This window comes from Oncorhynchus tshawytscha, linkage group LG04 (genome assembly GCF_018296145.1).
Source record: "Oncorhynchus tshawytscha isolate Ot180627B linkage group LG04, Otsh_v2.0, whole genome shotgun sequence".
NCBI lineage: Eukaryota > Metazoa > Chordata > Actinopteri > Salmoniformes > Salmonidae > Oncorhynchus > Oncorhynchus tshawytscha.
Genome location: NC_056432.1, coordinates 32,657,599 through 32,729,163, shown reverse-complemented (window position 1 = coordinate 32,729,163; position 71,565 = coordinate 32,657,599). Strand labels below are relative to the sequence as shown.

At 44.4% G+C, this 71,565-nt stretch overlaps 3 protein-coding genes across 11 annotated transcripts in view; 1 reads left to right on the top strand and 2 right to left on the bottom strand.

Moving 5' to 3' along the window:
• Window positions 1-19,230: 19,230 nt before the first annotated feature.
• On the top strand, window positions 19,231-38,783 carry slc14a2 (solute carrier family 14 member 2). Of its 7 annotated transcripts, none has more exons than XR_002953242.2 (11): window positions 19,231-19,385; window positions 21,113-21,184; window positions 27,502-27,697; window positions 28,297-28,486; window positions 28,569-28,697; window positions 29,232-29,424; window positions 30,034-30,181; window positions 30,303-30,437; window positions 30,568-30,617; window positions 32,015-32,571; window positions 32,602-32,853. XR_002953242.2 is itself a non-coding variant. In XM_024417716.2 (11 exons), the coding sequence occupies exons 1-11, from the start codon at window positions 19,362-19,364 to the stop codon at window positions 38,696-38,698; spliced, it is 1,377 nt and encodes a 458-aa protein (XP_024273484.1). In that variant the 5' UTR covers window positions 19,231-19,361; the 3' UTR covers window positions 38,699-38,783. The 7 variants fall into 7 exon arrangements, 6 of the variants coding, with proteins under 6 accessions (XP_024273484.1, XP_024273482.1, XP_024273480.1 ...); XM_024417716.2 differs by lacking the exon at window positions 32,602-32,853 and adding an exon at window positions 38,682-38,783 and having other exon boundaries at window positions 32,015-32,237; XM_024417714.2 differs by lacking the exon at window positions 32,602-32,853 and adding an exon at window positions 38,686-38,782 and having other exon boundaries at window positions 32,015-32,237.
• A 1,853-nt stretch (window positions 38,784-40,636) lies between these two features.
• On the bottom strand, window positions 40,637-59,010 carry LOC112248569 (leucyl/cystinyl aminopeptidase). Of its 2 annotated transcripts, none has more exons than XM_042320651.1 (22): window positions 58,591-59,010; window positions 54,322-54,416; window positions 53,980-54,182; window positions 53,715-53,826; window positions 52,960-53,217; window positions 52,531-52,721; window positions 52,214-52,352; window positions 51,849-51,983; window positions 51,607-51,727; window positions 51,222-51,373; window positions 50,928-51,041; window positions 50,693-50,830; window positions 50,434-50,574; window positions 48,388-48,548; window positions 48,213-48,301; window positions 47,841-48,024; window positions 47,360-47,516; window positions 47,077-47,261; window positions 46,573-46,734; window positions 45,195-45,335; window positions 44,916-44,997; window positions 40,637-44,821 (listed from the first exon to the last, which is right to left on the bottom strand). In XM_042320651.1, exons 1-22 carry the CDS (start codon window positions 58,610-58,612, stop codon window positions 44,690-44,692), a joined length of 3,114 nt encoding a protein of 1,037 aa, XP_042176585.1. In that variant the 5' UTR covers window positions 58,613-59,010; the 3' UTR covers window positions 40,637-44,689. The 2 variants fall into 2 exon arrangements, with proteins under 2 accessions (XP_042176585.1, XP_042176586.1); XM_042320652.1 differs by having other exon boundaries at window positions 50,443-50,574.
• A 10,409-nt stretch (window positions 59,011-69,419) lies between these two features.
• erap2 (endoplasmic reticulum aminopeptidase 2) overlaps window positions 69,420-71,565 on the bottom strand; it is a 13,443-nt gene continuing 11,297 nt past the window's right edge. For both annotated transcript variants that reach the window (XM_042320649.1, XM_042320650.1), the window contains exons 16-20: window positions 70,552-70,736; window positions 70,227-70,388; window positions 70,014-70,154; window positions 69,710-69,791; window positions 69,420-69,587 (exon numbers count right to left, since the gene is read on the bottom strand). In XM_042320649.1, the coding sequence (XP_042176583.1) occupies window positions 69,441-69,587; window positions 69,710-69,791; window positions 70,014-70,154; window positions 70,227-70,388; window positions 70,552-70,736 (717 nt within the window). In that variant the 3' untranslated portion in view covers window positions 69,420-69,440. The remainder of the gene's footprint in view (window positions 69,588-69,709; window positions 69,792-70,013; window positions 70,155-70,226; window positions 70,389-70,551; window positions 70,737-71,565) is intronic.

The window sequence follows — 71,565 nt, the reverse complement described above, 5'->3', positions numbered from 1 at the left end:
CCTGTATTTGAGGAATTTTTCCCATTCTTCTCTGCATATCCTCTCAAGCTTTGTCAGGTTGGAGGGGGAGCGTTGCTGCACAGCTATTTTCAGGTCTCTCTAGAGATGTTAGATCGTGTTCAAGTCTGGGCTCTGGCTGGGCCACTGAAGGTCATTCAGAGACTTGTCCCGAAGCAACTCCTGTGTTGTCTTGGCTATGTCCTTAGAGTCGTTGTCCTATTGGAAGGTAAACCTTTGCCCTGCTCTGGAGCAGGTTTTCATCAAGGACCTCTGTGTTTTGCTCTGTTCATCTTTGCCTCAATCCCGGCTAGTCTGAAGACATCTTTTGGTACCCTTCCCCAGATCTGTGCCTTGACACAACTCGGTCTCTGAGCTCTACGGACCATTCCTTCAAACTCATTTCTTGGTTTTTGCTCTGACATGCATTGTCAACTGTGGGACCTTATATAGACAGGTGTGTGCATTTCCAAATCATGTATGATCAATTGAATTTACCACAGGTGGACTCCAATCAAGTTGTAGAAACATCTCAAGGATGATCAATGGAAACAGGATGCACCTGAGCTCAATTTTGAGTCTCACAGCAAAAGGTCTGAATAGTTACGTAAAGAAGGTTTTGAATTTTTAATATATTTTCAAACATTTCTAAAAACCTGTTTTTTTGTTATTTTAGAATAAGGTTGTAACTTAACAAAATGTGGAAAAAGTCAAGGGGTCTGAATACTTTCCAAAGGCACTGTACCTCAGTACTTCAATGGTCTTACCATCTGTTACAGAATACTGTCATCTACATTCTACAACACAGAGAAGCTTTGGCCTGTCTGTTAAATACATTTACACTTCCCCCTGTGTTCTGGGTTTGGAGTGGGAAGGAACCTTACCAGACATCATAAGTCATACTGTATCTGATCTACAGAATATTCTCTTCCTTAGTGTGTCTCTAATAGCATCATTGTCCTGGTCAGGGACACATGAGTGATAGCTCTAAATCTTTTCACCATGAGCCAGAAAGGGAAACCCACTTTAAAACAAGGAATTTAAAAAGACTGTTCTGCCTGCCAATATTTTGACTTATTAAACTAAACCTCCAGGCAGCCAGGAGCCTGCATCAATGAGAGAGAGACCGAGAGAGAATTGAAATTGAGAGAGAGAGAGAGAGAGAGAGAGAGAGAGAGAGAGAGAGAGAGAGAGAGAGAGAGAGAGAGAGAGAGAGAGAGAGAGAGAGAGAGAGAGAGAGAGAGAGAGAGAGAGAGAGAGAGAGAGAGAGAGAGAGAGAGAGAGAGAGAGAGAGAGAGAGAAGAGAGAGAGAGACCGAGAGAGAGAAGAGAAATTGAGAGAGAGAGAGAGAGAGAGAGAGAGAGAGAGAGAGAGAGAGAGAGAGAGAGAGAGAGAGAGAGGAAGAGAGAGAGAGAGAGAGAGGAAGAGAGAGAGAGAGAGGATGTCAAATAGCAGACAGATTACCAATGTCTGTTTTGTCTATCCCAGTCCTCAGCAACTGTTACGCATGTTGTGCTGAAATTATTATCATAATCTTTCATTTGTATTTTGTATTTACTTTTACAGATTATTCTTCTGAGATTTAGCCTTTATTATACTGTGAAGTCGGGAATAATAGTGGAACAATATATATTCATGTAATAATATTCTTATTGAATTATAGTTTCTTACACAATAGTACTATGTCAAAATAATACTATTCTGTACATTTAGTTAATAAAGAGTGGCAGATGTTTGTTCTTTGAATTAACATTTTAGTGTTACATCTCTCTCCTTTTTTTCTCCCCCTCTCCCTCTCTCCCTCTCTCCCTCTCTCCCTCTCCCCCTCTCTCCCTCTTTCCCTCTCCCCCTCTCTCCCCTCTTTCCCTCTCCCCCTCTCTCCCTCTTTCCCTCTCCCCCTCTCTCCCTCTCCCCCTCTCCCCCTCTCTCCCTCTCCCCCTCTCTCCCTGACAGCTAACAGTTGGGGCAGTGTGATGAGGCCACTGAACCATGAGGCAGAACAGTGTGATTTATGCATGTGATTGTTGAGGTGGTTATGGAGCTTCTGTCTGTTGTCTGTTAAACACAGAGATGGATGGATGGATGGATGTGTGTGTGTGTGTGTGTGTGTGTGTGTGTGTGTGTGTGTGTGTGTGTGTGTGTGTGTGTGTGTGTGTGTGTGTGTGTGTGTGTGTGTGTGTGTGTGTGTGTGTGTGTGTGTGTGTGTGACAGACTGTCGCGTGACACACTGTCGCTTGCTCTGAGAAAGTCTGAGAAAAGCTTGCTAATTTACTACCTTAGAACAGATGTTGAACTCCATCTGAGACAACAGCAACATAACACACACACACACACACACTCACACACAAACATACCATCGTAGTACATCTGTCCCGCTCGTGTCGTCTCATGCAGAGCGAAGGTGTCAGTAAATCCATATGTCACACGCCACTCTGGCTCATTCTGAACACAAAGACAGTGTTTTGTATCAGCTGCTAATACTATGCAGTGCAGTAGTAACACACTCCACCATAGTGCCATGCCTGCTTTACACACACATCATTCACGAGTCGATAAAGACATTCAAACTCTTGCGTATTCTGGAGATTTATGTTTTGATAGATTCAACCGGTAATACACAGTAGGACAGTAATTGTGTGTATGTGTGTATGCATGCATGCCTGTGTGTGTGAATGTATGTGTGTATGTATGTGTGGGTCTGTCTGTGTGTGTGCATGTGTGTGTATATGCGTGTGTGTGTGACCCAGATTCCTATGCTCTATTTGGCCTTTCCACCTTTTCACCCCTTCTCATCTTTTTCACCCCTCTCCTTCAATTCAGTGGTTCCCAAATGTTTTTTACTCTGGCCCCCCTTCCATCATTGGGGAATAATGGGTCACGTTCACTTCATCCACCCTCTGGTTTTTCAGAGGTGGTTCAACCAACCTGAGGACTCGTACCAGCTCCATGAAATTATGTCTAGGCTTTAGCTCAGTGGGCTAACATAATTTTTCTTTTTTTACCCAGTGATGATCTGGGCTCAGGACCTGGTTTGCCTTTGCCCGTTCGTCTTATTTCAGTCTTATCCCAATCTAGTCTCAAGTCTAGTCTCTAGTAGCAGCCTAATCTAGTCTAGTCTCTTTCTAGGGAGTTTTTCCTAGCCACCGTGCTTCTACACCTGCATTGCTTGCTGTTTGGGGTTTTAGGCTGGGTTTCTGTACAGCACTTTGAGATATCAGCTGATGTACGAAGGGCTATATAAATAAATTTGATTTGATTTGATTTAGTCTCTACTAGCAGCCTAATCTCTAGTATCATCTAGTCTCTAGTAGCGGGTAGTCTCTAGTCTAGTCTTTAGTAGCAGCCTAGTCTCTAGTCCAATCTAGTCTCCAGTAGCAGCCACGTCTGTAGTCTAGTCTCTATTAGCAGCCTAGTCTCTAGTCCAGTCTAATGTCTAGTAGCAGCCTACTCTCTAGTCTCTAGTAACAGCCAAGTCTCTAGTCTAGTCAAATCAAATCAAATCAAACCTTATTTGTCACACACACCAAATACAACAAGTGTAGAACTTACCGTGAAATGCTTACTTACAGTGCATTTCAAGAAGAGTAAAGAAAATATTGACAGAAAAAACTGAAGTAAAAACAGGGGGTACCGGTACAGAGGCAGTGTGAGGGGATACGGGTTAGTTGAGGTCATTTGTACATGTACAGTCGTGGCCAAAAGTTTTGAGAATGACACAAATATTAATTTTCACAAAGTCTGCTGCCTCAGTTTGTATGATGGCAATCTGCATATACTCCAGAATGTTATGAAGAGTGATCAGATGAATTGCAATTAATTGCAAAGTCCCTCTTTGCCATGCAAATGAACTGAATCCCCCAAAAACTTTTCCACTGCATTTCAGCCCTGCCACAAAAGGACCACCTGACATCATGTCAGTGATTCTCTCGTTAACACAGGTGTGAGTGTTGACGAGGACAAGGCTGGAGATCACTCTGTCATGCTGATTGAGTTCGAATAACAGACTGGAAGCTTCAAAAGGAGGCTGGTGCTTGGAATCATTGTTCTTCCTCCGTCTACCATGGTTACCTGCAAGGAAACACCACGTGCCGTCATCATTGCTTTGCACAAAAGGGGCTTCACAGGCAAGGATATTGCTGCCAGTAAGATTTCACCTAAATCAACCATTTATTGTATCATCAAAAACTTCAAGGAGAGTGGTTAAATTGTTGTGAAGAAGGCTTCAGGGCGCCCAAGAAAGTCCAGCAAGCGCCAGGAGTTGAATCAGCTGCGGGATCGGGGCACCACCAGTACAGAGCTTGCTCAGGAACGGCAGCAGGCAGGTGTGAGTGCATCTGCATGCACAGTGAGGTGAAGACTTTTGGAGGATGGCCCGGTGTCAAGAAGGGCAGCAAAGAAGCCACTTCTCTCCAGGAAAAACATCAGGGACAGACTGATATTCTGCAAAAGGTACAGGGATTGGACTGCTGAGGACTGGGGTAAAGTCATTTTCTCCTGAGGGGGAAAAGGTGTTGTCGTGCCCTCTACACGACTGTCTTGGTATGTTTGGACCATGATTGTTCGTTGGTGATGTGGACACCAACGGACTTGAAACCCTCGACCTGCTCCACTAAAGCCATGTCAATGTTTATCAGGGCCTGTTCGGCCCGCCTTTTCCTGTAATACACGATCAGCTTCTTTGTCTTGCTCACATTGATGGAGAGGTTGTTGTCCTGGCACCACACTGCCAGGTCTCTGACCTCCTCCCTATAGGCGGTCTCGTCGTTGTCGGTTATCAGACCTACCACTGTTGTGTCATCAGCAAACTTAATGATGGCGTTGGAGTCGTGTTTGGCCATGCAGTTGTGGGTGAACAGGGAGTACAGGAAGGGACTAAGTACACACCCCTGAGGGGCCCCAGTGTTGAGGATCAGCATGGCAGACGTGTTGTTGCCTACCCTTACCACCTGCGGGCGGCCCGTCAGGAAGTCCAGGATCCAGTTGCAGAGGGAGGTGCTTAGTCCCAGGATCCTTAGCTTAGTGATGAGCTTCATGGGCACCATGGTGTTGAACGCTGAGCTGTAATTAATGAACAGCATTCTCACATAGGTGTTCCTTTTGTCCATGTGGGAAAGGACAGTGTGGAGTGCGATTGAGATTGTGTCATCTGTGGATCTGTTGGGGCGGTATGCAAATTGGAGTCTGTCTAGGGTATCCGGGAGGATGCTGTTGATATGAGACATGACCAGCCTTTCAAAGCACTTCAAGGTTACCGACGTGAGTGCTATGGGGCGGTAATCATTTAGGCAGGTTACCTTCGCTTTCTTGGGCACAGGGACTATGGTGGTCTGCTTGAAACATGTAGGTATTACAGACTCGGTCAGGGAGAGGTTGAAAATGTCAGTGAAGGCACTTGCCAGTTGGTCCGCACATGCTTCGAAGTACACGTCCTGGTAAACCTGGTCTTGCTCACATCGGCTACCTAGAGCGTTAATACACGGTCATCCAGAACAGCTGGTGCTCTCGTGCATGCTTCAGTGTTGCTTGCCTCGAAGTGAGCATAAAAGGCATTTAGCGTCACTGTGCAGCTCGCATCTGGGTTTCCCTTTGTAGTCCGTAATAGTTTGCAAGCCCTGCCACATTTGACGAGCGTCAGAGCCTGGTGTAGCAGGATTCAATCTTAATCCTGTATTGACGCTTTGCTTGTTTGATGGTTCGTCTGAGGACAGAGCGGGATTTCTTATAAGCATCCGGATTAGTGTCCCGCTCCTTAAAAGTGTCAGCTGTTGCCTTTAGCTCGATGCGGATGTTGCCTGTAATCCATGGCTTCTGGTTGGGATATGTACGTATGGTCACTGTGGGGACGAGGTCGTCGATGCACTTATTGATGAAGCTGATGACTGAGGTGGTATACTCCTCATTGCCATTGGATGAATCCCGGAACATATTCCAGTCTGTACTAGCAAAACAGTCCTGTAGCGTAGCATCCGGGTCATCTGACCACTTCCGTATTGAGCGAGTCACTGGTACTTCCTGCTTTAGTTTTTGCTTGTAAGCAGGAATCAGGAGGATATAATTATGGTCAGATTTGCCAAATGGAGGGCAAGGGAGAGCTTTGTATGCATCTCAATGTGTGGAGTAAAGGTGGTCTAGAGTTTTTTTCCCTCTGGTTGCACATGTGACATGTTGGTAGAAATTTGGTAAAACTGATTTAAGTTTGCCTGCATTAAAGTCCCTGGCCACTAGGAGTGCCCCTTCTGGATGAGCATTTTCTTGTTTGCTTATGGCCTTATAGAGTTGGTGTAGTGCAGTCTTAGTGTCAGCATCAGTCTGTGGTGGTAAATAGACAGCTACGAATAATATAGATGAGAACTCTCTTGGTAGATAGTATGGTCTACAGCTTATAAGGTACTCTACCTCAGGCGAGCAATACCTAGAGCTTTCTTTAATATTATATATTGCTCAGCAGCTGTTATTGACAAATGGACACACACCCCCACCCCTCGTCTTACCAGACGTAGCTTCTTCTCTGTTCTGCCGGTGCATGGAAAATCACGCCAGAATTATATTATCCGTGTTGTCGTTCAGCCACTACTCAGTGAAACATAAGATATTACAGTTTTAATGTCCCATTGGTAGGATAATCGTTAGCCAGTAGAACGGATGGCAGTGGGAGTTTACTCGCTTGCCTACAGATTTTCATAAGTCAGCTCGACCTGCGCCCCCTTTTCCTTCGTCTTTTCTTCACGCAAATTATGGGGATTTGGGCCTGTTCCCGGGAGAGCAGTATAACCTTCTTGTCGGACTCGTTAAAGGAAAAAGCTTTTTTCAGTTCGACGTGAGTAGTTGATGTTCTGATGTCCAGAAGTTATTTTCGGTCATAAGAGACAGTAGCAGCAACATTATGTACAAAATAAGTTACAGATAATGCAAAAAAAATCACAAAATAGTACAGTTGGTTAGGAGCATGTAAAATGTCAGCCATCCTCTTCGGCGCCATCTTGATGTCTCTTGTAGCAGCCTAGTCTGTAGTCGCAGCTTGGTCTATAGTCTCTAGTAGCAGCCTAGTCTCTAGTCCAGTCTAGTCTCTAGTAGCAGCCTAATCTTGAGCTTAGTAGGCTAACACAGCATTGATATAAACTAATGACCAGGTTTGATAGGTGGTTGTATGAATCAGTCTTGTCCCAAACGATGTGTGGTGTCTTTATACCACAGTCTGAGAGCCAATTATTCCAATCACAAATACTATTTATCATACTGGACAGCAAAGTGTGCTATTATTGCTAACGTATGTTATTATTATTACTGCTGTGGTCTGTGTGTGTGTGTGTGTGTGTGGGGGGGGGGGTTATGGCACGCTGTGTTCTGTGCCTAGGAGAGTTAGTCTGGCTGTTGTCCATGCAGCTGGAACCCATCATAGAGCCAATTACTGTCTGTCTGTCTGTCTGTCTGTCTGTGTGTGCGTGTCTGTGTCCATATGTGTGTCTATGTGTGTGTGTGTGTGTGTAATTTGTGATTCTGTCTATGACACGTCTGGAGACCCCTTCCCCCTTTCATATCAACACATACATACACGCACGTACGCACGCACATACATAAACACACACACATACACACCCTACCCCTAGTCTCCACTTCTGTCCCCTTTACGTCTCTCCCCCATACCCTCCGTAGAACCTGCCCATCTGAGTACAAATGAGGAGAGAAAAGGACAGGAGAGGCTTATTCATCTCACTCTTGGCAAATAGAGATTCATATAAACAAATTATAAACACTTTGCATCAAATTATATGTCTTGTAAACCCGTGTGTGTGTGTGTGTGTGTGTGTGTGTGTGTGTGTGTGTGTGTGTGTGGGTGTGTGTGTGTGCGCAAGGGGGGTTACAGTGTAAACATGTGAAGGGTGTAATGAGGATAAAGTGACGCTGTGAACAAGTCAGCCATTGTGTTCCTTCCTACCTGCTGTTGAACACACACACAGTCCAGCATGCATTCACACACACACAGGCACACACACAAGCACGCACGAACGTAAACAAACACACCAGGCTGGAGTTGGTTAGAGGTTCTGCAGTCCAGTTTATTCAATTAAATGTCTCTCTCTCCCTTTTTCTTTCTTTCGCTCTCATGTTTCCAGTTAGAGCCTCTTTGATGCACACACACACATGCACATGCATACTCACACAGACAAACACACACATGCACATGCATACTCACACAGACAAACACACACATTATCTGAAGTTGTATGTCACTGGATGCAGACATATGTTAGAAAGTTACAATGGGTTGATAAGAACGTGAGAATGATGTATAGATCGATGAAGAAAACAATGAACAGAATATAAAGTTTCATTGTTCTGTACAAAGCCTCTTGCAGTGGGGGTTGAGAATCCAAGAGCCTTACACACAGTCTCATGCACGCACGCACGCACACACTCACACACACACACACACACACACACACACACATGGGGATGTGATTGGGCATTAGGCCAGAGTCTCTCTCTAGGAGAAGGAAACTCACATTCCTGTGATCAGGAGTCATGAAGTATCAGGTTCCATAGACTATGGCAGGACCTTCACACAAACACATGCACACGAACACACACACACACACACACACACACACACACACACACACACACACACACACACATACATTCTTTGGAATAACCTTTTTTTTGTGGACTCCCACTGCTCTGAATCCGTGTGTGTGTTTGGTTTTACCATTCTTGTGGGGACCAGACGTCCTCACAAGGATAGTCAAATAAGGAAAATTCAGTGGGGACATTTCACCGGTCCCCTCAATGAAAAAGGATATTTTATGCTTAGAGGATAGGTTACAATTCGGATTAAGGGTTAGGGTTAGGTTGTTAGGGTTAGGGTTAGGTTAAGTGTTAAGGGGTAGGAAAATGGGATTTTGAATGGGAATCAACTGTTTGGATAGTAAAACACATGTGTGTGTAAGTCTAGTTTACAGGTGGTTCTTGTGTCAGTGCCTGACATAGAGAGATGAGTCGTGGAGGATTCTACAACAGGACAGAGAACAGAGAACACTTGGCAGTGTTGAGCAAGACATCAGTCAGTCACCTGTCAGTCCAGCAGAGGGCAGCATCACTCCTTACCAGACTGGAGTTGACAAAACAGCCATGCCTCTAACCCTAACCCTAACCCTTACCCTAGCTTAATTTCGGCACCCGGGTCAACCATTACCTCCGCCATAGCCCTAACTCAACCCTAACCATTAATCTAGCTTCATGTCTGCACTCTGGATCAACCACTACCCCCAGCTATAACCATAACTTCAAATTCACTACACACACACTACATCATTTATAGCCTCCACACACACACACACGCTACTGACTTTATTTATAGCCCCAACATCACTTTCTAAGCTTCTCATTGCATGTATTCTTTACGGAATCATTATTGAATTTGAATCCTTGTAGTCTCACAAGGACTTTTCCCCTTCTTTCTAGGAACCAAAGGCCTATTTTAAAAAGGTTGTTGGATCGGGAGCTATGCACATGTCAAAATCATGTTTACTCCATTGAAGAACGATAACTACTAGATGACTAGATGTCCGTTTGTGTAATTAGCGTAGCTCGTTAGGCCGCCTCGTTAAGGTGGTTATGTAACTGTAATTGTGTTTAATGACCAGACGACCCTGCCGGGGAAACAAACACAGGCGTGGGTGTTTAGATTCCTACATCCGTCTGCCTCACAGTATTGAGTGGTGTGTGTGTGTGTGTGCGTGTGTGCGTGTTCGTGTGTCTGTGTGTGTGTGTGTGCGTGTGCGTGTGCGTGTGCGCGTGTGCGTGGGCGTGTGTGTATGTATTTTGTGATTCTGTCTATGACACACCTGGAGACTCTTTCCCCCTTTCATATCAACACAATACACACACACATGCACGGGGGTGATCAGTCTGAAAAACAGAACAGACAAGGGAGCCATAACATACCGTGCACTGCTCACATGCTTACTACTCTGTGGACTTGTGCTGCTTTTCCCCTGCGTGCATGTTGCTAGAAGGTTCAAGGTAAAAAGAGAAGAAGAAAAAGACTATGATAAAGGTGTCAATCGTAGGCGTGGCATTCCAGCTGGAATTACCTGCTTTCACACACACAGAATCCAAGAGCCTTGCCAATATCCTCACACATGTCTCATGCACACAAGTATGCACACACACACACATACACACCAACACACACAAACACACACAGACATATGTGAGTGCACATGCACACAGACACACATGCACATGCAGACACACACTCCCCAGCAGGTGACTAGTTCATAGTCTTCGAAAACAAGTAACAGAGGCACCTATCCAACCAACCAGATCAGGAATGTCACATCAGATCAGACCCATAGGTCGGCACACAATTGGCCCAGCTTTGTCCGGGTTAGGGGAGGGTTTGGCCGGGATAGGCCGTCATTGTAAATAAGAATTTGTTCTTAAAACTTCTTCAGGATTGGTAGGTCCCCTGCGGGACAGTTGAGCTAACGTAGGCTAATGCGATTAGCATGAGGTTGTAAGTAACAAGAACATATCCCAGGACATAGACATATCTGACATTGGCAGAAAGCTTAAATTCTTGTTAATCTAACTGCACTGTCCAATTTACAGTAGCTATTACAGTGAAAGAATACCAATATAATTTCCCCCAAAAATTCATACAACATAGCTCAGTATTTGCATTATTTATTTCATACAGTCATTATTGCTCATCTTTATCAAGGTTGTCAATAATTATGTACCTGACTGCATGGTAGTTAGATTATACACTCCCCTCCGTATGTATTTGGACAGTGAAGCTGAAACATTTCATTTTGATCTATACTCCAGCATTTGGGATTTCAGATCAAATGTTTCATATGAGGCGACAGTACAGAATGTCACCTTTTATTTGAGGCTATTTTCATACATATCTGTTTTACCGTTTAGAAATGAAAGCACTTTATATATCTAGTTCCCCCATTTTAAGATCTCATAAGTATTTGAACAAATTCACTTATAGTGTATTATTAAAGTAGTTAAAAGTTGAGTATTTGATACCACATTCCTAGCTAGCGATGACTACATCAAGCTTGTGACTCTACAAACTTCTTGGATGCATTTGCAGTTTGTTTTGGTTGTTTTTTGGGTTATGGTGTGAAATTAATGGTTTTTATTGTACAAAAGAATATCATCTTTTCCTAAACGCTTGTACAGTCATGTGGATACTACCATGACTACAGACAATCATGAATTCATTGTGAATAATGATGAATGAGAACGTTACAGAGACACAGATCATACCCCCAAAACATGCTAACCAGTCACCATTACCATTAACAGGGGAAGTTAGCATAATTTTTTGGGCGGTGTATGATATTTATGCCTCTGTGTGTGGATGTGTGTGACTCTTTATAGAACGGGTGGTTTGGAATTTCCATTGTTGGAGTCTATCCTGCCCATGAAATACTAGACCACATACACATGACCACATTCATAAAAAGTGCCATCGTTTACATCGTTACTTAGCAACGCACTATTACTACTACTACAACTACTTTTACAGACCCACTGTCTCATCTTTTTTAATGCTGGTAACCCGTTGTATAGAAGCAATAATACACTTGGCTTCCCCTCGTGGCAATGACCACATCATAGCCATGATAAAAATGCCATAACACATGGCCTCTCATGTATCATTGCTTGAGTAACTTTTCCAATCATCATCATTATTCATGAGGATCCACTCAAGATGATCTGTTATCATGGTAGTATCCACACTAAATGTAGAAGTGTTCAGAAACAAGTTCTATTCTTATTTACAATAAAAGTGACTCCAAAATGACACAATACATTATTAACCATTCATTTCTAAATGGTGAAACATATGTATGAAATGACCCTCAAATGAAAAATGACATTCTGTACTTTCGACTCATATAAACGATCTCAAATCCAAAATGCTGGAGTATATAGCCAAATGAAAGGTTTTAGCTTCACTGTCCAAATAAATACTTAGGGGAGTGCAGCTTATAGTGACTGTTGTTGGGCATAGTACTACAAGAATGCATTAGAATAAATATGACTTGTTACACAAAACTTTGCGGAGAGCCATTTGAACGTAAACTTTTTTTTAAATCAAAATGCATTTTGGCAGAAGTGCCTTCTGGAACATATGAACTTTCATGTGCCTTAATAACAAACTTGTATGCCATCTGTAAATACGAATAAAAGTGTTAAGTTATGAGCCTAGTTGGTTAAGCCACGGAAAAAGTCAGAAACCTTCCCGCTAGCCATGATTGGCTGAAATAATGAGTGGGCTGGACATTCCGATAGATGAGTTCGGATTGGTCTGCCATAAAGCACACTTCTGTCTATAACATTAGCTGATCAGTAGGTATAGGTAATCCTTTCCAACTTGGAATTTTTGAAAGATTTCACGTAGAAGAACTGCATGTGTTGCTCTCCACTTTCTGCAGGACCAAGTTTTGAAATCAGTGAAATTAGAGTATGATAGCTAAGGAGATGGAGAAGATTCTGGCTGGTGATTACAAATATGCAGATGGAGTCGAAAAGAAAACACAGGGTTGTGCCGTGGTGGAGATCTTTGTGGGCTATACTCGGCCTTGTCTCAGGATGGTAAGTTGGTGGTTGAAGATATCCCTCCAGTGGTGTAGGGGCTGTGCTTTGGCAAAGTGGGTGGGGTTATATCCTTTCTGTTTGGTCCTGTCCGGGGGTGTCCTCGGATGGGGCCACAGTGTCTCCTGACCCCTCCTGTCTCAGCCTCCAGTATTTATGCTGCAGTAGTTTATGTGTCGGGGGGCTAGGGTCAGTTTGTTATATCTGGAGTACTTCTCCTGTCCTATTCGGTGTCCTGTGTGAATTTAAGTGTGCTCTCTCTAATTCTCTCTTTCTCTCTTTCTTTCTCTCTCTCAGAGGACCTGAGCCCTAGGACCATGCCTCAGGACTACCTGACATGATGACTCCTTTCTGTCCCCAGTCCACCTGGCCGTGCTGCTGCTCCAGTTTCAGCTGTTCTGCCTTATTATTATTTGACCATGCTGGTCATTTATGAACATTTGAACATCTTGGCCATGTTCTGTTATAATCTCCACCCGGCACAGCCAGAAGAGGACTGGCCACCCCACATAGCCTGGTTCCTCTCTAGGTTTCTTCCTAGGTTTTGGCCTTTTAGGGAGTTTTTCCTAGCCACCGTGCTTCTACACCTGCATTGCTTGCTGTTTGGGGTTTTAGGGTGGGTTTCTGTACAGCACTTTGAGATATCAGCTGATGTACGAAGGGCTATATAAATACATTTGATTTGATTTGATTTGATTTACAAGGCTGTTGTTTAAAACACCTGTCTCCGGATTACATCTTCAAACTAAGTCAACCATGGCATCCAGGACAGAGGGTGAAGCGTCCATCCATGTACATGGATAAGATGGTCTAGCTAGCTACAATTTCAGATATTACATGTTTCTAATTTTGTCAGAAAGTGTACTATTACCTGGCACTCAAAAGGAGCAGAGTTAAGATCCCAACAAACAAGAGTTGGGTCCCAGCTTTTATAACCTTTGTCTATGTGTGTGAGATCATGATGGGAACATAGCGTACAAACAAGTGATAACGCCAGTTTTGTTACTGCTTTCTGCTGATAGAATTGTTGCTTCTGCTCAAGCTAGCCTCTGTTCTCTTCATTATCTCCACACAGCTGTGCTCTTGAAAGGTAGGAAAAGAACAGGATGGACTCAAAAACTGTGGTCACTCTCAGAGGCTCTTTGTCTTTGGCCACGTGACCAAGTTACTCAAAAACAATAGAGGAAAAATACTGGCTTCTTCTTACATGAGGGAAACAGACCGGGGAAACGTACAAGTTTAAGGCTCATACAGCGCATGTGCATAACAAAGTTTGTCATTTTTTACCACCATAGCTGTTCTCTCATTTGTGTCTGGAAGTAGCTAGCAAGCTAGCCAACATTAGCCAGTTAGCTTGGGTGCTTGACTGCTGTTGTTAGAACAGAACACTCGAATCAACCCTTCTACTTGGCTAGAGCATCCAGGGTGCGCTCTGAAAGCACCGAGAGCGAAACGCTCTGAATTTACGAACGGACAATCTGACAACGCCCTGAGTTTACGAATGCCCAGAAAACACTCTGACACTCCAGACTGAATTTACAAAGACACCCGTAGTAAAACCAGCCTTTGAAATCTTTGGTTGTTTTGTACATGGCATCACATGCGAATCCTTAAAGAGATGGGTGGGGATAAAGCTTAAGAGGGTGTGAACGATGCTGAATGGGTGTAGACAAAGAAGAACTCTTCAGTATGTGTACCAAAACATTCAAGGGTAATTTTCTCAGAAGTGATTTTACAAGTTTATCAACTTTCAAAGCAGAATTACTTTCCCATTGTTCCTTAACTGTAGTATATGATATTCCATTTTCTAGCTCTGAGTCTCTACTTTAATCCATTGTAAAAAACACAATTTCAAATTTTGCTACATAAGACAAAATCGAGCCGGTCTGTCACAGATGTTAGGGGCGGCAGGTAGTCTGGCGGGAGGCCTGGTGGATTGGAGCGTTGGACCAGTAACCGAAAGGTTGCTGGATTGAATCCCTGAGCTGACAAGGTAAACATCTGTTGTTCTGAGCAAGGCAGTTAACCCTCTGTTTAGAGGGGTTGAGTTAAATTCAGAGGAAACATTTCAGTTTAAGGCATTCATATCAAATCAAATCAAATTTTATTTGTGACATACACATGGTTAGCAGATGTTAATGCGAGTGTAGCGAAATGCTTGTGCTTCTAGTTCCGACAATGCAGTAATAACGAACAAGTAATCTAACTAACAATTCCAAAAAACTACTGTCTTATACACAGTGTAAGGGGATAAAGAATATGTACATAAGGATATATGAATGAGTGATGGTACAGAGCAGCATAGGCAAGATACAGTAGATGATATCGAGCACAGTATATACATATGAGATGAGTATGTAAACCAAGTGGCATGGTTAAAGTGGCTAGTGATACATGTATTACATAAGGATGCAGTCGATGATATAGAGTACAGTATATACGTATGCATATGAGATGAATAATGTAGGGTAAGTAACATTATATAAGGTAGCATTGTTTAAAGTGGCTAGTGATATATTTACATCATTTCCCATCAATTCCCATTATTAAAGTGGCTAGAGTTGAGTCAGTGTCATTGACAGTGTGTTGGCAGCAGCCACTCAATGTTAGTGGTGGCTGTTTAACAGTCTGATGGCCTTGAGATAGAAGCTGTTTTTCAGTCTCTCGGTCCCAGCTTTGATGCACCTGTACTGACCTCGCCTTCTGGATGACAGCGGGGTGAACAGGCAGTGGCTCGGGTGGTTGATGTCCTTGATGATCTTTATGGCCTTCCTGTAGCATCGGGTGGTGTAGGTGTCCTGGAGGGCAGGTAGTTTGCCCCCGGTGATGCGTTGTGCAGACCTCACTACCCTCTGGAGAGCCTTACGGTTGAGGGCGGTGCAGTTGCCATACCAGGCGGTGATACAGCCCGCCAGGATGCTCTCGATTGTGAATCTGTAGAAGTTTGTGAGTGCTTTTGGTGACAAGCCGAATTTCTTCAGCCTCCTGAGGTTGAAGAGGCGCTGCTGCGCCTTCTTCACAATGCTGTCTGTGTGAGTGGACCAATTCAGTTTGTCTGTGATGTGTATGCCGAGGAACTTAAAACTTGCTACCCTCTCCACTACTGTTCCATCGATGTGGATGGGTGGGTGTTCCCTCTGCTGTTTCCTGAAGTCCACATCATCATCTCAAAGCAGAATTGACGTTGAGTGTGAGGTTATTTTCCTGACACCACACTCCGAGGGCCCTCACCTCCTCCCTGTAGGCCGTCTCGTCGTTGTTGGTAATCAAGCCTACCACTGTTGTGTCGTCCGCAAACTTGATGATTGAGTTGGAGGCGTGCGTGGCCACGCAGTCGTGGGTGAACAGGGAGTACAGGAGAGGGCTCAGAACGCACCCTTGTGGGGCCCCAGTGTTGAGGATCAGCGGGGAGGAGATGTTGTTGCCTACCCTCACCACCTGGGGGCGGCCCGTCAGGAAGTCCAGTACCCAGTTGCACAGGGCGGGGTCGAGACCCAGGGTCTCGAGCTTGATGACGAGCTTGGAGGGTACTATGGTGTTGAATGCCGAGCTGTAGTCGATGAACAGCATTCTCACATAGGTATTCCTCTTGTCCAGATGGGTTAGGGCAGTGTGCAGTGTGGTTGAGATTGCATCGTCTGTGGACCTATTTGGGCGGTAAGCAAATTGGAGTGGGTCTAGGGTGTCAGGTAGGGTGGAGGTGATATGGTCCTTGACTAGTCTCTCAAAGCACTTCATGATGACGGATGTGAGTCCTACGGGGCGGTAGTCGTTTAGCTCAGTTACCTTAGCTTTCTTGGGAACAGGAACAATGGTGGCCCTCTTGAAGCATGTGGGAACAGCAGACTGGTATAGGGATTGTTTGAATATGTCCGTAAACACACCGGCCAGCTGGTCTGCGCATGCTCTGAGGGCGCGGCTGGGGATGCCGTCTGGGCCTGCAGCCTTGCGAGGGTTAACACGTTTAAATGTCTTACTCACCTCGGCTGCAGTGAAGGAGAGACCGCATGTTTTCGTTGCAGGCCGTGTCAGTGGCACTGTATTGTCCTCAAAGCGGGCAAAAAGTTATTTAGTCTGCCTGGGAGCAAGACATCCTGGTCCGTGACTGGGCTGGATTTCTTCCTGTAGTCCGTGATTGACTGTAGACCCTGCCACATGCCTCTTGTGTCTGAGCCGTTGAATTGAGATTCTACTTTGTCTCTGTACTGGCGCTTAGCTTGTTTGATAGCCTTGCGGAGGGAATAGCTGCACTGTTTGTATTCAGTTATGTTACCAGACACCTTGCCCTGATTAAAAGCAGTGGTTCGCGCTTTCAGTTTCACACGAATGCTGCCATCAATCCACAGTTTCTGGTTAGGGAATGTTTTAATCGTTGCTATGGGAACGACTTCTTCAACGCACGTTCTAATGAACTCGCACACCGAATCAGCGTATTCGTCAATGTTGTTGTCTGACGCAATACAAAACATCTCCCAGTCCACGTGATGGAAGCAGTCTTGGAGTGTGGAGTCAGCTTGGTCGGACCAGCGTTGCACAGACCTCAGCGTGGGAGCCTCTTGTTTTAGTTTCTGTCTGTAGGCAGGGATCAACAAAATGGAGTCGTGGTCAGCTTTTCCGAAAGGGGGGCGGGGCAGGGCCTTATATGCGTCGGGGAAGTTAGAGTAACAATGATCCAGGGTCTTTCCACCCCTGGTTGCGCAATCGATATGCTGATAAAATTTAGGGAGTCTTGTTTTCAGATTAGCCTTGTTAAAATCCCCAGCTACAATGAATGCAGCCTCCGGATAAATCGTTTCCAGTTTGCAGAGAGTTAAATAAAGTTCGTTCAGAGCCATCGATGTGTCTGCTTGGGGGGGATATATACGGCTGTGATTATAATCGAAGAGAATTCCCTTGGTAGATAATGCGGTCTACATTTGATTGTGAGGAATTCTAAATCAGGTGAACAGAAGGATTTGAGTTCCTGTATGTTTCTTTCATCACACCATGTCACGTTGGCCATAAGGCATACGCCCCCGCCCCTCTTCTTACCAGAAAGATGTTTGTTTCTGTCGGCGCGATGCGTGGAGAAACCCGCTGGCTGCACCGCTTCGGATAGCGTCTCTCCAGTGAGCCATGTTTCCGTGAAGCAGAGAACGTTACAGTCTCTGATGTCCCTCTGGAATGCTACCCTTGCTCGGATTTCATCAACCTTGTTGTCAAGAGACTGGACATTGGCAAGAAGAATGCTAGGGAGTGGTGCACGGTGTGCCCGTCTCCGGAGTCTGACCAGAAGACGCTTCGTTTCCCTCTTTTTCGGAGTCGTTTTTTTGGGTCGCTGCATGGAATCCACTCCGTTGTCCTGTTTGTAAGGCAGAACACAGGATCGTTGACGCTGATCTTATATTCAGTAGTTCTTCTCGACTGTATGTAATGAAACCTAAGATGACCTGGGGTACTAGTGTAAGAAATAACACGTAAAAAAACTAAAAACTGCATAGTTTCCTAGGAACGCGAAGCGAGGCGGCCATCTCTGTCGGCACCGGAAGTACCATTCACATTCAGTTGTACAACTGACTAAGTATCCACCTTTCCTAATAGTTGCAGAGATTTAAATAGTTGAAAGGATGGGAATTCCTTTGAACAAACTCAGAGGAAGGTGGGAGTGAAGTTGCAGTTCACTTTGGTGCAATTTTCACATGTATGTGGTACATTTTCACAACCCTAAGCACAACAATCTAAACAGATCATCAAAATGGCTCATGTTTCAAAACTCTAAACACATTTTCAATTGACTGAGTACAAAGTCACTTGTTCACTGCACCAAATTACTCTTTCAATGTGGATGCATTTTCAATCTAAGTATCTAATGCAATATTCACTTTACTTTTTATATGATTTTCTTGTCATTTGTTAACAATAAAATGATGTAGTGCCTAGTTAACGTATAGAGCTACATAACTGCTGAACACTGTCAATTTCTATATTTTTACCTCATAAATGTATACATTTGACATACATTTATGTTGGTTAAACGAAATGCTATATGGATGTGGCTTTAAATACTACATCATCATTCTACATCAACCAGTGTTCTTCAAAAGAACAAAGTGGAAAGAGTCACTCTACCATTTGGAATAGTGTAGTGTAAAATGCACTGCTGAAATACCTGGGTTCTATATAACAATATTCCACTCATTATCTGAATATCATTGATACACACCGTTAGTTGATGAATTTCAAGGAGAAAGGTGATAGTGATCAGTTGGCAAGTCACATAAAATAGGTGATCTTAATCAATGTTGCATGCAATGCCTCAATGTCTGATCATTTGTCTTACGCATAAGGATAATGAAATTGTAAGAGTGACACATTTTTCTACATGCTCACAATCTGCCATTGGATTTAAAAAAAAATGAATTGTGCACTTCAAGTTTTATTGAAACACTGTATGGAAAATGATAAAACTCTCTCTATAGGGTAAATCTCTCACAGGTCAAAAGTCATGATGCTAACAGTTGTGTGGCTGGCTATTGGACAGGACCTGCTGATAGAACACCCGTAGGTCAAGGCCATCTCTCTCTTACACACACACACATTCCATATCAAAGTTAAGTTGCGCGTGGTTGAACGTTATCGCTCTTGTTCATGGAGAAGGAGAGTAGGAATGTTGTGCGAGGTATAAAAACAGTGGTGGGAGCCCTGCTACAGCACAGCTTCACAGCAGCTGCCACACATAGCACCCTGCCCTACTGGAAACATATATGCCTGGACCACATCGCACAAAGGTAGGACACACACTGCACTACTCATCCTTCTCGTCTTCCTTTCTGTCTAAATGGAGGCAACATTTTCTGTCGTGCAGAAGGGCACAGATCTTTGTAAAAAAAAAAAAGGGAAAGTTGGACATGCCAATACTTCATCCTACGTAGATAGTATTATATAAGGGTAATGTTAAATAGTAACGTTATAAAGAAATAAACAATGGCCACTCTTTAAGGTGAGGTACTGATGACAGAACAGAACAAAATGTTGGTTATAATATAAATCTCACTGCAAATGAGAAGACTGTGTGACTTTCATTCACGCTTCTGAGCCTTTGTTTACATCATTTATTTCAAGTAGAATATTAATATGATAAAAGAAATGGAAAGCTTCAGAGCAAATGCACTGAAGCATGCATGTTTTGGTCCTTAGAACTTAGAACTGCATTCGAAGAGCAGTGTGAATGCAGCTTTTTATTGGTTGCCCACGTTGTCGAGGGACACCTGTGTTTGACTCAATGTGTGCATTCAAGAAGAAGTTGCATTCTTCACACTGCTCTTCACACTGCTCTTCACACTGCTCTTCAAACTGCTCTTCACACTGCTCTTCACACTGCTCTTCACACTGCTCTTCACACTGCTCTTCACACTGCTCTTCACACTGCTCTTCACACTGCTCTTCACACTGCTCTTCACACTGCTCTTCACACTGCTCTTCGAATGCAGTAGAGTTGCACCTCTTTCTTTCGTTTAGTTCACTGAGATGAATTTTTGAAAAGGGCACACTGTAAAAAGTGTTTTCAGCCAACTTTTTACAAATCAAGGCAACCACCTACAATACAATTTCTAGTTCACTTAACTTTTGTTGACAGAAAAGTTCTGCCAACATGCATTCTTAAGTTGTCTCAACAGTTGAGTAAACTGGAAATTATATTGCAGCTGGTTAACTTGATCTTTTTAAAACATTTTATTTCAAGTCCTCCCAATTTAACGATATAAGAATATCCTCAGCTAAACTATTTTAACTCCATGAACTCAAACCCAGTTCCAACGACTGTCCCCTTAGTCATTACGCCAAGAGATACGAAGATGGATTACCTATAAAATAGCTGTTTGCTCAATTATGGAAATATTTATGTTTTTGACAGATGGCTATTAAAAATAATTGGTTGAAAGCAGACAGTGGGTTCTTACAAATTTGCTCTGACTAACCACACACCAGATAAACAGGTAAAACAAACTCACTAATGGTTTGAACAAATCCACTTCACTTTTTGATATATCTGGGTTAATGCATCATATTTCAGCCTCTAAAATAAATGTTTAAGTTGTAAACTGGTTCCTGACATGTAAATTGATTTAAAAAATTAAGTTAAATACATCATGCAGAAAAGCACACATGGTAATATGTTAATGAGACACGTATTTAAGCCAACACAGTATTTTACGTTGCTGATCTCAGCAAACTGAACTCTCTTGTGTGATCAACTCAGCCATTTGTGGTGTTGTGGCAAACTTTCAGTTCAGTTTCACTATTTCAGTTCACTCAACATTGTTTTATTCATTAGGTTTGTGGAGTATTCCACACCAGCTCAACAACTTCCCATTTTGAAGTCCAGACAACTTAGATATTTAAGCTGAATTGACTTTTTAAATGTTGAATTTGTCTTACATTGCAGCACCTACACCAATTAGTGGTGTACACTAGTATTATATAATAATATTTTTTTAACATGACTTATCTTCTGTAGGATATTCCCAAGAATATCTCCAGTTTCTATAGTGCCTTAACGCAAGAACTTGCATCTGCATTCCAGTCAAAGGTAAGCCAGGCCATAGACGGGTCTTTGTGTGTCATAATCATGATGATAACATCAATCGAGAGCTCAAGTTCCACTGTGTCCACCTCACTAAGGACCTATCATGGTCCAAACACACCAACACATGAAGAGTGTACAACAACACCTCTTCCCCCTCTGGAGGCTGAACAGATTTGGCCTGGGCCCTCAGATCCTCAAAATATTCTACAGCTGCACCATTGAGAGCATCTTGACTGGCTGCATCACCGTGTGGTATGAAAACTGCTCAGCATCCGACTGCAAGGCGATAGAGAGGGTAGTGCGTACGGCCCAGTACATCACTGGGGCCGAACTCCTACCTGTATACCAGGCGGAGTAAGGCCCTAAAAAATGTCAAAGACTCCAACCACCCAAGTCATAGGCTCTCTCTGCTATCGCACAGCAAGTGGTCATGGAGTGCCAAGTCTGTGACCAAAAGGCACCTGAACAGCTTCTACCCCCAAGCCATAAGTGTGCTGAATGGTTAATCAGATGGCTACGCGGACAATTTTCTTTATCTTAACTGTATTACACTGACTCCCTTGCACTGGCTCTATGCACACACACTAGACTATATGCACACACTCACACATACTACACTTTACCTACATGCAATGTTCCCTATAAGCTGTATGTGTGTGAGGGTTCGCAGTAGCCTGAGACTGCCGAGCAGCTCCCAAGGACTGCCATGCAGAGCGTAGAGAATTATCAGCCCACTGAGAGAAGCACAGGATTGATCTTCAAGTTTTTCCTGTTAGTTAACACTATCAACATTTCCCTTTACTGTGACAATTGTGAGAGAATCAAGGCAATATTAGCCACTTTCAATACATCATATCGAAACAAAATGAACTATACAAGATATTTATTTGTAGGTAGAACCCAGGACTCTATTGGACTATATTGCTCACGACTCTGTTGCACACGAGACCGTATCCTACACAGACCATGCGGCACAGCCAATCAGAGCTGCAGTAGGCCAATATAGACCATTGACATACAATGCATTCGGAAAGTGTTCATACCCTATATAAGTTCCCACAGTTGACAGTGCATGTCAGAGCAAAAACCAAGCCGAGGTCAAAGGAATTGTCCATAGAGATCCGAGACAGGATTGTGTCGAGGCACAGATCTTGGGAAGGGTACCAAAACATTTCTGCACCGTTGAAGGTCCCCAAGAATACAGTGGCTTCCATCATTCTTAAATGAATGAAGTTTGGAACGTCCAAACTCTGACGGCAAACTGAGCAACGGGGGAGAAGGGCCTTGGTCAGGGAGGTCACCAATAACCCCATGGTCACTCTGACAGAGCTCCAGAGTTCCTCTGTGGAGATGGGAGAACTTTCCAGAAGGACAACCAACTCTGCAGCACTCCACCAATAAGACCTTCATGGTAGACTGGCCAGACGGAGCCACTCCTCAGTAAAAGGCACATGAAAGCCTGCTTGGAGGTTGCCAAAAGTCCCCTAAAGGACTCTGAGAAACACGATTCTCTGGTCTGATAAAACCAAGATTGAACTCTTTGGCCTGAATGCCAAGTGTCACATCTGGAGGAAACCTGGCACCACCCCTATGGTGAAGCATGGTGGTGGCAGCATCATGCTGTGGGGATGATTTTCAGTGGCAGGGACTGGGAGACTAGTCGGGATTGAGGGAAAGATGAACGGGGCAAAGTACAGAGAGATCCTTGATGAAAACCTGCTCCAGAGCGCTCAGGACCTGAGTAGGGTGAAGGGTTCCCTTCCAACAGGACAACAACCCTAAGCACACAATCAAACATGTCTGGAAAAACCTGAAAGTAGCTGTGCAGTGACGCTCCCCATCAAACATGACAGAGTTTGAGAGGATCTGCAGAGAAGAGTGGGAGAAACTCCCCAAATACAGGTGTGAAAAGTTTGTAGCAACATACCCAAGAAGACTTGAGTCTGTAATCGCTGTCAAAGGTGCTTCAACAAAGTACTGAGTATACGTTCTGAAAACTTATGTAAATGTGATATTTCCGTTTTTTATTTTTAATACATTTGCAAAAATGTCTAAAAACCTGTTATTGCTTTGACATTATGGGGTATTGTGTGTACAGTTGAAGTCGGAAGTTTTACATACACTTAAAATCAAATCAAATCAAACAAGACATTTGTGGAGTGGTTGAAAAACGAGTTTAAATGACTCCAATCTAAGTGTAAATCAAATCAAATCAAAATTTGATTTACACTTAGGTTGGAGTTATTTAAACTCGTTTTTTAACCACTCCACAAAAGTCTTGTTAACAAACTATAGTTTTGTCAAGTCGGTTAGGACATCTACTTTGTGCATGAAGTAATATTTCCAACAATTGTTTACAGACAGATTATTTCACTTTATCACAATTCCCGTGGTTCAGAAGTTTACATACACTAAGTTGACTGTGCCTTTAAACAGCTTGGAAAATTCCAGAAAAAGATGTCATGGCTTTAGAAGCTTCTGATAGGCTAATTGACGTCATTTGAGTCAATTGGAGGTGTACCTGTGGATGTATTTCACGGCCTACCTTCAAACTCAGTGCCTCTTTGATTGACATCATGGGAAAATCAAAAGAAATCAGCCAAGACCTCAGAAAAAAATTGTAGACCTCCACAAGTCTGGTTCATCCTTGGCAGCAATTTCCAAATGCCTGAAGTTACTACGTTCATCTGTACAAACAATAGTAAGCAAGTATAAATACCATGGGACCACGCAGCCGTCATACCGCTCAGGAAGGAGAAGCATTCTGTCTCCTAGAGATGAACGTACTTTTGTGCAAAAAGTGCAAATCAATCCCAGAACAACAGAAAAGGACCTTGTGAAGATGCTGGAGGAAACAGGTACAAAATTATCTATATCCACAGTAAAACGAGTCCTATCGACATTACCTGAAAGTCCATCCAGCAAGGAAGAAGCCACTGCTCCAAAACCGTCATAAAAAAGACAGACTACGGTTTGCAACTGCACATGGGGACAAAGATTTTACTTCTTGGAGAAATGTCCTCTGGTCTGATGAAACAAAAATATAACTGTTTGGCCATAATGACCATCGTTATGTATGGGGGAAAAAGGGGGAGGCTTGCAAGCCGAAGAACACCATCCCAACCGTGAAGCATGGGGGTGGCAGCATCATCTTGTGGGGGTGCTTTGCTGCACGACGGACTGGTGTACTTCTCAAAATAGATAGCATCATGAGGTAGGAAAATTATGTGGATATATTGAGGTCGCAAATGGGTCTTCCAAATGGACAATGACCCCAAGCATACTTCCAAAGTTGTGGCAAAATGGCTTAAGGACAACAAAGTCAAGGCATTGGAGTGGCCATCACAAAGCCCTGACCTCAATCCTATAGAACATTTGTGGGCAGAACTGAAAAAGTGTGCACGAGCAAGGAGGCCTACAAACCTGATTCAGTTGCACCAGCTCTGTCAGGAGGAATGGGCCAAAATTCACCCAACTTATTGTAGGAAGCTTGTGGACGGCTACCCAAAATATTTGAGTTCATTAGTATTTGGTAGCATTGCCTTTAAATTGTGTATGTAAACTTCTGATCCACTGGGAATATGATGAAAGAAATAAAAGCTGAAGTAAATCATTCTCTCTACTATTATTCTGACATTTCATGTTCTTAAAATAAAGTGGTTAATCCTAACTGACCTAAGACAGGGAATTTTTGCTAGAATTAAATGTCAGGAATTGTAAAAAACTGAGTTTAAATGTTTTTGGCTAAGGTGTATGTAAACATCCGACTTCAACTGTAGATAGATGAGGAACAAAAACAATTTAATCCATTTTAGAATAAGGCTGTAACGTAACAAAATGTGGAAAAAGTAAAGGTGTCTGAATTCTTTCCGAATGCTCTGTATATGACCATTGCCATGTATGGATGATCTGTGCCATTTAATTCAAACTGGACTGTGTTTACAGCTGTGGTCCTGAGTAGATGTGCTTGTTTTGGGATCAAAGCAAGAGCTGAATGTTGCCACTTATGCACATTTTGTTCATATCCTTTGCTAGTTAGTGAGTTATTAGCCCAGTTATAGATCATTTGTAGTCAGCAATAGGGGAGTGATTGCTTCCTACAAGAGTATAGCATGTGTACCTTTCTAGACATCGTTTTTAAAAAGCAAGTCAGGTAAAGAGCTTTTTTTGTCTTAAAGGGGCAGTGTTGTATTTTGAGACAGGCTTGAATAATCTAAGTAGCCAGTAGACAGAGGGTAACATAATTTGTCTGATTCTCTGTAACAATAGTATGGGAAGAATAATACTTTTTTTTGCATCAAACAACACAATAACATTTTCAGTCACCTCCTTGTCTGAGTGACAAGATGATAAACAGGTTAATATCAAGCCCTGCATGTTTTTTTCAAATGTCTCATTTAATGTAGCCATACATTTAACACCACACATTGGCTGCTACTGTAGGCTGAATGATAGAACAGCTATTTTCATGTTTCTCCATTTTTTTTTGATGGTAGGCCCCTTTGGTAGGCCTACATTATGATAAATTAGAAATTTGCTCATTGTGGAAAATAAATGAGAGAGAACATGTACAGCCAGTTTGCACTGTTCTGTGAAGGGAGTAGTACACAGCGTTGTACGAGATCTTCAGTTTGCTAGCAATTTCTCGCATGGAATAGCCTTCATTTCTCAGAATAAGAATAGAGTTTCAGAAGAAAGTTCTTTGTTTTTGGCCATTTTGAGCCTGTAATCTAACCCACAAATGCTGATGCTCCAGATACTCAACTAGTCTAAAGAAGGCCAGTTGTATTGCTTCTTTAATCAGAACAATAGTTTTCAGCTGTGCTAACATAATTGCAAAAGGGTTTTCTAATGATCAATTATCCTGATAAAATGATAAACTTGGATTAGCTAACACAACGTGCCATTGGAACACAGGAGTGATGGTTGCTGATAATGAGCCTATGTAGATATTCCATTAAAAATCAGCTGTTTCCAGCTACAATAGTCATTTACAACATTAACAATGTCTACACTGATCTGATCAATTTGATGTTATTTTAATGGACAAAAAAATGTGCTTTTCTTTCATAACAAGGACATTCCTAAGGGACCTCAAACTATTGAACGGTAGTGTACATACTGTATTACCTCTATTACCTCTATTACTTGGTATCCCGGCACATTGACTCAGTACTGCTACTTTTTGTATACTGCCTCCTTATTGTTTTACTATTTCCTTTTTTTATTCAGCAAATATTTGTCTTCCTTTTATCTCTGCACTGTTGAGAATGGGCTCATAAGTACGCATATCACTGTTTTATTTTTCCATTATTTCACCATTATTTCACTAATTCTTATTTTCAGTGATGGCCTAGGAACCGTGGGTTCACTGCCTTGTTCAGGGGCAGAACAACAGACTTTGTACCTTATCAGCTCGGTATTCGATCTTGCAACCTTTGCGGTTACTAGGTCAACCTTTGCGGTTACTAGGTCAACCTTTGCGGTTACTAGGTCAACCTTTGCGGTTACTAGGTCAACGCTCTAACTACTAGGCTACGCTGCCGACCTGTAAAGTCTGTAAAGTCTGTAAAGTGTTGTTATTAGGTGCAAATACAATTTTATTTTATTCGATTTTATTCACTTTGTGTGTGGTTTTTTAAGACATCACCAGGCTGCTCAGAGGGTTGTTTTTAGGAGATTATGCACAAAGCGCTAACTAAAACAAAATAATAGTAGCTATACCTACTAAAATGTTGATGAAGGAAAGAATGACAGAACAAGATAAAATAACAGGGTACACCATTATCAATAGAAAGAACTGTACATACACTGAACAAAAATGTAAATGCAACATGTAAAGTGTTGGTCCCATGCTTCAAGAGCTGAAATAAAAGATCTCAGAAATGTTCGATACGCACAAGAAGCTTATTTATCAAAAATGTTGTGCACAAATTTGTTAACATTTGTAGGGGAAAACTCATTCTGATTGGCTGAGCCTAGTTTCCCAGTGGGTGGGCCTGGCTCCCGAGTGGGTGGGCATATGCCCTCCCAGGTCCACCCATGGCTGCAACCCCTGCCCAGTCATGTGGAATCCATAGATTTGGACCTAATGAATTAATTTCAATTGACTGATTTCCTTTTATGAATTGTAACTCAAAATCTTTGAAATTGTTGCATGTTGCATTTATATTTTTTGTTCAGTATAATATTTGTACAATTTAACAACGTTGAACGTTTTCTATGTTGTGTCGAAGTAGTTGACACATGTATAGACTTGGCTCTTTGTCTGGGTCCAGCTTTACAGCAAGTTTAACTCTCTGTTCTTCTCCTCCACGCAGCAAGAGCAGCAGCCACTGATGGCCAACCCAGATCCAGAGGTGTCAGGGGGCGGGGAGCAGAAGGCGGCTCAGGGGGAAAACGCCGAGGCTGGGAAGTCTGCAGTCCACACCTGCCAACAGAAGGCCAAGGCCCGGCTGCTACTGTTACTGTCCTACATCTCAGGAGACATGGAGGTGTTTGCAGAGTGGATGAAAAGTAAGTATGGATTATATTTTAACATGGCACTTCTCCAAATAGGCTAAGTTTATCTTATATACAGTTAGTCAAAAACATTGACAAATCATTAAATAAAAACGTCACATCACTTAATATATACCTTGAGGTAGTGAATTCAACAGAATGCTTTTCCAGCAAAGAAAATACATCATTCGTCATTATCCAACACAGGGACAGACACTAGAACTCCATATTTTACTGTACAGTGTGTGGTTCTGACTCTATGTCCAATGGCAATGTCCATGAGCAGAGAAAACACGTCCAGACCGTCCCAAGCCCAGGACCGTCCCAAAAAGGACTGTGACAACACTGAAAAAGAAAGACATTCATAATCTTTAGACAATGCAGTAAGGTATACAATACAGCTCTGTTGAAATCTCTCTACAAATTGACAGCCTGCATAGGACCTGTGTTGGGGACTGTATGTACATGTTTCTGTGTGAGAATACAGAAACCTGCATACAATGACCAGATTATCTATAGCTTTGTGTGCGAAGAAACATATATCATATTTTTTCTATGAACATGACTCTCTTTTTCTCCCTCACCCGCTGCCCATCTCCATTCTCCCCCTCCAGAACAGTTCTTCCTGCTCCAGCTGCTAGACTGGGTTCTCCGTGGTGCTGCCCAGGTCATGTTTGTCAACAATCCTCTGAGTGGCCTAGTGATCTTTGCTGGGCTGATCCTGCAGAACCGCTGGTGGGCTCTCAACGGCTTCGTGGGCACACTCTTCGCCACCATCTCTGCCCTCATACTGCAACAGAGCAGGTGTGTGTGTGTGTGTGTCTGAGCGTGCGTGCACACGTGCGTATGCAATCTCTGACTGTGTGTGTGTCTGTCTCTCTTTTAGGGGTGCGATTGCAGCGGGGCTGTATGGTTACAATGGGATCTTGGTGGGGCTGCTGATGGCTGTGTTCTCTAACGCTGGAGACTGGTACTGGTGGCTCCTACTGCCCAACATCGTCATGTCTATGACCTGGTGAGTTAGATTGTGCCACCAGATACCCATCAGATGAGCTGATAACCACTGTCTCATGGGGTTTTGCACGTGAATCAAACATGTGAATAATGTAATCTTTTCAGTACCAGGAAAAGATGGCTATCTGGCCCATTAAGATCAGAATCACATCATGACGTCAAACTGACCCACTTTTTTTGCCTCTATTATTTCTAGCTTTATTCATGTCTGCCTCTATCACATCATCGGGTCAAAAGGACATTCCTGACTTTCTTTCTACCTTGTCTAACCCACTTTCACTAATGTCAGTTATTATAGCATGTCTTACTGGCACATATCGAGCCAGAATCTGCAGTGCACTAATAGACTTGTGACAATCACCATTTCTCAGAACGGACAGGGAAATAACTTTCCCCCACATGGTAAAAACCAGATTTGACGATGCTTGACTAGATTTGACCTCGACTGTGACTGTGACTTGTGACTACTGGAGAGATTAGAGGTTATTATGTATCATTGTGGTTGAGCAGCATACATTAACTTCCTCTCCTCCAGCCCTATAGTGTCCAGTGCGTTGGCGTCCATTAACAGTCGTTGGGACCTGCCAGTGTTCACTCTTCCCTTCAACATCCTGGTTTGTCTCCACATGGTGGCTACTGGCCACTACAACCACCACTTCCCCCAAGTCCTCATCCAGCCGCGCACAGAACTAGCCAACATCACCTGGGCTGAGGTCAACGTAGCTAAGGTAATAAACAAAGCAGGGTGTTGTGTGTTTCTGCATGTTGTGTGGTTCAGGTGTATTCTAGAAACTTCCAGGCTGAGTCATTCAGTAGCTCTAGGAATCCCATCTATCTGGAAAGGCCACATGCAAGAAATAGTTCACATACTGAGATTTTTATTTTACTTCATTAGGCAGTAAGTCAGTTAAGAGCAGATTCTCCTTTTCAATGACGGCCTAGGAACAGTGGGTTAACTGCCTTGTTCAGGGGCAGAACGACAGATTTGTACCTTGTCAGCTCAGGGATTTGAACTTGCAACCTTTCGGTTCCTAGTCCAACGCTCTAACCACTAGGCTATGCTGCTGGTGTAGGTTAGAGGTTTTGTCCGACTCTTTGTCCGAGAACTTTTCAAAATGACAAAAAATATGGATACATTCTTGTGCATGTGTTGAGGGTTTCAACCATCATACTATTTTTGTCCAATTCTGATTTCTATGTGAGTCAGAAGGTGTGTTTGTGTCACTCAGATCATCTGTGGTATGGTGCCTGTGGGTTTTGATGACGTGATTGCCCCTGGCCACACATGCATGCACACACACACGCGAGTCTGATCATCTCTCTGTCTCTCTCCTCAGCTGTTCACAGCAGTGCCAGTAGGTATAGGCCAGGTGTATGGGTGTGATAACCCCTGGACAGGAGGAATCTTCATGGTCGCTCTCTTCATTTCCTCTCCCATCACCTGTGCTCACGCTACCATTGGATCCGCAGTCGGCATGGTCTCAGGTAGACACACACACGTACATAACCACCAGACTACACACAACACGAGTATTCCAGATTAGGTATTTGAAGTGGACAGTATCGTACAGCTGAGTGAATTCCAGTGTGGGCTCTTTTCCTGAAGGTCTGGCCCTGGCAGCTCCATTTGAGGCGATCTACTTTGGTCTGTGGGGGTATAACTGTGTTCTAGCTTGCATCGCTATTGGAGGGATGTTCTACGCTCTCACCTGGCAGGTACACCTGCTGGCAATCACCTGTGGTGAGTTCACACTGTGATGCCAACTGGGGACCTCTTGTCTCTGTGTCACATGACTGGTTAAAGGCCTTAACGGTTTGGATGGGTGGTGCTGTAGCAATATGACTGAATTTGACTGCCTTTTCTTCACCAGCTTTCTTCTGTGCATATCTGGGCTCAGCCATCGCTAATGTCATGTCCACAGTAAGTACAATGTTATGAGAATATGGCAGTCATGCTGTTATCAAAACAGTAGCCTAATTTCATTCACACAATGTGGGGCACATAAACACATTTTGAAAACACACTAAGACCACATTCAACTAACTATATAAGGCTAAGAGCAAACAAGAAAATGCTCATTCAGAGGTGGCGCTCTTCGTGGCCAGGGATTGTAATGCAGGAAAACTTAAATCCGTTTTACCTCATTTCTACCAGCATGTAACATGTGCAACCAGATGGAAAAAACTCTACACCACCTTTACTTTGACACAGAGACTCATACAAAGCTCTCCCTCGCCCTCCATTTGACAAATCTGACCACAATTCTAAATGACTACCAACCTGTGGCACTCACGTCTGTAGCAATGAAATGCTTTGAAAGGCTGGTCATGGCTCACATCAACACCAGCATGCCAGAAACCCACTCCAATTCACATACCACCCAATAGATCCACAGATGACGCAATCTCTATTGCACTCCACACTGCCCTTTCCCACCTGGACAAATGGAACACCTATGTGAAAATGCTATTCATTGACTACAGCTCAGCATTCAACACCATAGTGCCCTCAAAACTCATTACTAAGCTAAGGACCCTGGGACTAAACACCTCCATCTGCAACTGGATCCTGGACTTCCTGACGGGCCGCCCCCATGTGGTAAAGGTAGGCAACAATACATCTGCCACGCTAATCCTCAACACGGGGGCCCCTCAGGGGTGCGTGCTTAGTCTCCTCCTATACTCCCTGTTCACCCACAACTGTGTGGCCAAGCAAAACCCCAACACCATCAGTAAGGTTGCCGACGACACAACGGTGGTAGGCCTGATCATCAACTATGATGAGACAGCCTATAGGGAGGAGGTCAGAGACCTGACAGTGTGGTGCCAGGACAACAAACTCTCCCTCAACATGATCAAGACAAAGGAGATGATTTTGGACTACAGGAAAAGGAAGGCCATTCACATCAACAGGGCTGTAGTGGAGCAGGTCGAGAGCTTCAAGTTCTTTGGTGTCCACATAACCAACAAACTAACATGGTACAACACACCAAGACAGGTGTGAAGAGGGCACGACAATGTCTATTCCCCCTCAGGAGACAGAAAATATTTGGCATGGGTCCTCAGATCTTCAAAAAGTTCTACAGCTGCACCATCGAGAGCATCCTGACTGATTGAAAAGCCGTCTGGTATGGCAACTGCTCGATATCTGACTGTAAGGCACTACAGAGGGTCGTACATTTGGCCCAGTACATTTTCTTAACTCTTGTAAGTAAGTGTTTCACGGCAAGGTCTACACCAGTTGTATTCAGCGCATGTGACAAATAAAAATGTAAATCTCTGAAATCTGACTCTCTCTCGCTCCCTCTCTTTGTTCAGTTTGGCCTGCCAGCCTGCACCTGGCCCTTCTGTCTCTCCGCCCTCACCTTCCTTCTGTTTACCACGGAAACCAACACCATATTCAAGCTGCCGCTGGCTAACGTGGCCTACCCAGAGAGGAACCTGCGCTTCTTCTGGAAGCTCCGAAAGAAGGAGAAGCTGGAGAGAGAGGAGAAGGAAAGAGATGAGGAAAAGTGGAGGGCAAAGGAGCAGGAGCTGCTAGGTAACGATAAAGAGGTGCTGAGGATGGAGAGAATGGATGGCAAAGAGAAGGGTGATGGGATGGAAGGCAAGCAGATTAATAAAATGATGATTCGGGAGGAAGAGATGATAGAGGTGGCCTTGGGTGAAGTGAGCAGCATGGCAAAAAATGTCTGAGCTCATCAACAGACTCCAGATGTTTTATTATGTACATAGAGTAGCAGAGACTCAGGTGATGAAGGACAGATGGGTGTGTGTGTTTGTAGACGGTGTCTGAAGTGTTCGTTTTAGCGTTATACATACTGTATGTAACTTATCTTATTGTTTATTACTTCTGAAAAATGCCCAAAGCTCAGGTAACTAGCCCTCAGGTAACTAGCCCTCAGGTAACTAGCCCTCAGGTAACTAGCCCTCAGGTAACTAGCCCTCAGGTAACTAGCCCTCAGGTAACTAGCCCTCAGGTAACTAGCCCTCAGGTAACTAGCACTCAGGTAACTAGCACTCAGGTAGGGCTACAGTAGGTCATTCCGGTGTATGGTATTATATCTAACTTTGCTATACAGTGGATATTACCACAGTTATGTACTTTCATACTTACTTAGTTTGAGTTCTAATAAAAGTCTATTTTTCTAACAAAAGCTCAGGGTAGTTGCTCTTTGAAAATGCCACCATCATATGTATCTTCGAGTAGTCACGTGACACACACACATACCAATCCTCATACACACAGTGGCACACACCACCCTCAGACACACACTACCCATATAGTGGTATGCACTGTAAGAATGTATGGAGGTCAAGCCCATTGGCACACATACAATGGGTTTGACTTCACAGACCCGTATAATGGTATCAGGTAGCACATTCTCAACATGCCATTACATAATGCATAATTACTGTAGTTAATGTACTAGAAGATTATTATTGAATGGTCAATTGGATAAGAGCTAGGGTACAGCAGGGAAGTTGCAGTTCACCAGTTCAAATACTCTTAATTTAATAATAGGCCCCTTTTTTCTCAATTTCAGCCTGAATGACGTGCCCAAAGTAAACTGCCTGTTGTTGCTCAGGCCCTGAAGCCAGGATATGCATATAATTGGTACCATTGGAAAGAAAACACTTTGCAATTTGTAGAAATTCCGAAGAAAAACCAACCAGAATAGTTTTTTTTTTTGAGAGCCCATGCTCTTACAATGGAAAGTATAGGGGCATCTGAATTCTAACTCCCAGGGTGCAATTCCTATAGCTTCCACAGGGTGTCAGCAGTCTATGCTCAAGGTTTCAGGCTTGTAACTTCCAAAACGAATAAGAAATATGAGTTTTAGTACAGGGACACAGTCTTGGAAATTTGTGTATGCGTGCACGATGAATACAGAATGCACCTGCTAAGATCGGTTTCCTATTGAACATACTTCTTTCCGTAAGACATATTATAGTTTGTTTACATTTTAGGGTATCTGAGGAGTAAATAGAAACGTATTTTGACTTGTTGAAACAAAGTTTAGGGGTAGATTTTCAGATTCCTTTCTCTGCATGTTGAACGAGTGGATTACTCAAATCGATGGCGCCAACTAAACTGACTTTTTGGGATATAAAGAAGGATTTTATCTAACAAAACGACACTACATGTTATAGCTGGGACCCTTTGGATGACAAGATTTTTCAGAGGGAAGATTTTCAAAAAGTAAGTGAATATTTCATCACTATTCTGAATTTATTAAACCTGTGCCGGTGGTAAAATATTTTGATGTGGGGCGCCGTCCTCAAACAATCGCATGGCATGCTTTTGCTGTAATGGCTACTGTAAATCGGACAGTGCAGTTATATTAACAAAAATGTAAGCTTTCACCCAATATAAGACACTTGTATGTACCTAAATGTTTAATATCCATAATACATTTTTCTGATTATTTATTTGAATTGCACGCCCTCCAGTTTCACTGGAAGTTGTCCCGCTAGCTGGACGCCTAGCCCTAAGATGTTGGGTACATAACATGTAGGGTTAAGGTAGCCTAGCAGTTAAGAGCGTTGAGCCAGTAACCAAAAGGCCACTGGTTTGAATTCCGAGCCTGCAAGGTGGAACAATCTTCCTTTCTGCTCGAGCATGTCAATTAAGGCAGTCCCCCGCAGCTCTCTGATTGAAAGGGGTTGGGTTGAGACACATTTCGGTTGAATGCATTCAGTTGTGTATGAAAATGTCATGTTTTAAAATTTGGTGACCCAACACTGGTGGAAAAGTCCTGACCTGTAAGCATTCTTCCAGTGCTATCAAGGGTGGCTGATCATCTGACTGATCATCTCAATCAGGGCAACTCCATATATCAAATGCAATTTGGATTCAGAACTAACCATTCTACCGAAACAGCCAATTGCCATTTTCTGGAGTGTATTAAATCTAAACTGGATATAAGTGGTGAAGTCGGCGATGTCTTTTTGGATGGCATTTGATACTGTGAATCACGAGGTCCTGTTATCCAAACTATCCTCCCTTCATGTGTCCACGGAAGCCATTAGTTGGATGTATTCCTATCTGAATAATAGAAGCCAAAGGGTTCGTCTGGGGGACACTCAGTCAGACTCTATTTACTATAACATTGGGGTCCCACAAGGGTCAATATTAGGCACCCTTCTGTTTACTATCTATATAAACAATTTCCCACTTGCTTGCCCACAAGTGAACATGCAGATGATACAGTCCTGTGCGTACACTCAAAAAACAAACAAGTAAACAAGTTAACTGAAGAAATGATACAGGTTTCTAAATGGATGACTGATTCTTGCCTGCATTTAAATATTGACAAGACTGTTTGTATGTACTTGTTTAAGAAAACCATTCATTCTTCCCAAAGAGCTGTTCTAGTCATTAGGGAGAATCTGAAAGTTGTGTCTATCTTCTGGTATCTCGGCGTCATTTTGGACTCCATGTCACATTCTGACCTTGGTTCTTTTGTTATGTCTTTGTTTTAGTATGGTCAGGGCGTGAGTTGGGTGGGTTGTCTATGTTTGTTTTTCTATGAGTTGGTATTTCTGTGTTTGGCCTGGTATGGTTCTCAATCAGAGGCAGCTGTCAATCATTGTCCCTGATTGAGAATCATACTTAGGCAGCCTGTTTTCACCCTTGATTTGTGGGTGATGATATTTTCTGTTTAGTGTGTTTTGCACCTGACGGAGCTGTTTCGGTTGTGCTTTTTGTTTCTTTGTTTGATAGTGTTCAGTTTAAATAAATAACATGAAGTACCACGCTGCTCTTTGGTCCTCACCTTCTTCCACCGACAGCCGTTACACTCCAACTTGACATTTAAGAAACGAGTAAAGAAGGCGGTTAACAGCTTCAAGTTCGGATTATCCAGCTTGAGGTTTATAAGACCTTATCTTCCCCTGGAGGCCGCCAAACTATATATGCATGCTAGATCTCACATCTGAGATATTGCCTCACATGCTGGTCACAAGCAAGAGCTACTATTCTGAAACCAATTGAATAAAACTCTACAAACACTTACGATTTCTGATAATAAATCAAACCATTACCACCATTGTCACATCTTTCACAAACATAAGTTATTCAATCTGGACAGCTTTAAGCAGTATGTAGATGCACGTCTTTTCTTTCAGATCCTGCATGGCCTTGCCCCTCCACCTCTACAATATTTTGACATATCATGCTCAAGGAAAGCACCTCCAGGTTAACAACGGCAGTAACTGCTTTGTCCATTTTTGACACAGTAAACTCGGTCAATCGGCCTTCTCAAATCAAATCACATTTATTTGTCACATACACATGGTTAGCAGATGTTAATGTGAGTGTAGCGAAATGCTTGTGCTTCTAGTTCCGACAATGCAGTAATAACCAACAAGTAATCTAAACTAACAATTCCAAAACTACTACCTTATAGACACAAGTGTAAAGGGATAAAGAATATGTACATAAAGATATATGAATGAGTGATGGTACAGAACAGCATAGGCAAGATGCAGTAGATGGTATCGAGTACAGTATATACATATCAAATCAAATCAAATTTTATTTGTCACATACACATGGTTAGCAGATGTTAATGCGAGTGTAGCGAAATGCTTGTGCTTCTAGTTCCGACAATGCAGTAATAACCAACAAGTAATCTAACTAACAATTCCAAAACTACTGTCTTATACACAGTGTAAGGGGATAAAGAATATATACATAAGGATATATGAATGAGTGATGGTACAGAGCATATGAGATGAGTAATGTAGGGTATGTAAACAAAGTGACATAATTTAAAGTGGCTAGTGATACATGTATTACATAAAGATGCAGTAGATGATATAGGGTACAGTATATACATATAAATATGAGATGAGTAATGTAGGGTAAGTAAACATTATATTAAGTAGCATTGTTTAAAGTGGCTATTCCCATTATTAAAGTGGCTGGAGTTGAGTCAGTGTGTTGGCAGCAGCCACTCAATGTTAGTGGTGGCTGTTTAACAGTCTGATGGCCTTGAGATAGAAGCTGTTTTTCAGTCTCTCGGTCCCTGCTTTGATGCACCTGTACTGACCTCGCCTTCTGGATGATAGCGGGGTGAACAGGCAGTGGCTCGGGTGGTTGATGTCCTTGATGATCTTTATGGCCTTCCTGTGACATCGGGTGGTGTAGGTGTCCTGGAGGGCAGGTAGTTTGCCCCCGGTGATGCGTTGTGCAGACCTCACTACCCTCTGGAGAGCCTTACGGTTGAGGGCGGTGCAGTTGCCATACCAGGCGGTGATACAGCCCGCCAGGATGCTCTCTATTGTGAATCTGTAGAAGTTTGTGAGTGCTTTTGGTGACAAGCCAAATTTCTTCAGCCTCCTGAGGTTGAAGAGGCGCTGCTGCGCCTTCTTCACGATGCTGTCTGTGTGGGTGGACCAATTAAGTTTGTCCGTGATGTGTACGCCGAGGAACTTAAAACTTACTACCCTCTCCAGTACTGTCCCATCGATGTGGATAGGGGGGTGCTCCCTCTGCTGTTTCCTGAAGTCCACAATCATCTCCTTTGTTTTGTTGACGTTGAGTGTGAGGTTATTTTCCTGACACCACACTCCAAGGGCCCTCACCTCCTCCCTGTAGGCCGTCTCGTCGTTGTTGGTAATCAAGCCTACTACTGTGGTGTCGTCCGCAAACTTGATGATTGAGTTGGAGGCATGCATGGCCACGCAGTCATGGGTGAACAAGGAGTACAGGAGAGGGCTCAGAACGCACCCTTGTGGGGCCCCAGTGTTGAGGATCAGTGGGGTCAGCGGGGTGCAAATGAGCTTTTGGCTATCCCAGGCACATTTACACATTTACATTTACATGGATGTTGCATTATTGTAATATTGATGTTGATTAATGTTCACTCTTCCTATAAATAAATACAGTGTCTTCGGACAGTATTCAGACCCCTTGACCTTTTCCACATTTTGTTGTGCTACAGCCTTATTCTAAAATTGATTAATTAAAAATCCTCAGCAATCTACACACAATACCCCATAATGACAAAGCGAAAAACAGGTTTTTAGAAATGTTTAAAAGAAAAGGCAGAAATATTCAGAACCTTTGCTATGAGATGTTTCTACAACTTAATTGGAGTACACCTGTGGTAAATTCCATTGATTGGACATGATTTGGAAAGGCACACACCTGTCTATATAGAGGATATATAAGGTCCCACAGTTGACAGTGCATGTCAGAGCAAAAACCAAACCCTGAGGTTCAAGGAATTGTCCGTAGCGCTCGGAGACAGGATTGTGTCGAGGCATAGATCTGGGGACGGGTACAAAAATATTTCTGCAGCATTGAAGGTCCCCAAGAACACAGTGGCCTCCATCATTCTTAAATGCTGGCCTAGAGCTGGCCTGCCCGGCCAAACTGACCAATCGGGGGAGAAGGGCATTGGTCAGAGAGTTGACCAAGAACCCAATGGTCACTCCGACAGAGCTCTAGAGTTTCTCTGTGGAGATGGGAGAACCTTCCAGAAGGACAACCATCTCTGCAGCACTCCACCAATCAGGCCTTTATGGTAGAGTGGCCAGAAGGAAGCCACTCTTCAGTAAAAGGCACATGACAGCTCGCTTGGAGTTTGCCAGAAGGTACCTAAAGACTCTCAGACCATGAGAAACAAGATTATCTGGTCTGATGAAACCAAGATTAAACTCTTTGGCCTGAATGCCAAGCGTCACATCTGGAGGAAACCTGGCACCAACCCTACGGTGAAGCATGGTGGTGGCAGCATCATACTGTGGGGGTGTTTTTCAGCGGCAGGGACTGGGAGACTAGTCAGGATCGAGGCAAAGATGAACGGAGCAAAGTAGAGAGAGAGATCCTTGATGAAAACCTGCTCCAGATTGCTCAGGATCTCAGACTGTGGCGAAGGTTCACCTTCCAACAGGATAACGACCCTAAGCACACAGCCAAGACAATGCAGGAGTGATTTCGGGACAAGTCTCTGAATGTCATTGAGTGGCCCAGCCAGAGCTCGGATTTGAACCCGATTTTAGCATCTTTGGAAAGACCTGAAAATAGCTGTGCAGCAACGCTCCCATCCAACCTGACAGATCTTGAGAGGATCTGCAGAGAAGAATGGTAGAACCTACCCATATACAGGTGTGCCAAGCTAGTAGCGTCATACCAAAAATACAAGGCTGTAATCGCTGCTAAAAGTGCATCAACAAAGTACTGAGTAAAGGATCTGAATACTTATGTAAATGTGATGTTATTTGTAATAAATTAGCAAAAATGTAAAAACATGTTTTTAGATGTGTGTAGATTGAGGGGGGAAAAGACTATTTAAATACATTTGAGTATGGCTGTAACCTAATAAAATGTGGAAAAACTCAAGGGGTCTGAATAACTTCCAAAGGCACTGTAAACACATGTCTGTCGTTACATGTAACTTTAATTCAATGAAATCTAAATGCCACCCATTTATATCATTACAAATACAATTATGTAGTTACCATGTACAGCCGAGTAATGTTACTTTGGGGCCAACTTTAAGTAGTGTTTTTACTTTCTGTGGATATACACAGAACCACCCTTTGTCCCCAGAACGACCTGAATTATTTGGGGCATGGAAACGTTATTCAACTGGTATTAGGGGGCCTAACGTGTGCCAGGAAAACAATCCCCACTCTGTTGACACCAGGCAGGATGGGGCCATAGACTCATACTGCTTATGTCAAATGCTGACTCTGCCATCAGAATGACGCAAAAGGAACCAGATTTCGTTGGACCAGGCAATGTTTTTCCACTCAATTGCCTAGTGTTGGCGATCGTGTGCCAACTGGAGCTGCTTGTTCTTAGCTGATGGGAGTGGAACCCGCCGTGGTGTCCTGCAATAGCCCATCCGTGACAAGGATCGATGAGTTGTGCGTTCCCGAGATGCCGTTTTGCGCAGTTATTTTCCTGTTTGTGGCCTGCCTGTTAGCTTGCACAATTCTTGCCATTCTCCTTCGACCTCTCATCGAACTGTTTTCACCCACAACTGCCGCTGACTGGATGTTTTGTTTTTGTCGCACCATTCTCAGTAAACCCTAGACACTATCGTGCGTGAAAAGGAGGCTGGCCGTTTCTGTGAACGGCGCGCATGGCACCAATGATAATACCACGCTCAAAGCCGCGTAGAATGGGCAAAACGAGTAACCTAACGTTCAAAAGAACAGTAACAATGCCTCAATGCCTGCTTTATATAGCAACCCATTGCTCTGTAGGAGCGAACCATTTTCGTGAACGGGGTGGTGAATTATTTTTTACACAGCCCCATTTCCAGTGTATGACAGGAATTGATTGAGTTTATTTTTACAGGGACAGTGCACATTAATCAAACGTTTCAGTACATGTGCCAGTTTTAGCTACCCGGCTAATTTTTAACTGCAGTCCCTGGGAAGGTTATTAAAAACAATGAGTAGTGAGCACACGCAGAGCAACATAGGACAAGCAACACGTATCATGCAGACAGCAATAGCACAAAAGCAACAGTGCTTCCACATCTCACAAACTACACACATGGAAAACTGAAATACACAGCTAGGGATTATGTTCCAAGTCGGATTGGCCTTTAGCCATGTCTTCATGTTTTTTGTGAAGGCTCGATAGGTGGTGCAGTTGTGTATGTCTGGAGTACAAAACATGACAGAAATTATCTTAAAGATTGTGTTTTCGTGATGGGGAAAAGGAATGATAAGACACATGATCTATGGTGTATTAAAATGAGCCCTCCACCACACAAATATGACGAGCAAGACTGAAGACAGTGAGACGTCACTGGGAGAGGGGGGAAAGAGCAGCCTCTGGTGGTCTAGTTGTGTAATTAAGCATACAGTCCTAACAACTCTATGTATAGTCTACATTACATTCCTATCTGTAGCACATTTGGATAAATCCCAAGCTAACACTTGACCTGCTGAACACAAAACACAGCGCAATGAAAGTCCAGAAAACAATTTTATTCATATTTTTTTTTTCATGGCATGAAGAGCCTTACATTTTTCACCATCATTCAACCCCAGTGCAAAAAAAGTTTAAAATGATGAGCAACAATCTCAAAGTGAGCTTGGCATAGGAATACACTAACATAGAATCATAAACTAGAGACATGCCACCTCCATCTGGGTCTTCATACACTTCACCTAAACCGTCTGTCATAAGGCATTATAACACTGTCGTAAGACTGACATAGAAAACAAGCAGTCATTATGTAGGCGTTGGCTAATTAACTTGATATAAAATCTAACAAACCTAAATAATAGTTTGAGTTATCGTAGTGGAAAAGGCCATTTTCATGAGATTGCATCAGCTGTAATGATGACTGGTTATATAACATGTCATCTTTGTGGCAGTGTTAGGTAGGCTTTATGCCAGTAGGTTCAGTGAAGAGTTAACAGTTACTAACATATCTCCCTGAGCTCTGAGGTACAGTACGGGCTGTTGTTTTCTGGTGAGTGAGTGAATGATTAACATCTAAAAATCAACAATGATTCACAATTCTGTACCAAAGCTACCATATGATTTCATAGTGCTATCAATTGGCTCATTCATCCCCCCTCTCCCCTGTAACTATTCCCCAGGTCCCTGCTGTAAATGAGAACGTGTTCTCAGTCAACTTACCTGGTGAAATATGGGTTAAATACAAAATAAATATCATAACCACCAATATGACCTGGTTTTTCCAATGTTTTCAACATGACATAACATTCAGAGTGAGACAGGGAAGTGAATCCTCCTTCAGAATGAGCCAGTACCAACAAGAGACATACAGACATCTGAGGCTTTAGATTAGAAGAGGAGCTAGCTAGACACTCAGTCATTGGTCATGCTGTTTTGTAATAGAAGAGTTCCTTCAGGACATTCAGTGGTTGACCAGTGCTGCTGTAGCAGAGAGGAGGTAGCATGAAGATGCCCCTAAACACAGATCCAGGGTCTTCATTGGCTTTGGTGGTGGTAACTGGCCCTAGATCTGTTCCTACAGGGAACTCTAACAGAGCCAGCCGGGAGGCTGAAACAATTACGTCAACAACAAGGCTACCATACAGAACTGAATACCATAAACCTCGCACACAGCGAGACAACATAACCTAGCCCTGACTGAGCCAGGCTAACCAATCACAGAACTTAAACTGGTGAAATTACTTTCTGATTATCCACACTTTGTTGGACTACAGACACGGCATAGAAAACGACTCTACCCAGCTCTACAGACGCAACACTGTTGGGTCACTCACTGTCAAGTCCTTTAATGGAAAAGACAGAGACATTATCAGGCGACCCTGTATATTAACCACAACATTCACCTTTTTGGTGAGTTTAGGAAACGCTGCCATATTCCAACATGAGGCATTGAAGTGAGCCAACATTATAAATCAGTATACGTCATTGTTTAGTAAAAACAAAACCATTTGACCGGGACTCTTATGTCTACGTGGTATCACACTGTACACACACACACACAACAGAAACCAAACTTAAAACAACAAGTGAGAGATCTTCTCACACAAAATAGGACAAGCAAAAAGCAAGGTAGAGATAGGAGTAATAATAATAATTACATCTTTACAAGCATTGTGAGAGTGAAATATTCTGTACACAGATCGCCTCATATGCAAAGGAAAAGTAGAAAAGCAGTTTTGGGACCAGATCAACAATGGACTAATGAAATAAATACCAAAAGATCAATCTTGGGTGGAGTTTTCCTTTAACTGTCAAAATGTAACAAATAAAGTTACATCAACAGAAGAAATGCTCACAGGGAGTGCTGGGGGGGGGGGAGATGCTTCAAGATTCATCAAACAACGTTTCAGCAACGTTCCCACTATCCAACCAATAGTTCTTGAGGTCTAAATAAAAGACCTAGTGGTGGAAATGTGGTAAAGTAGAACTTTGGGAGCATCTAAACAGTGAGAATGTATTTTCATGTTCCTTCAACATGTTACTGGTAGCCGTACATGTTCTGGCTGAAGCCTGGGTAGTATTGTGTATCAGCTCTGTAGCCCAACTCTGGCCTTCAACAGACATTCTCCCATCTCCCCCACTGCTCACAGTCAGTAGGACAGTCATGAGGAGGTTGGTGTCAGGGCCAGGGTCTGAGAGAGCAGTTAGTCACTGCACCATGAGTTTCACAGGTGACCCATACTGATGACACGTGGCCAGCGTTGATGACACACAGCATGTTCTCTTCCTGTATTCCCTTTCCTTATTTCTCAGGTAGCTGCTACACATACACTATGTGGTGGCGGAAGGGGCGAGTTACCGCCATACAATGTGAAGCACGTCGAGTTTGAAAGAAAGAGAGACGGGCTGCTGTATCCAGGCATGGTGTCGTGGTGAAAGCTGTAGGGGAAGTTTGCTCGACAGCATAGAGGAATTTGAGTTCACCCTGAGCTAAATAAACTCATAGGACAAGCCTAAAAATAACACCATGTTCCCTATACAGTAAAGTGCACTACTTCTGATCATTGCGCAAAGTAGGGATGGGCCTTTGAAATTATTTTACTACTCAAATAATATATCGTGATACTTTTTCGGATATCCGGATATTGACTGCCGACCAATCAGAATGACGAAAATGCACATGGCAGAGGTAAACAGCGGACATGCTGCTTTCCTCCAGGAGGTTGGCTAACAGCAAGTCTGATTTTCACCCAGATGGAACCGAGTCTGTCACAAAAAGGTTTTCTGGTGAGTGTTTTTCAATGATCTGTCAGGTATTGTGAAAACTCAGTAAGATGAGTGCCTGCATGCCGATGTCAGGGCAGCCTGTAGGCCTAAATGTGCAGCAGTAGCGCAACACACCGTTATAAAAACTAGCTACATTCAAAATGTTGTTTTATTAAAATTAAGAATTTCATATGTCATGGTATAGGTAACTGCCAACACAAAGGAAACACTTGAGTAAATGAGGGATTCAAAGTATATTAAAAATCAGGTGCTTCCAAACAGGTGTGGTTCCTGGGTTAATTAAGCATTTAACATCCCATCCTGCTTAGGGTCATGTATAAAAATGTCCAGTTGCCCACCACGGCTAGAAGATATCTGTTACTTTGAAAGAGGGGTGTCAAAGCAGCATAGGGGGTTTAAAGAGTGTGGGTGGGTGGATCAGTCACCCGTTCTTGAACACTTATGGGAGATTCTGGAGCGTTGCATGAGACAAGTGTTTTCCACCGCCATCAACAAAACCCAAAATTATAGAATTTCTCACGGAATTTCTCACGCTTCCCTCCAATAGAGTTCCAGACACTTGTAGAATCTACGCCAAAGCGCATTGAAGCCGTTCTGGCGGCCCAACGCCCTATTAAGACACTATGTTGGTGTGTACTTTATTTTGGCAGTTATCAGTATATCCTTGTAGGTAAAAATGTCCCAAGTATAATTGTCCTCCCCGATCTGTCTTTACGCCCAATATTTCAGATAGCACTGGTCCGATTGACGAAACTTGGGTGAATAATGCATATTGCCATAGAGATACGGCATTTACAAAATTACAGTTAAGGCCAGTTGGTGGCGCTATAACGAGATTGAAAATGCAAACTATGAAAGGTCACGCCCCTCACCCGTTTGTCCTAATGTCATGACATTCGGTACAGAGGTTCCTCTCCTCACAAAGACAATAAGGTCCGCCATGATGGATTTTCTGCCATTTAGATTTCTGCATAATTTGTGGGGGACAACATGTTTACTGTTGCCTTGCTTAATTTAATTTAGACAAAGCTTTTTCCATTGATAAAAAAAAAAAAAAAAAAAAAAAAAAAAAAAACAAGCTTCTAATTTTGATTCTTCCAAAAATGAACACTCAAGTCTGTCCGTATATCCGGATATTCGATTAACTGTGCCCACCCCTAGCGAAAAGTAGTTTTAAAAAGTAGGAACAATAAGGGGAATATGAGATCTGAGACAAGCCCTACGACAGTGCAAAAGCTGCTGTTGCCATGCCAACACGGTCCCCAGAGCGGGTTGTCGGGGGCTACAGTTGCCCAGCGGCCATGTTAGAGCCAGTCTCTAAGTGTTGCGAGGTTCCTGTCCATCCAGTGCTGGTTCAGTCTGATGGTCTCTAAAGCCTCCTGGACGCTACGCATCCGAGAGCCCCGCTCCTTCAGACTGGAGAAGAAACCCTGGACCTACACAGACAAGAGTTGACATGAGAGAAGAGGACTCTACGCATCTGATACACAGACATGATATAGTCAGCATGGTTCTGAGGTGTCAGCTCACTTCCTCCAGGTGTGTCTGAGTAGAGAACTGGGAGGTGGTGGACTTGACGATGCTCTGGATGGAATAAGACCCCACTGGAAACCTACACACACACAGTCAATTAAAACAGGCCACATCTTCACAACAGCCAATCCAAACAGGCCACATCTCCACATCATGCAATCAAAACAGGGCCATAGATTCTAATTGGGAAACTGTATTGTTTATGTGTCCATTTCTGTATGTTGACGGTGTAAGTATGTAAACGTATAATTGATCTTATTCTTTACAGGCACTCACTTCTCTATGATCCTGTCCCAGCTCTCTTTGACAAAGTCCCAGACGAACAAGTGGCCAGCGAAGCCGTCGCTCACAGTGCTGATGACCAGTGGCAGCTCCTGGGTGTGGATAATCCCTCCCTCGAGCACCGTACTCAGAATCCTGAAGGAGGATGTGTTTAGAGTGTTGCAGAGACACACACCACTACAAACATATCTGGGAACAGCTTAATTACAACTGTGACTCTCCACACAACCTCTGGGTAGAGGTTAAGTTGGCCAGTTAATCGTCTGTATATTGATTGATTAAGTACCATGGACTAGAGGCCTTCACTGGTCCAAAAAGCTGGACCAGTTCTGAAATGGACCTGGGAATTCCAGTCCAGACCCAAACAAATATAAAACCCTGGAATAAACTTTTTACTGGTACTGTACACACACACACACACACATGTATCTTATATACCAGGACTGGGCAACTGGGCAACTCTATATACCAATGACACACAAGCGTTTCCTCCTCTTCTCCACCATAAAACTTACATGTAAAAACCAGGTTGGGTATATATATACACACACACTTTTTTTTTTTTTTTTTTAAATATACAGACCCGTTCCCGAACGGACCCAAGGACAACTAGATTGGTTCCGTTTAGACCTCGTCGGATCCAGACCCCACCCGAGTGAGGGAAGCAGCAGAAAAATCCATTTTTAAGCTACTTTACTAACCCAGAGCTGATTAAGCACATGGGCGAGGAGGTAGAGAGAGGTGACGATCTAGCAGGGGCCGTGCTGTGCGGGTGACACAGGGTACAGGGAGAGAGAGACCGCAACCAAACAAGCCAGCTCACACTATAGTAGACTAAAAGCTGCCATACTGTAGCTAAGTTATTTATCATCCAATATGATTACATAGTACCCGTCTTGACTGCATCAAACCAGGAGAACCTGGTTAACTAACCATCTAGGCTAATTGAAGCTGCATGCGCTTTTTCATCCTACAGTTACAAACAACAACTCCATTCAGAATATAAAGTAGCAGCCTACCTGTTGGCTCTTGATTGTTGTAGCTCATCCTTTAACTTTCCATTCCATCATTGATTAGATATCTCCTAACCTTTTCCCCACACGGAGGCTATGACTGTAGCTTATTGCTTCCAACCAGCACCACTCTCAGGAAAAGCAAAGACCAGCAGCATAAATTACATGATTTCTCTCTCTCCCTCCACTGCAGCAGTCGCGTTCGGATCTGAATGGGTCAGTTAAAACTACACATACCTGAGACATTCATATCAGATCCGACTCAGACCAGTGAAACCATTTTGAATTCTGGTCGCGGTTATTCAGGTAGATCCGTGAAGACCTCTACCATGTACCCCACCCCACCCGGTCTCCCTCACCATACGATGCGTCGTGGGTCCTGTGTGGAGGCGAGGGCCTGCAGTATCTTGCGTTTCTCCGAGTCGTAAGTGGTGAGTCTGTAGGTGTCCAGCAGAGACAACCAACCAGAGTCAGACTGGGCTGCTACAGAAAACACTGCTCGCTGAAGATCACCTGGGATGCTGGAAGAGACAACACATCACTACATTACCATAAGATCACATCACTAGCTTTACTCATTTCTGATGAAGACAATGGCAGCCAAAATATCTAATAGTATATATTTTTTTAAACAAGCAAGCCTGTCTTCATTGTTTATATCATAAAGGGGCAATATACGATAAATACATACGTTTTGGACCTTTTACATTCATGATATATAGCCATTGATACTTGAAGAATATTATAAATGCCTAATAAATGCCTCATGAGCTTAGTTCAACTGTTGCACCCCATCAGAAGCCAAAATATAATTGTGTTTTACTACATCGTTTGAACAATTTTCATTCAGTCCATGTGTGTACCGATTGGTTTGGTTGGAGTTGGTCCACTGTTCGTAGAGGGCCGTGGCCTGGTCAGTACAGTTCTGCCGTCCAAGACTACATGCCACCTCTAGAAGGGCTGACCTCCGCTCCTGACTGGAGACGCTCTCCTCCACTCCCCAGTCCTGACTGTCCATCAGAGGGCCAAAATGACCCAAGATGTACGCCTGGAACACACATTACAAAGAGAACGTTAGCACAGTCAGTTTGTCCCAAATGGTGGGACTAGGCCCCAGAACAAGGTACCTGACAATCTAGTGTGTACCTTCATGCGGGCCACCAGTCCTAGCTCCGGTCTCTTGTCCAGTAGTCTGTAGACAGAGCTGAGCTGTGATAGGGCCTCTGTCAGAGGAGCAGTCTCAGTCTCATTGGTAGTATAGTCCAACAGGCTGAGAACCTGACGGAAGGACACACGACCCAGCCTGATGAGCGGGAGAGAAAAAAATGAATAGATATGAATCAATTTAGTCTGTGTGTGTCCATTGTCTGTTCAGTTGAGCATCCAAAACATCTAACATATAGACATGTTCAGGTAATCGTACAAGTCCAGGCAGAGTATTAAGAAAGGCCTCCAATTCATACATTTCTTAACTATTTACCAGGTAGGTTGACTGAGAACACATTTTTTTTTACAGCAACGACCACAGTCTGAAAAAAATGAAATCCCATCCTTCTGAGAGATATCATCTAGCGAGTATTTCCCTCCATTGAGTGGACCATGCCACAGTACAAACACACACACTGACCTGGACAGGGAGAAGATGTTGTGTATGAGCGAAGTGCGGTCGTGGGGTGTGAGTGTGCTGACGTCAGTCTTTAGAGCGTCTATGAGAGCTGCCCAGCCCTCGTCTCCATAGTGAACTATATAGAAGCCTGTGTTCATGTAGTTCAACTTCAGCCACTTAACACTCTCTGACACCTTCAGAGTCGCTAAGAGGAAAACACAGAACAATGCACTCAGACACATGAACATGCTCTTACCTCAGAGCATACAACCAGCAGGCCAAACATCACTAAGTACTATACAAGCCTGTCACACGAACTAGACAATGCATAACATTAAGTCAAACTAAATGACAGCTACCCAGCTCAATGTACAGAAGTTGAATGTGTTATACCGGTCTTATTCCTCAGAGTGAACATCTGTCTGCAGGAAGGGGCGGAGCTACAGCTGTCATTCACGTATGTCACAGGGATGTGCCACAGGCTGAGGACAAAAAAACAAAACAGGTTGGTGTGTGTGTGTGTGTGTGTGTGCGCGCGCGCGCGCATATGTGTGTGCATGCATCTCACCTGGAGGTGTGTGTGGTGTTGTCTGTGGAGAGCAGGAAGTGTTCCTGTGTGAGGGTCACCTCACCACCCTTGCGGCTGACGGTAACCAATGGGAAGCCTTTCTGCAGTGTCCATGTTCTCATCATGTCTGACACACTCTCCTGCTGGGGAAGCACTTGGACCTGGCACATCCAGAAACAATAATCAATGATATATGTCCACTAATTAGGGCTAACACAATTTAATCAACTGGTCGATTGTTTGATCGATAGGCTGTTGGTTGAATAATTTTTTTTAGTCAAGCAGTGGCAAATACACTATACATACAAGAGTATGTGGACACCCCTTCAAATTAGTGGATTTGGCCATTTCAGCCAAACCCATTGATGACAGGTGTATAACATCGAGCACACGGCCATGCAATCTCCATAGCCAAACATTGGCAGTAGAATGGCCTTACTGAAGAGTTTGGTGACTTTCAATGTGGCACCGTGACAGGATGCCACCTTTCCAACAAGTCAATTCATCAAATTTCTGCCCTGCTAGAGCTGCAACGGTCAATTGTAGTGCTACTGGTCTGTAGTCATTTAGGCAGTTTACCTTGGTGTTCTTGGCACAGGGACTATTGCCAGTTGGTCAGCGCATGCTCCGAGTACACGTCCTGGTAATCCGTCTGGCCCTGCGGCCTTGTGAATGTTGACCCGTTTAAAGGTTTTACATCGTTTACAGAGAGCGTGATCACACAGTCATCCAGAACAGCTGGTGCGCTCCTGCATGCTTCAGTTTTGCTTTCCTCGAAGCGTGCATAGAAGTAATTTAGCTCGTCTGGTAGGTTCGTGTCACTGGGCAGCTCACAGCTGTGCTTCCCTTTGTAGTCTGTAATAGTTTGCAAGCCCTGCCACATTCGACGAGCATCGGAGCCGGTGTAGTGGGATTGAATCTTAGTCCTGTATTGACGCTTTACCTGTTTGATGGCTCATCGGAGGGCATAGCGGGATTTCTTATAAGCTTCCGGGTTAGAGTCCCGCTCCTTGAAAGCGGCAGCTCTACCCTTTAGCTCAGTGCGGATGTTGCCTGTATTCCATGGCTTCTGGTTGGGGTATGTACGTACGGTCACTGTGGAGACGACATCGTCAATGCACTTATTGATAAAGCCAGTGACTGAGGAGTACACCACATCAATGCCATCGGAAGAATCCTGGAACATATTGCAGCCTGTGCTAGCAACACAGTCCTGTAGCTTAGTATTTGCGTCATCTGACCACTTCCGCATTGAGTGAGTCACGACTACTTCCTGCTTTAGTTTTTGCTTGTAAGCAGGAATCAGGAGGATATGGTCAGATTTTATACAGTGTCGGAAGTTTGCTAGCACGAGCATCGGGGCCAGACCAAGTTAATAGCTGACAATGTTTCAAGTTACTTGTAGACAGGCCATACGTAGCCAATGTGATTCTTAGATACTTATCAGGATATTTTCTACCTGCGGGCTGCAATGTTTTTATTTGTTGGTTTTATGTTGGGTATTTTTATATATTGGCAATGGCAATAGATGTTACTTTTACATTATATGAAAATTATAACTTGCACGCAGATCAGTAGAAATGGTACGATAACTTAGCACTCCAAACGGAAAAGGTTGCCGACGGCTGGTGTAGCCTATTACCGGCAACTTCAGGAGCGTAATGGTGATTTGTGTCTCTTCATGTTTAATCACAGTGTTTAAAGCATCAGACAAGCTCAGTAGCCTAGATACAGTAGATTGTATTCAAACATATGGAAAAATACACGTTTCATTTTTTCCCTCAGTCGACCAATCTTTTGTTGTTGTTGTAAGGGGCAGCCCGACTACTTATATTACTAGTTGTCACATTGGGCCAGAGAGAGCTGGAGAATCATCCCCATCAGTAGTACTAACATAATAGACAAGACATCTCCACACACAATACGCATGCAGGGTGATGGTGTGAAAGGGGGAAGGGTACTACACCAGATTTTGCAGACACAAAATAAGGAACCTGTGAAAACAACTAAAAATCAGGAAACAGAGACAGGGTTTCACAGACAGACCACTGCTACCCGTGTGATGCTGTTCCAGAGGTCGTCAGTAACAGTGTTAGATCCTCTGTATTGACGCAGGTACTCGAGGAGACCTTTCCTGAACTGACCGTCTGGCAGGGTGGAGTTCAACATCAGCAGGAGGGACGCACCCTAGAAACAAACAAACACACACAAAAACAACACACATCACTGCTGTGACCATAGGACTCGATATCATTCACTATACTAATCAATTAAGTTGTAAAGGCGAATAATGTAATCGAAGTACCTTCTCATAGGTGATCGAGTCAAACATCTCAGACACCTGTTCAGGTGTGTTCACCTGGGCCGACACTGAGACTGGGTGGGAGGAGTTCAGAGAATCTTTGGCCATCGCCTTGAACTGCTCCTCCAGGAACACATTGCCCTGGAGATGGAAGAGAGGTCATTCTACCGCGGCCATCTTAATCTACATTGACCCCTTGCACAGCACTTACACGCACACGTGACGTGGTACTACTTACTAGGTACAGCTGTGGGAACTCTGTCATTAGAGATGCGTACTGCCAGTAGGTGGCGAAGCCCTCGCTGAGCCACAGGTCATTCCACCAGCGCATCGTCACCAGGTTCCCAAACCACTGACACATGGCGGCATTAGAAGAGTGTTACGGCAGCTTTATAACATCATAAGAGCATTAGACACTGTTAAAGCAACTGCATAAGAACAGCAGCGCTTCTTAACCAAACGTCAAAACAGCATTAAGACTGCCAACGTGCACACACACACGTTCCCCATCGCCGCGGAATCGTCTACACACCTGGTGAGCGAGTTCGTGGGCTACGACGTTAGCGATTAGTTGTTTGTCGAGAAGAGAGGACTGGTTTTGTACCAAAAGGCTGGTCTCTCTAAAGGTGATCAGACCCCAGTTCTCCATCGCTCCCGCCAGGAAGTCTGGGATAGCAACCAGGTCTGGGAAGAAAGAAAGGAGCGGAGAGAGCGAGATACAGAAACGTGGAGGGGTCAATACCAGTGTATTTTGTGTCACATAATTGAAGACAGACTTTTCCCTCACATTGTTTTTATTCATCTCTTCATTTTTTATTGAACATTTATTTAACTACTACATGTAAAAGGTGTTCATCAGTTGAGCTAATTGTGTGAGGGCAGAGTGTCTGTCTGTGTGTTTCTGTCTCTCCTCTCACCCAGTTTCCTCAGAGGGTAGTCGATGTCAAATACGGTATTGTAGAACTGCAGCAACCTGGACGCGGTGTCCAGAGCATATTGTGTGTGTTCCTTCTTCTCTGGCACAGAGTACACAGACACCTGCAACACACACACACGTGGAATAAATACAATAGAACCAAAGTTGTGGGGGGTAGGCACAGAGTAGACAGAGTTGCATTCTAGTGTGTTGCAGGCCATAGGACAGGGACTCTGTACGTACCAGTGTATTGGACACATTTCTAGTGATGCTGGTGAAGTTGGCTACAATGAAGGCCACCAGGTAGGTGCTCATATTAACACTAGTCTGCTCAAACTCATCCTCCAGCATGCCGCTGGGTAATGTAGTCGTCTTAGCCTGGGAAACAACACAGATTACATCTATATTTTAGCAAACGCTCTTATCCAGATTGACTTAGTAGTTAGTGCATAGTTTCATTAACAGATGGTTTACACACTGGCATTCTTCATGTGAAGCGTCTCCAATAATCATTTGATGTAAATATACATTACAAAATGTGTTGACAACTTAAAAATACACAGGTGCACGCAAACTCACACACGCATACACACACACATACAGTGTACCTTGGGCATGTTGGACAGAGCGATGTATTCAGGTTCTCTGGTGATCCTGACCAGGAAAGTGGCTTTAAAGGCTGGCTCATCAAAACAGGGGAAGGCCTTTCTGGCTGCCTGAGGCTCAAACTGTGTAGCAGCTAGGACCCTAAGGGTTAAATAGAATCACTCAGTCACAGAGAGCAAGGACTAGGCTTGAAGTTTACCATAGGTCAACATACACTCAAGTTCACACTTAAAGAATGTGTCTCACTGCATTCACACAGAGTTATGTTGTTATTTTTAGGACAAACTTTAGTAAATAGTCTTTAGAGTGTTTTGCATACCTCTTGGCTCCAGTCTTGTCATTGTAGGAGCTGTTATAGAAGCCGTCGTAGGTGTGTGAAAGGTTGGCTGTGTAGTCCAATGTTAACACACACACCTGGCCTTCCTTCAGATCCCCTGGGAAGCTGACAGCTATCTGCTGCCATGGTTTATACTCCAACACCTTCACCTCAACACTCTTACCTTCTCCAACCTAGAAGGGTAACAGTAAAAAGTATTTAACAAGGTGAAACAATCTAACTAGGTAAAAACATTTAGCTTAATGATGTTTCCCTTGCTAAGTAATATATCATTTATCTCCACAGGGAAAGCAACTCTTACTCTCTTCACATTGCAAGTAAGGAAGTTACATAAGAACAATAACAGTTACGTTTTCAATAATAAAATATTACCATTTCCGATTAAATAGTCAATGTTCGTAGCATTGTTACCTGAAAGGTTGCCTTGATGATATTGATCTCAGAGCTGTGCAAAACGACACGCTTGGTGTTGTGTTGTATAATCATGTTGATGATGGTGCGGCCGGTGAAGGTCATGGAAGTCAGGTTAGGGGTCAGGGAGAGGTCGTAGTTTACAGGTCGTACACTGGCTGGGAGGCGGAGCTCATTCCAAGGAAACAGCTCCCCATTGGTGCTTTTAGGATAGACCAGCTCCATAGGAGTGGAGGAGTTAGCCTTAGGACAGCCATTCTGGGGAGAGAGGATCAACACGGTGAACACACACACCACCCCGTAGCTGTGGAGGCCGATGCAGTAACCACAAACGCAAGCACACACACACACAAACGCAAGCCGGCGCACACAAACGCAAGGAGGCGCACACAAACGCAAGGAGGCGCACACAAACGCAAGGAGGCGCACACAAACGCAAGGAGGCGCACACAAACGCAAGGAGGCGCACACAAACGCAAGGAGGCGCACACAAACGCAAGGAGGCGCACACAAACGCAAGGAGGCGCACACAAAACGCAAGGAGGCGCACACAAAACGCAAGGAGGCACACACAAACGCAAGGAGGCACACACAAACGCAAGGAGGCACACACAAACGCAAGGAGGCACACACAAACGCACACACACAAACGCAAGGAGGCACACACAAACGCAAGGAGGCACACACAAACGCAAGGAGGCACACACAAACGCAAGGAGGCACACACAAACGCAAGGAGGCACACACAAACACACCTTAGTGAAGGTACAGCCAGGCAGGAAATAGAGAACCATCGCCATGGACGTGACCAGTACCAAGATGAACACGCCCACCACCAGCATACGGGCAGAGGGGCGGGAACATGACCTGGCCAAAAAACAACAAATAAAACGATTTAATAATCTATAAATATAATATCCATCTTTAGTATTGTTTCTTTCATTGTTTCTATTTTACTGTAAAGTGCCTGTCATATTTAAATGCACTTTAAACCAAGTTTATTTCGACTTGAAAAGTAACCTGGGTGGAGCCTGTCTGATGTAAGGGGAGGCGCTAGGACTGCGGGTGGAGCTTCTGTTCATGAAGGACATGCCCAGTAGACGGGCTGACGACTCATAGTCCTCCTCCTCATCGTCCAGGTCGTTCTCTCCCAGACCTCGCACCAGCAGACGGGAGCTACGGGGCTCGTACACCACCTCATCTGGGTCCAATGCCGGGAACTCCTGGAGGAGGAGAAAGAAGAGAGAAAATAAAAAGGAGAAGGCAATATATAAAAATCTGGAAAAACAAACAGTTGGAAGAAAAAAAGGGAATAGTGATGAGGGGATGGGTTAATGTCAGTGTTGTATAGTATATAATTACCGGGAAGGCTGTAGAGTCTTTGGCCAGGTCCACTACGTCAGGTTCCTCCTCAAACATACTGTTCTCTATCATGTTCCTGGGCAGGGACGCTCGCTCTGGTTACACATACAAGCAAACAAAAGGTTAATACACACACACACACACACACACACGTTCAATAAAACATGCATGCGTGCGTGGAGCTCCCTTTCATTTGGTTCTCCCCAGTATCTCCTCAGAAAAACAGAGAAATGGTCAACTATTTAATTCAATAACAACAATTACAACAGTAGTCGAACTGTAAAAAAAATGTCCCGTTGTGCCTCTTTGTAAAGGGTCCCATTTTTCTCCTGTAATAAAAGCGTGCAGAGGGACTGAGCCCCTATGTGTGTTCTGATTCAGTGGTGGGTGAATGCAGGGCAGGGTGCAAACAAAGCTCTCACATACGCCCTGAAGTCCCAGTGTGTGTCAGTGAATAGTGGGTGTTGCGTGTAAGTGAACAGAGAGCCAGTATCATCATAACCGATGACACTATAAAAAAAGCCATCTCATACACCTAGTACGTTCTATTGCGCGTGTTCCATTGTGTGAGAACATGCACGCGTGTTGGTAGGGCCCAGCTGCCTAGACTGAGTGACTAGGAGAAGGCTAACTGAAGCCATCAGAGTTCATCCTATCCCTCCGTGCAGCAGATCTAGTCCTGATTCAGAAGTCCTGTGGTCTACAGAGTATTCTGCTTCTATTAATAGGCCTTGATATGGAGCTGAATATTTATTTTACCAGGTAAGTTGACTGAAAACACTTACTCATATACAGCAACAACCTGGGAAATAGTTACAGGTGGGAAGGGATCAATGAGCCAATTGGAAACTGGGGATGATTAGGTGGCCATAATGGTTTGAGGGCGAGATTGGGAATTTAGCCATGACACCGGGGTTAACACCCCTACTCCTACGAGAAGTGCCATGGAATCTTTAGTGACCACAGAGAGTCAGGACACCCGTTTAACGTCCCATCCGAAAGACGGAACCCTACACAGGGCAAATGTCCCCAATCACTGCCCTGGGGCATTGGGATATTGTTTTTAGACCAGAGGAAAGAGTGCCTCCTACCGGCCCTCCAACACCACTTCCAGCAGCATCTGGTCTCCCATCCAGTGACTGACCAGGACCAACCCTGCTTAGCTTCAGAGGCTAGCCAGCAGTGGGATGAAGGGTGGTATGCTGCTGGCACATATTTAATAATACCCCAATCAAAATAAGAACGTAGCAACATTTGAGTCCATGTTAGAACTAGTATTGTGTGTCAAATGAGGCCATTCTAAAAATGTGGTAACTGTTACTAAGACCAAAATGAGTGCACCTCAAATTGACACAGCAAGGTCTAATGTTATAGCTGAAGCAGCAACAAAACTGAAAGTGTCAGCAGCATCTCACCAGACTCTTCCTGTTTTCAAACAGACAGACACAGATCCACAGACAGTCTACAGACTTATATGTTTACCATATATGACTTAGCTAGGGCCACACAGACCTGAAGTTCAAGGCCATAGTGGTGCTGGGACTAGACTCACCCCAGGCAGAGCCCAGACCAGGTATACTTGGTGCCTCAGGGCAGATACGGTCAGGCAAGAGGCCTTTCCTCTGGGCTGTGTTAGTGAAAACAACCTGTGTCAGCTGAACAAGGAATAATCTCCTGGCATTTCATTTCCATACTACTGCAGTCTGTGTCCAGGACAGGATTCACCCATCAGTTAGGCTTTCCATGTAGGCCTTGTGCATTCTGAATTGAAGTAGGCTAATGAAATAACATACAATTGAAGTCGGAAGTTTACATTCACTTAGGTTGGAGTCATTAAAACTTTTTTTCAACCACTCCACAAATGTCTTAACAAACTATAGTTTTGCAAGTTGGTTGGGACATCTACTTTCTGCATGACACAAGTCATTTTTCCAACAATTGTTTACAGACAGATTATTTAACTTATAATTCACTGTATCACAATTCCAGTGGGTCAGAAGTTCACATACACTAAGTTGACTGTGCCTTTAAACATTTTCTGGAAAATTCCAGATATGATGTCATGGCTTTAGAAGCTTCTGATAGGCTAATTTACATAATTTGGGTCAATTGAAGGTGTACCTGTGGATGTATTTCAAGGCCTACCTTAAAACTCAGTGTCTGTGCTTGACATCATGGGAAAATCAAAAGAAAAAAATTGTAGACCTCCACAAGTCTGGTTCATCCTTGGGAGCAATTTACAAACGCCTGAAGGTAGAAAGCCACTGCTCCAAATCCGCCATAAAAAAGCCAGACTACGGTTTGCAACTGCACATGAGAACAAAGATTGTACTTTTTGGAGAAATGTCCTCTGCTCTGATGAAACAAAAATATAACTGTTTGGCTATAATGACCATTGTTATGTTCGGAGGAAAAAGAGGGAGGCTTGCAAGCCAAAGTACACCATCCCAACTGTGAACCACAGGGGTGGCAGTATCATGTTGTGGGGGTGCTTTGCTGCAGGAGGGATTGGTGCACTTCACAAAACATCACAAAATAGATGGCATCATGAGGCGGGAAAATGATGTGGATATATTGAAGCAACACCTCAAAACATCAGTCAAGTTAAAGCTTGGTCGCAAATGGGTCTTCCAAATGGACAATGACCCCAAGCATACTTCCAAAGTTGTGGCAAAATGGCTTAAGGACAACAAAGTTAAGGTATTGGAGTGGCCATCACAAAGCCCTGACCTCAATCCTATAGAGAATTTGTGGGCAGAACTGAAAAAGCGTGTGTGAGCAAGGAGGCCTACAAACCTGACTCAGTTACACCAGCTCTGTCAGGAGGAATGGGCCAAAATTCACCCAACTTATTGTGGGAAGCTTGTGGAAGGCTCCCTGAAACATTTGACCCAAGTTAAACAATCTATAGGCAATGCTACCAAATACTAATTGAGTGTATGTAAACTAATGACTCACTGGGAATGTGATGAAATAAATCACTCTCTCTACTATTATTCTGACATTTCACATTCTTAAAATAAATTGGTGATCATAACTGACCTAAAACATGGAATTTTTACTCCGATTAATTGTCAGGAATTGTGAAAAACTGAGTTTAAATGTATATGGCTAAGGTGTATGTAAACTTCGACTTCAACTGTACATGGAACATGTTTCAATTAGGCAAAAGCACTCAGAGAAATATAGCAGTGTCTGTCTATTGAGTAGCAGTGTTTCCATTGATTTGTATGGATTGTATTGACCACCAGTATATGTGTCTGTGTGTTCCAATCTGAACAACCAGAAGCCCTTTATTTATTATTTGCGGTAATAAAGCTGTAGAGCCATAAAGCAGACAGCTTCAGCAGAGGGGGTAGTGCTACTGAACCTACAGCAAGAATCTGCAGGTCCTCATCAGATTGAGCACACACCCCACATAAGGAGCCCTATCAAAAGCAAAAGGCTTGACCAAGCAAACAGTTGAGTTAAAAGGACATTTTATGAGTCTTTAGAACATAAACGAACTACTGAACTAATGCAGCCTCCAGTCAAGACTGTAAATAACACTAACACAGCTTGGCCTAGCCTCTAAAACAAGAGGATTTAGCATATTCGAGCAGCAGAAAATGTAAACCAATCTGAGTTGGATTTCCTCACCTTCCTTGGTAGGGCAAAGTGTAGGCCAAGGCTGAACAATAAGAATAATGTCCCAATAAGCACAAAGCGAAGATGGGGTGTCATTGCAATTGAGTTTTTCAATCCAACAGGTTTGCTCAGATTTTCCCCTCAGATAACAGTAGGAACTTGGCTGCCATACGATTTAAATTCCCTGCTCTTTAGATGGCTAATATGTAGCTAGCTAGCCTTTAAATGGGCTAGCTAAATAAATCCCTCTGGTGACAAGAGTCAAAAGTCAACCCTGACCTCAGCCCGAATGGGGAATGTGTTTGTGTCCCCAAGTGAATGTCACACTGACATATTGAGAACATAAGACACATTAGCTAAGAGACTCCCGGTTTATTCAGCCGAACCCGAATGTAGTTACTGTACTCAAGGCCAGGCGTCTATCAGATAACACACCCATCATTATAAGTGCATATATTGCTGATTAGTCCGTTAGCCAGGGAGCAGTTTTGGTAATCAAGAGCCTGACATTTGTTGACTTGAAACATTCGGCTATCTAGCTAACCTTACTACAAGCTCAACTGATAGTTACTACAGAGAATGTGTCTGACTAGAAAGTCTAGGTAGCAGTTCGCTGGATACGCAAGCGTCGTCATTCCTTACCACTGTCAAATGGGTCCTCCATGACAAGATATCTGGACGAGCCGAACTGTCCTCACTTCACCAATAACAACACCCCGCTGGAGGACGAGGGAACCACTGCGGACCAAACTCCGCCACCAAAAATACTGATGCTATCAGTAGCTTGTCAGATCAGGTGACTGTACAGCCAGGCTAAGTGGGCTAGCTAGCTTGGCTGCTAGCTAACTTCTGACATTAGAGAGCGGCCACAACTTTCCTCTCCATGCTTTAACGTTTTTGAATTATAGATACGAGTCACAATCGGTGAAGTTAGTAGCTTACGGAATAAAATAATGACTATGGTCAATCGTCCAAACGATGGTCTGTCAACAAACTGTTCGCCATGCATTTCAATGATAGCGTCCCATTCCCTTTCTCTCCGGGCAGTTATTGACAGATTTATGTCATGTATTTACCGGAATTCTATTGGTCGGGGCTAAGAGTGGTGGCTCGAAGGTAAAAAGACAAATCCCTACCGCTTGCTGTGAAAACAAACTAGAATTTGGGAAATTCGTGTGCGTGTCAACGATATCTTATTGTACTGGATTTTCCATGTACTTTTTTTGTGAATCTATTATTAAATGTTGTGAACATCCTCATCGTACACATATTGTTGTTAATTCTCAGGAAAAATAAAAAAGTGTGGCTGGAATGGAGTACATGGAATGGTATCAAGCACATGGAAACCATGTGTTTGATGTGTTAAATACCATTCAATTTATTCCATTCCAGTCATTACTATTGGCTCTCGAGTTGGTCTAAGGGATGGCATCTCAGTGCTAGAGGTGTCACTACAGACCCTCGTTCGATCCCGGGGTTGTATCACAACCGGCGGTGATCGGGAGTCCCATAGGGCGGCACACAATTGGCATCGTCCGGGATAGGCCGTCAGTAGTTGTTTATCTGTTCTAAAGGCTCTGTGCAATATTCACACTAGCAACTGCAGGGGACACTCCAGTTGGCCTACATTATGTGAGTCAGTTGAGTTTATCCCACAACTCAACCCTATGTGCCTCTTTTTTTTAACATTTCGTTTTAACTCACTCAACTGTTTGCTTGGTCAAGCCTGTGCTTGATAGGGCTCCTTATGTGGGGTGTGTGCTCAATCTGATAAGGACCAGCAGGTTCTTGCTGTAGGTTCAGTAACTACCCCTTCTGCTGAAGCTGTCTGCTTTATGGCCCTACAGCTTTATTACCGCAAATAAAGGGCTTCTGTCTGTTCAGATTGAAACACACACACTCTGGTGGTTAATGCAAAACAATATGAGCCTGTCCTCCCCAATTAAGGTGCCGCCTGTGATTAAAAGACAGTTAGACCTCTGTGTTTGACCCTCCCTGTGGGTCGTCACCCCGCCTATTTCTACAATTTATCTTCTTAAAATGTGATTTTGAACCTAACCCTAACCACACTGCTAACGCAATGCCTAACCCTAACCTTAAATGAAGACCAACAAGCTAATTTTAGTTTTCATGAATTTTACAATATAGCCCAGCATTTCCCAAACTCGGTCCTCGGGACCCTAGGGGGTGCTCTTTTTGGTTTTTGCAGTAACAGTACACAGTTGATTCAAATGATCAAAGCTTGATAATTTGTTGATTATTTGAATTAGCTGTGTAGTGCTAGGGGCAAAAAGCTAAATGTGCACCCCTTGGGGTCCCGAGGACAGAGTTTGGGGGCGTTATTACACTGGCCTGTCTCTCTCTCTCTCTCTCTCTTTCTCTCTCAATCACATGCACACACACACACACACACACACACACACACACACACACACTGTTCAGGAGGTCAGGAGTCACATGCAGTAAGATGATGTCCCCATGGCCCACAATCAGCATGTGACTGAGCTTTGGCTACTTATGTCCCTGTCTTTATCAATAGACAGTCAGTCGCCACAGACAGCTATTCAATGTAGAGATGGATGCTTGGCAGCACTTCAGTGTGTCACAGCACTTCAGAAACATTACATGGGTGTGCATCTATAAATGTGCAATAGCTAAGAAGTTCATTATGGGTCAAAGGAGCCAAGGGAACGGAATCGTTGTTTGTGTTCGTGTGTGTGTGTGTGTGTGTGTGTGTGTGTGTGTGTTTTCAGGAAGTGGTTGTTTCAGTAGTGTGAGAAAGTTGTACATTGCCATCAGAAAGTGTTCACACCCCATGACTAATAGATTAAAATTAGATTTTGTGTCACTCACCTACACACAATAGCCCATCACATCAAAGTGGAATTATGTTTTTAGAATTTTTTACAAATTAATAAAACATGAAAAGCTCAAATGTCTTGAGTATTCAACCCCTTTGTTATGGCAAGCCTAAATACGTTCAGGAGTAAAAACATATTATAAGTAATATTATAAGTTGAACTGACTCACTCTGTGTGCAATAGTATTGTTTAACATTCGTTTTTGATGACTACCTCATTTCTGTACCCCACACACACCCCTCAAATCAAATCAAATCAAGCATGGTGAAGTTATTAATTACACTTTGGATGGTGTATCAATACACCCAGTCACTACATACACTTGGGCTCGCAAGTAGCGCAGCGGTCTAAGGCACTGCATCTCAGTGCTAGAGGCATAACTACAGACCCTGGTTTGATTCCAGGCTGTATCACAGCCGTGATTGGGAGTCCCATAAGGTGGCGCCAGCGTCTTCCAATTGGTCCAGCGTCATCCAGGTTAGGGTTTGGCCAGGGTGGCTGTTATTCTAAATAGAATTTGTTCTTAACTGACTTGCCTAGTTGAATAAAGGTTACAATTTAATTTAAATTTTATTGAAATACAAAGATACAGGCGTCCTTCCTTATTCAGTTTACAAAGAGGAAGGAAACCGCTCAGGGATTTCACCATGAGGCCAATGGTGACTTTAAAACAATTACCGAGTTTAATGGCTGTGATAGAAGAAAATTTAAAATGGATCAACATTGTAGTGACTCCACAATACTAACCTAAATGACAGAGTGAAAAGAAGGAAGCTTATACAGAATACAAATATTCCAAAACATGCATCCTGTTTGCAATAAGGCACAAAAGTAAAATTCCCAAAAATGTGGAAAATAAATTGACTTTATGTCCTGAATACAAAGTGTTATGTTTGGGGCTAATCCAACACATCACTGAGTACCACTCTTCATATTTTCAAGCATGGTGGTGGCTGCATCATGTTATAGGCATGCTTGTCATCGGCAAGGACTAGGGAGTTTTTAAAAATAAAAATTATGGAATAGAGCCAAGCACAGGAAAAATCCTACAGGAAAACCGGGTTCAGTCTGCTTCCACCAGACACTGGGAAACAAATTCACCTTTCAGCAGGACAATAACCTAAAACACAAAGTCAAATATACTCTGGAGAAGCTTACCAAGACAACATTGAATGTTCCTGAGTGGCCTAGTTACAGTTTTGACATAAATCATCTTGAAAATCTATGGCAAAACTGGAAATTGGCTGTCCAGCAATGATCAACAACCAACTTGACAGAGCTTGAAGAAATAAAAAAGAATAATGTGCAAATAGCACTGCTGGGTGACTTAAAAAGTCATAGCCAGTCAATCAATAATATAATAGTACTTTTAGTAAAGGTGTTCATCTTTAATTTAGAATCTGTGGAAACTATGAGAATAGAAAAGTTCAGAACTTTTGTGGAACATCACAGCACAGGAAAATATTTGTCAAGTAGAAGTCAAGACTGGATGGTGTTTAGAGATAGATGGGAGGGGTTGACGGTAGCTGAAGGGTAAAATAAAAAATACAAATAGATAACTAATGTAAAATGTACCGTGTCTGTGTACCATTTCTGTCAAATGTATATAGTATGTTAAACTGGAAGTAGAAGCCAAAGTATTGTTGTCCATTAGTTTACTCCAATTAGGGGATGGGAGTTAGGGTTAGGGGAAAATAATAACAGAAAATATATCAAATAAATAAGCAAAAAATATCTGGGGAATAGGAAATTATGCAAATAATTACATTGATAGAACACACAATCTGCAGTATTAAAGCTGATCTACCCCCTAAACATATATATATATATTTTTTAATCAATAAATATACAAAGATTTCTAAAAACATGTTTTTACTTTGTCATTATGGGGTATTGTCTGTATTCTGAAAAAAAAAACATGTATTTAATCCATTTTTAATTTAGGCTGGAACACAAAATGTGGAATACATCAAGGGGTATGAATACTATCTGAAGGCACTGTCCAGGCACTCTCCAACAGCTTTTTCTGTTTATTTCCAGAACAAGTATCAGGTCAGCACCATCCACTTGTTTCCAGGCTATTGCCAAGACAACAGAGGAGAGATTCTGAGGTTCTAATTGCCTCTCTATCCATCCCTCCATCCATGATTCAAACAATGTGCATGCACGATAGGTCTGCTTTTTGAGTAAACCAACACTCAGAACACCCAGCAAAATGAAAAACATAGATATGTGTACAACATGTTTATACACATACAGTTGAAGTCGGAAGTTTACATACACCATAGCCAGATACATTTAAACTAAGTTTTTCACAATTCCTGACAGCTAATCCTAGTAAAAATTCACTGTCTTAGGTCAGTTAGGATCACCACTTTATTTTAAGATTGTGAAATATCAGAATAATAGTAGAGAGAATGATTTATTTAAGCTTTTATTTCTTTCATCACATTCCCACTGGGTCAGAAGTTTACATACACTCAATTAGTATTTTGTAGCATTGCCTTTAAATTGTTGAACCTGGGTCAAACGTTTCGGGTAGCCTTCGACAAACTTCCTACAATAAGTTGGGTGAAATTTGGTCCATTCCTCCTGACAGAGCTGGTGTAACTGAGTCAGGTTTGTAGGTCTCCTTGCTCGCACAAGCTTTTTCAGTTCTGCCCACAAATGTTCTATAGGATTGAGGTCAGGGCTTTGTGATGGCCACTCCTATACCTTGACTTTGTTGTCCTTAAGCCATTTTGCCACAACTTTGGAAGTATGCTTGGGCTCATTGTCCATTTGGAAGACCCATTTGTGACCAAGCTTACTGACTGATGTCTTGAGATGTGTTTCACGGTTGGGATGGTGTTCTTTGGCTTACAAACCTCCCCCTTTTTAATCCAAACATAACGATGGTCATTATTGCCAAACAGTTATATTTTTTTTGATCAGACCAGAGGACATTTCTCCAAAAAGTACGATCTTTGTCCCCATGTGCAGTTGCAAACCGTAACCTGGCTTTTTTATGGCGGTTTTGGAGCAGTGGCTTCTTCCTTGCTGAGCGGCCTTTCAGGTTATGTCGATATAGGACTCATTTTACTGTGGATATAGATACTTTTATACCTATTTCCTCCAGCACCTTCACAAGGTCTTTTTCTGTTTTTCTGGGATTGATTTGCACTTTTCGCACCAAAGTACTTTAATCTCTAGGAGACAGAACACGTCTCCTTCCTGAGCGGTATGACGGCTGCGTGGTCCCATGGAGTTTATACTTGCATACTATTGTTTGTACAGATGAACGTAGTACCTTCAGGTGTTTGTAAATTGCTCCCAAGGATGAACCAGACTTGTGGAGGTCTACAATTTTTTTTCTGAGGTCTTGGCTGATTTCTTTTGATTTTCCCATAATGTCAAGCAAAGAGACACTGAGTTTGAAGGTAGGCCTTGAAATACATCCACAGGTACACCTCCAATTGACTCAAATGATGTCAATTAGCCTATCAGAAGCTTCTAAAGTCATGACATCATTTTCTGGAATTTTCCAAGCTGTTTAAAGGCACAGTCACCTTAGTGTATGTAAACTTCTGACCCACTGGAATTGTGATACAGTGAATTATAAATTAAATAATCTGTCTGTAAACAATTGTTGGAAAAATTACTTGTGTCATGCACAAAGTAAATGTCCTAACCGACTTGCCAAAACTATAGTTTGTTAACAAGAAATTTGTGAAGTGGTTGAAAAATGAATTTTAATGACTCCAACCTAAGTGTATGTAAACTTCCGACTGCAACTGTAAGTTTCCTACTGAATCTTCAGCAGTCCCCACCCTCTAGTGGCTGTGAGGTTGTAGTGTGTGAGACCAAGCTTCATTCTGTCTCACATACAGAGACTGCTGTTTTTGCCTTTTCAGGCTTCTCCTACATTCACTGTTGACACCTACAAATTGGTTTTCTGTTCGTATTTCATTTGCTCTTACTCTGTGTAATTCCACATGATCTTGGTCTTCTTACTGCTCTTCAAAGAGCACTTTGACAACACTTCTTTATTAAACATTTTAATCAAATTCAACAAAACCAATTCCAAGTCCCCGATATAAACTGAAAATCATGACCAAATGATATACACACACAACTATCCATAAAATAAATAAAATAAAAACAAAGCTCTAATCAAGCATGTTCTACCGCTGTCTCTCTCTCCCTATCCCCATCCCTCTCTCTCTCTCTCTCTATCCCCATCCCTCTCTCTCTCCCTATCCCCATCCCTCTCTCTCTCTCCCTATCCCCATCCTCTCTCTCTCTCCCTATCCCCATCCCTCTCTCTCTCTCCCCTATCCCCATCCCTCTCTCTCTCTCTCCCTATCCCCATCCCTCTCTCTCTCTCTCCCTATCCCCATCCCTCTCTCTCTCTCTCCCTATCCCCATCCCTCTCTCTCTCTCTCTCTCCCCTATCCCCATCCCTCTGTCTCTCTCTCTCTCCCTATCCCCATCCCTCTCCTCTCTCCCCCATCCCCATCCTCTCTCTCTCTATCTATCCCTCTCTCTCTCTCTCTCTCTCTCCCTATCCCCATCCCTCTGTCTCTCTCTCTCCCTATCCCCATCCCTCTCTCTCTCTCCCTATCCCCATCCCTCTGTCTCTCTCTCTCTCTCCCTATCCCCATCCCTCTCTCTCTCTCTCTCTATCCCCATCCCTCTCTCTCTCTCCCTATCCCCCCCCTCTCTCTCTCTCTCCTCTCCCTATCCCCATCCCTCTGTCTCTCTCTCTCCTATCCCCATTCCTCTGTCTCTCTCTCTCTCTCTCTCCCTATCCCCATCCCTCTGTCTCTCTCTCCTATCCCCATCCCTCTGTCTCTCTCTCTCCCTATCCCCATCCCTCTGTCTCTCTCTCTCTCCCTATCCCCATCCCTCTGTCTCTCTCTCTCCTATCCCCATCCCTCTGTCTCTCTCTCTCCCTATCCCCCATCCCTCTGTCTCTCTCTCTCCTATCCCCATCCCTCTGTCTCTCTCTCTCTCCCTATCCCCATCCCTCTGTCTCTCTCTCTCTCCCCTATCCCCATCCCTCTGTCTCTCTCTCTCCCTATCCCCATCCCTCTGTCTCTCTCTCTCTCCCTATCCCCATCCCTCTGTCTCTCTCTCTCCCCTATCCCCATCCCTCTGTCTCTCTCTCCCTATCCCCCATCCCTCTGTCTCTCTCTCACCTATCCCCCATCCCTCTGTCTCTCTCTCTCTCCCTATCCCCATCCCTCTGTCTCTCTCTCCTATCCCTATCCCCATCCCTCTGTCTCTCTGTCTCTCCCTATCCCCATCCCTCTGTCTCTCTCTCTCTCCCTATCCCCATCCCTCTGTCTCTCTCTCCCCTATCCCCATCCCTCTGTGTCTCTCTCCTATCCCCATCCCTCTGTCTCTCTCTCCCTATCCCCATCCCTCTGTCTCTCTCTCCCTATCCCCATCCTCTGTCTCTCTCTCTCTCCCCTATCCCCATCGCTCTGTCTCTCTCTCCTATCCCCATCCCTCTGTCTCTCTCTCTCCCCCTATCCCCCATCCCTCTGTCTCTCTCTCTCTCCCTATCCCCATCCCTCTGTCTCTCTGTCTCTCTCTCTCTCTCTCCTCCCTATCCCCATCCTCTGTCTCTCTCTCTCTATCCCCATCCCTCTGTCTCTCTCTCTCTCCCTATCCCCATCCCTCTGTCTCTCTGTCTCTCTCTCTCTCTCTCTCTCCCTATCCCCATCCCTCTGTCTCTCTCTCCCTATCCCCATCCCTCTGTCTCTCTCTCCCTATCCCCATCCCTCTGTCTCTCTCCCCTATCCCCCATCCCTCTGTCTCTCTCTCTCCTATCCCCCCTATCCCCTCCTCTCTCTCTCTCTCTCTCTCCCTATCCCCATCCCTCTGTCTCTCTCTCTCTCCCTATCCCCCATCCCTCTGTCTCTCTCTCTCTCCCTATCCCCATCCCTCTGTCTCTCTCTCTCTCCTATCCCCCATCCCTCTGTCTCTCTCTCTCTCTCTCCCTATCCCCCATCCCTCTGTCTCTCTCTCTCCCTATCCCCCATCCCTCTGTCTCTCTCTCTCTCTCCTATCCCCATCTCTCTCTCTCTCTCCCCTATCCCCATCCCTCTGTCTCTCTCTCTCTCCCTATCTCCATCCCTCTGTCTCTCACTCTCTCCTATCCCCCTCCCTCTGTCTCTCTCTCTCCCTATCCCCATCCATGTCTCTCTCTCTCTCCTATCCCCCTCCTTTGTCTCTCTCTCTCTCCCGATCCCCATCCCTCTGTCTCTCTCTCTCTCCCTATCCCCCTCCCCTGTCTCTCTCTCTCTCCCTATCCCCCTCCCTCTGTCTCTCTCTCTCCCTATCCCCCATCCATCTGTCTCTCTCCCTGTCTCTCTCTCTCCCTATCCCCCTCCCTCTGTCTCTCTCTCTCTCCCCGATCCCCCATCCCTCTGTCTCTCTCTCTCTCCCTATCCCCTCCCTCTGTCTCTCTCTCTCCCAATCCCCCATCCTCTGTCTCTCTCTCTCTCCCTATCCCCTCCCTCTGTCTCTCTCTCTCCCAATCCCCCATCCCTCTGTCTCTGTCTCTCTCTCTCTCTGCTCTCCCTATCCCCATCCCTCTGTCTCTCTCTCTCTCCCTATCCCCCTCCCTCTGTTTCTCTCTCTCGCCCTATCCCCCATCCATCTGTCTCTCTCTCTCCCCTATCCCCCTCCCCTCTCTCTCTCTCTCTCCCTATCCCCCATCCATCTGTCTCTCTCCCTGTCTCTCTCTCTCTCTCCCTATCCCCCATCCCTCTGTCTCTCTCTCTCTCCTATCCCCCCAACCCTCTGTCTCTCTCTCTCTCCCTATCCCCTCCCTCTGTCTCTCTCTCTCCCTATCCCCTCCCTCTGTCTCTCTCTCTCCCGATCCCCCATCCTCTGTCTCTCTCTCTCTCCCGATCCCCCATCCCTCTGTCTCTCTCGCTCTCCCTATCCCCATCCCTCTGTCTCTCTCTCTCTCCCTATCCCCCTCCCTCTGTCTCTCTCTCCCTATCCCTATCCCCCTCCCTCTGTTTCTCTCTCTCTCCCTATCCCCCATCCATCTGTCTCTCTCTCTCTCTCTCCCTATCCCCATCCCTCTGTCTCTCTCTCTCTCCCTATCCCCTCCCTCTGTCTCTCTCTCTCTCTCCTATCCCCCATCCATCTGTCTCTCTCTCTCCCTATCCCCCATCCCTCTGTGTCTCTCTCTCTCTCCCTATCCCCTCCCTCTCTCTCTCTCTCCCTATCCCCATCCCTCTGTCTCTCTCTCGCTCTCTCCTATCCCCATCCCTCTGTCTCTCTCTCTCCCTATCCCCCTCCTCTGTCTCTCTACCTATCCCCTCTCTGTCTCTCTCTCTCTCTCTCTCTCCCTATCCCCCCCTGTCTCTCTGTCTCTCTCTCCCTATCGCCCCTCCCTCTGTCTCTCTTTCTCTCTCCCTATCCCCCCTCCCTCTGTCTCTCTCTCTCTCTCTCTCTCTCTCTCTCCCTATCCCCCTCTGTCTCTCTGTCTCTCTCTGTCTCTCTCTCTCTCTCTCCCTATCCCCCTCTGTCTCTCTGTCTCTCTCTCCCTATCCCCATCCCTCTGTCTCTCTTTCTCTCTCCCTATCCCCCTCCCTCTGTCTCTCTCTCTCCCTATCGCCCCTCCCTCTGTCTCTCTCTCTCCCTATCCCCTCCCCTGTCTCTCTCTCTCCCTATCCCCCTCCCCTGTCTCTCTCTCTCCCTATCCCCCTCTGTCTCTCTGTCTCTCTCTCCCTATCGCCCCTCCCTCTGTCTCTCTCTCTCCTATCCCCCTCCCTCTGTCTCTCTCTCTCCCTATCGCCCCCTCCCTCTGTCTCTCTCTCTCCCTATCCCCCTCCCTCCCTCTGTCTCTCTCTCCCTATCCCCCCTCCCTCTGTCTCTCTCTCTCCCCCTATCCCCCTCTCTGTCTCTCTCTCTCTCTCTCTCCCAAAGAGCACTTTTCCCTGTCTCTCTCTCCCCTATCCCCCTCCCTCTGTCTCTCTCCCTATCCCCCCCCTCCCTGTCTCTCTCTCTCTATCCCCCTCCCTGTCTCTCTCTCTCTCCCCCAAATAGCACTTTTCCCTGTCTCTCTCTCCCTATCCCGCCTCCCTCTGTCTCCCTCTCTCTCCCTATCCCCCCCCTCTGTCTCTCTCCTATCCTCCCTCCCTCTGTCTCTCTCCCTATCCTCCCTCCTCTCTGTCTCTCTCCCTATCCCTATCCCCGTCCCTCGGTCTCTCTCTCTCCTATCCCCCCCCCTCTCTCTCTCCCTCTCTCTCTCCCAAAGAGCACTTTTCCCTGTCTCTCTCTCCCTATCCCCTCCCTCTCTCTCTCTCTCTCTCTCTCTCCCCTATCCCCTTCTCTCTCTCTCTCTCCTATCCCCTTCCCTCTCTCTCTCTCCCTATCCCCTTCCCTCTCTCTCTCTCCCTATCCCCTTCCCTCTCTCCCTCTCCCTATCCCTTCCCCCTCTCTCTCTCCCTATCCCTTCCCTCTCTCTCTCCCTATCCCCTCCTCTGTCTGTCTCTCTCCCTATCCCCCTCCCTGTCTCTCTCTCTCTCTCTCCCCAAAGAGCACTTTTCCCTGTCTCTCTCTCCCTATCCCCCTCCCTCTGCCTCTCTCTCCCTATCCCCCCTCCCTCTGCCTCTCTCTTTCTCTTCAGTCTATCTGTTGGTCCAGCCAGCTCCTCAGAGTTCCCAGGTTCCTTTGCAGCCAGAGGATGTTCTTCTGGATGTTATCCATGGCAACCTCAGTCACTCTCAGCTGAGATGCCTGCTCATGGATCGACTCAAAGAATACACGCACCTGGGGAACACACACACCTGGTAAGCATGGCCGTGGGTTATGGGCCATGCCTCTCCCTCGCTCAAACAGAACTATGCTTCTGACAACAAATGATATTGCCATGGAAAGATCAGTAATCTCACCTCAGTGAGTTCCTCTGTGGAGGAGAACTGGGCTGTGGTACCAATGATGATGTTTCTAATAGAGAACGATCCCAACTGGAACCTGCAGGGTAAAAACAACAGCAAAACACCACAGGTTGGCAAAAGCCCCCAGGCTATGGGATTGCTGGCCTACTACTACCTACTTTGTCATCAGTATTAGTCTCTCAGTTAATCTTTCTCCCTTTCCCTCTCTCATTCTCCACCTATTTATCCTCAGTGTTAGTCTCCTTCTCTACCTCTCTCCTCCCTCCCTCCCTCTATCCCCTCCCTCTCGACCACCTACTTGTCCACCAGGGTGCTCCAGTATTTCTGGACGTAGCTCCAGGCCAGATGACGTCCCCTTGGGTTCCTGGCTACCATGGCGATGAGGGAGTCCAGGTCCTGGGTACGGATCACCTCCCCCTCTAGACCCAGCTCCAACAACCTGGGGTAGAAACACACACACTGAATGTAATGTCAAATATTGAATTGACCGAGTATAGAAGACTGTACACACCTGGTTAGTTTGTTAGTGTCTCGGCTGCTGGCCAGGGCAGAGAGGATCTTGCGTTTGTGCGTCTCTGAGAGGGAGTGGGTGTATGTCTGGAGGAGAGACGCCCAGCCTGTGTCCTCCTGGGCCCCTACTGAATACACTGTCTCTGCCACGTCTGCAGGCAGGCTGGTGGATGGAGAGGCACAGACAGGACATGGTTTACTTCTGCAGTCAGGCAAAGTTTGCACCTTTGATTGGTCGTGGATTTCTGGTATGTTACTGTCAAAGGGATGTAACCACACTCTCAAATAGCTGACAGACAGACAGATAGGCAGGCAGAGAGACATACTTAAGCGTGCTGTTGGAGTCCAGCCAGTGTGTGAAGCTGCGCTGGGCCTGCTTCAAACAGGGGAGGTCTCCTAGATGGCAGGCCAGGGAAAGGAGCTCCGACCTCAGTCGCCTCTCAGACACAGAGCCCTTGTCGCTCCACGTCTGACGGTCAATCACATCACGGAAATACCACAGGATGTACGTCTGCGGAAAACACACACAGAGAGGACATCAGATCACACACATAGAGGACATCAGACCACACACATAGAGGACATCTGACCCGACACAGAGAGGACATCTGACCCGACACAGAGAGGACATCAGACCACACACATAGAGGACATCAGACCACACACATAGAGGACATCAGACCACACACATAGAGGACATCAGACCACACACATAGAGGACATCAGACCACACACACAGAGGACATCAGACCACACACACAGAGGACATCTGACCCGACACAGAGAGGACATCCGACCCGACACAGAGAGGACATCAGACCACACACATAGAGGACATCAGACCACACACACAGAGGACATCTGACCCGACACAGAGAGGACATCCGACCCGACACATAGAGGACATCAGACCACACACATAGAGGACATCAGACCACACACAGAGAGGACATCAGACCACACACGGAGAGGACATCAGACCACACACGGAGAGGACATCAGACCACACACGGAGAGGACAGCAGACCCCACACACAGAGGACATCAGACCACACACATAGAGGACATCAGACCACACACATAGAGGACATCAGACCACACACATTGAGGACATCAGACCACACACAGAGAGGACATCTGACCCGACACGGAGAGGACATCCGACCCGACACGGAGAGGACATCAGACCACACACATAGAGGACATCAGACCACACACATAGAGGACATCAGACCACACACATAGAGGACATCAGACCATACACAGAGAGGACATCAGACCACACACAGAGAGGACATCAGACCACACACACAGAGGACATCAGACCACACACACAGAGG

Excerpts from the sequence above, each read along its gene's own strand:
- LOC112248569 (XM_042320651.1), bottom strand. The coding sequence starts at position 58,612 with ATGGAGGACCCATTTGACAGTG. Across the intron at positions 47,517-47,840 it reads AACATCTTCTCCCTGTCCAG|GCTGGGTCGTGTGTCCTTCC; the intron begins GTCAGTGTGTGT and ends CCCGCTCATCAG. Across the intron at positions 46,735-47,076 it reads AACTCCAACCAAACCAATCG|CATCCCAGGTGATCTTCAGC; the intron begins GTACACACATGG and ends TGTCTCTTCCAG.
- slc14a2 (XM_024417712.2), top strand. The coding sequence starts at position 19,362 with ATGCCTGGACCACATCGCACAAAG. Across the intron at positions 19,386-21,112 it reads CTGGACCACATCGCACAAAG|GATATTCCCAAGAATATCTC; the intron begins GTAGGACACACA and ends TATCTTCTGTAG. Across the intron at positions 30,182-30,302 it reads CGCAGTCGGCATGGTCTCAG|GTCTGGCCCTGGCAGCTCCA; the intron begins GTAGACACACAC and ends CTTTTCCTGAAG.